The sequence below is a fragment of the Pipistrellus hanaki genome (genome assembly GCF_964339955.1).
Source record: "Pipistrellus hanaki genome assembly, chromosome: 14".
In the NCBI taxonomy this organism is placed as follows: domain Eukaryota; kingdom Metazoa; phylum Chordata; class Mammalia; order Chiroptera; family Vespertilionidae; genus Pipistrellus; species Pipistrellus hanaki.
In genome coordinates this window covers 49,953,682-50,009,866 of record NC_140516.1, presented here as the reverse complement: position 1 = coordinate 50,009,866, position 56,185 = coordinate 49,953,682, and the positions used below count along the sequence as shown (strand labels likewise).

The window sequence follows — 56,185 nt, the reverse complement described above, 5'->3', positions numbered from 1 at the left end:
TGACATGTATGATATGTCACTTCTAATCAATAAAGCTGTTTACAGCCGAAACCGGTTTGGCTCATGGACAGAGCGTGGGTCTGCAGACTGGGGAGGGGGTGGGGGGGTCCCAGGTTCGATTCCGGTCAACCAATGCATGTGCATTGGTTGTGGGCACATCCCCAGTGGCAGGTGTGCAAGAGGCAGCTGGTCAATGTTTCTCTCTCATCAATATTTCTAGCTCTCTATCCCTCTCCCTTCCTGTCTGTAAAAATCAATAAGATATATATATTTTTAAAAAGCCGTTTACAAAAAAATAAAAATTAAAAAGGCCAGCCTGATCTGGCTCAGCCAGATGGGCAGGGTGGCCGGGGAGGAGCCGCAGGAGGAGGCCCCGCCTCCCGGCCGCCCGCTTATCGGCCCCTCCAGCGGCGGAGCGCTCAGGGCCGCCCGGAACCCGCCATGGAGCCCGGCGGCGGCCAGGGCGCTGCGGGCCGCGGGCCGCGGGTGGTGGTGGTGGGCGGCGGCATCGCGGGGCTGGGGGCCGCGCAGAGGCTCTGCCGCCACCCGGCCGTCCGCCACCTGCGGGTCCTGGAGGCCACGGCCCGCGCCGGGGGCCGCATCCGCTCGGAGCGCAGCTTCGGTAACGGCCTCCCCCGAACCCCCGCCCCAGCCCATCCCCGGGTCCCAGCCGGGCCGCCCGGCCCGCCGCCTCCGGGCCGGCCTGCGCCCAGGCTTTCCCGACCCGGAAGCCTTACCTGCCCCCGGGGATCCCCGCCGCGCCCCGTTAACCAGCCCAAGTTCACGGTCCCTGAGACCCAGCTGCCCCGGAGCTGGCAGGGCCGTCCCTGCGGGCAGGTCCCCCTGACCGTGCCCCCCGCAGCCTGGGCGAGGTCCCAGGTCATCCCTCCAGGTGCTCCCCAGGCAGGTGCAGGCCAGCACCCCCTCCTTGGGCGTACCCCTTAATCTGGGTGAGGGACTATGGTCCTCAGGGACCCGTGGCCCTGGGGGGGCTGGTTTTCAGAGCATTTGGGGAAGGGGCGGAGCTGGCTGCGGTCCAGGAGAAGGGCTCAGGGTTCGCCTTGGTGGGGACAGACCCTCAAGGTGGCATCGGCGTCCCGTCCCAGGTGGTGTGGTGGAGCTAGGCGCTCACTGGATCCACGGGCCCTCTCAGGGCAACCCCGTCTTCCAGCTGGCTGCCCAGTACGGGCTGCTGGGGGACAAGGAGCTGTCGGAGGAGAACCAGAGGATCGACACCGGAGGCCACGTGGCGCTGCCCTCCGTGTCCTATGCCAGCTCCGGGGCGAGCGTGAGCCTCGGGCTGGTGGTGGAGATGGGCCACCTGTACTACAGCCTCATAGACCGGTCCCGGGAGTTCCTGCGCGCGGCCGAGGCCCCGGTGCCCAGCGTGGGGGAGTTCCTCAGGAAGGAGATCCGGCGGCACGTGGCCGGCTGGACCGAGGACGAGGAGACCAAGAGGCTCAAGCTGGCCATTCTGAAGAACTTCTTAAACATCGAGTGCTGCGTGAGCGGCACCCACAGCATGGACCTGGTGGCCCTCGCTCCCTTTGGGGAGTACACCGTGCTGCCCGGGCTGGACTGCACTTTTCCCGGGTATGTGTGCGCCACAGCCACCCAGGCAGCCTTCCTCTCCCCCAGCCCCCTCCATGCACCCCACCCCCCAGGCCCCCTCCATGCTCCCCAACCCTCCCCTCCCCCCCATCTATCTCAGGTGGAGCTTTGGGAGGCAGGGGAGTTGTGGGAGGGTCAAGGGGGACTTTTGACTTCTCTCCCTTTTTAAAAAAAATATATATTTTTATTGATTTTTTCACAGAGAGGAAGGGAGAGGGATAGATAGCTAGAAACATCGATGAGAGAGAAACATCGACCAGCTGCCTCCTGCACACCCAAAACCAAAGTACTTGCCCTTGACCAGAATCGAACCTGGGACCCTTCAGTCCGCAGGCCGATGCTCTATCCACTGAGTCAAACCGGTTTCAGCTGTCTTCTCTTTTTTATGTTTATTTTTAAAAATATATCTTTATTGATTTCAGAGATAAAGAGAGAGACAGAAACATTAATAAGAGAGACTCATTGATGGGCTGCCTCCTGCATGCCTCCTACAGGGATTGAGCCCGTCACCCCAGGCATGTGCCCTTGACCAGAATTGAACCTGGGACCCTTCAGTCTGCATGCCAACGCTCTATCCACTGAGCCAAACCAGCCAGGGCTTTCTCTTTTTAGAAAGTTGGTCATTTTGTTTCCCTAATTTTTCTCATTTAAGAAAAGGGAGATAATTAATTTATCAGAACAAGTGATTAAAAGAAGGAAATGCACCTTGTAAAGCTCCCTTCCTTCCATGTTTACGAGGCCCCTCAGGCGCTTAGCACGGTCTGAGGGGCCCTTCCCTGTGGCAGGGGAGTGGTGGGAGGGTCAAGGGGACTCAGTCTGCCCCCAGGCACTAGTGAGACCTTCCCAGGGGGCGCTCCCAGGCCCTCCAGGGCCCATGCTCGGGGAAGGGCCTTCGGGCGGAGCCCTAGGGCTGGGCCGGTGGCAGGGACCTTGTTCACTCCTGGGGAACTTTGCCCACTTCGTCCTCCCCTAGCCAGGAGCCAGGTGTTAACGTTCCTGTGGCGGCTCAGAAACCACTGGGTGAGGGCCCCACGCCCTCCCTGCCCCTTCCCAGCCTCCTCCCGCCGAGCTTCTCGGAGGGCTGCCCTCTCCTCCGTGCCAACACCCTGTCTCTCCCAGGGGCTACCAAGGACTCACAGACCGCATCATGGCCTCCTTGCCCCCGGACGTGATGGTGTTTGACAAGCCCGTGAAGACCATCCACTGGAACGCGAACTTCCAAGTAGCTGAGTCTCATGGGGAGAGGTTTACCGTGCTGGTGGAGTGTGAGGACGGACACTACTTCCCAGCACATCATGTGATCCTTACCGTGCCCTTAGGTAAGGTCACCATCCTGTCAGGGCTTCCTCTCTTCTCTGCCCCGGCTGCCGGCTCTCTCCCGCCCCAGTGGGCGCTGGGGCTGTGCCTGGCTACTAAGCTCACATTAAAAAATATATATATATTATATATTTTATTGATTTTTTACAGAGAGGAAGAGAGAGGGATAGAGAGTTAGAAACATCGATGAGAGAGAATCATCGATCAGCTGCCTCTTGCACCCCCCCCTCCCCCCCCGGGGTTGTGCCCACAACCAAGGGACATGCCCTTGACCGGAATTTCAGTCAGCATGCCAACGCTCTATCCACTGAGCCAAACCGGTTTCGGCTAAGCTCACATTTGCATTCTAAGCCTTGGAGAGAATGACTCTGTAGTGTTTTGTAGCAATCCCATGCATAGGAAATAGAGAGAAGGGAAGCCAGCTGTTGTCATCCTTTGGAAAGGCTGGGAGGCCTGATGGAGGTTCCCCTGGGGGACAGCATGAAAGCCACACCTCAAGGTTAAGTGCTGCCGTCATCAAGGAAGGAGCCAGTGCATAATCTATTTAATTCTAGAGCTGATGCTTTTGACGGAGATTGTGAGTAGGAGTGGGCAATTTGAAAATGGAGATGATTGGGATCAGAGTTTTGCCAGGTTGTCTCCTTTACCCCCAAGGCAGCCTGAGGACTTCCCGGACCCCAGAGAAGTCCTCAAAGGTCAACAGATTAGTCAGTTGCCCAAGTTCACAAAGCTAGCAGGAGCCAGAGGTGACTTAACTAAAGAGGCCCGGCGCATGAAAATCAGAAATGCCTGCCTCAGGCCTCCCAGCCCCGGCTTCATCCAGAAGGTCATCTGGAGGTCATTCCACTGTTTGGCCATCTGGTCTAATTAGCATATTATGCTTTTATTATCATAGATACGGTTGGAAATTTAGGTTGCTTTTACTTTTTCTGTTTCACACAATGTGATACATGTGTGTTTAAGAACACATGGTCTAAGCTTGATAGTGATGATTGTTACACAACTCTATAAATATACTTGTGTGGCCCAGGCAGCATGGCTCAGTGGTTGAGCATCGACCTATGAACTAGGAGGTCACGTTCAATTTCCTGTCGTGGCATATACCTGGGTTGTGGCTCAGTCCCCAGTGTGAGGTGTGCAGGAGGCAGCCCATCAATGATTCTCTCTCATCACTGATGTTTCTCTCTTTTTCTCTCCCTCTCCCTTCCTCTCTGAAATCAATAAAAAAATTTTAAAAATATGTATATATATATATATATATATATATATATATATATTAAAATATATATATAGTGAAATATTATATATCGGGTTTCTGTGGTTGCTGATCCCAGCTAAGGATATTTCTGTGGTGTAAGTCGAGTCCAACGGTAAATTCCAGGTTTTCTTAAGGAACACCTGGACACCTTCTTCCAGCCGCCCCTGCCTGCCGAGAAGGCAGAGGCCATCAGGAAGATGGGCTTTGGCACCAACAATAAGATCTTCCTGGAGTTCGAAGAGCCCTTCTGGGAGCCGGACTGCGAGCACATCCAGGTGGTGTGGGAGGACACGTCGCCCCTGGAGGACTCCGCTGCCCCGATGCAGGACGCCTGGGTCAAGAAGCTGATTGGCTTCTTGGTCCTGCCTTCCTTCGAGTACGTCCGCGCCCCCTTTCCCTGAGGAAGCGTGAGCTGGCTCCTCGGCATGGTTTGGGTTGGGGATCCAACAGTGTGTTGATTCCCTGTGAGGTGTCTGGAGGGCTTAATGGTGGGGATCCTGAGAGTGCCCAGAGGGCTGAGGACAGAGAGACCGCCTGGGCCTAACCCCCGTGGGGCAGATGGGCACACGCTGGGTGTGGCTTGTCAGCGTTGCCAAAGCCCAGAGCGTTCCGGTGGACGGAAGGCATGTTTAGTTGGTAAGAAAGTATTTGCTGAAATCCAGGCTTGTAGGTCACAGAAGAAGTCTGAGACGTGGGCATGTCTATAACGGGAGGCAGTGCTTAAACCCGATGCGGTAATTGAACAAAGCATCCTTGTAAGCCCCGGGATCGCAGACCCACACTTGAAGGGCTAAGTCGTGTGTCCCAGACGTGCGGCCTACACACAGCAACGTGTGTGGGCTTGGTGCTCACTCAGAAATAAGAACACGAATCCTTAGGGAGGGAGAGACTGATGTTTCCGGCAAAGCCCGACATGGCTTGTCTCGGCGGTGTGTTCTCCACTTAGGTCTTCCCACGTCCTCTGCGGGTTCATCGCCGGGCTTGAGTCCGAGTTCATGGAGACGCTGTCGGACGAGGAGGTGCTTCAGGCTCTGACCCGCGTGCTTCGCCGGGTGACAGGTACGGCCGCACGTGGCCCCGGCTCTGCCTCGCGCTCCTTGTTGTGTGGCCGCTAAAGGGGAACCAAGCTTCCTGACAGGGAAGCGCTGAGTTTGCCTCCATGAACCTCCAGGGACGATCCTTCCTTATACTGCTGGGGTCACTCAGCTGAGTTCTTGTTGAAATGGTTTTGCGGACACTTTCTTTCCACTTCCCTTTTCTAAAACACAGCTGCCCTTCATCAGGGCTTTCTAGATGAGACATGGAGGCTCAGACAGAGCACAGTGACCACATGGTCCCAGGGGAGTGGAGGGGGCGGTGAGGATGCAGTGATGGCGTCCCCAGTTGGACAGCGGATAAGACTGGGAGAGCCTCTTATTCATACACTTCATGGCTTGGTTTTCTTCCTGGGCAGTTTCTTTCATTTTGAGCTGCTCAGTCTTGAAAACGAAGGCCCCATTGCAGACTTGTGGGAGGAGCCCCGGTTCACGTGTGGCCTCTCTGTGCTTCAGGGAATCCACAGCTCCCTGCGCCCAAGAGCGTGCTGAGGTCTCGCTGGCACAGCGCCCCCTACTCCCGAGGATCCTACAGCTACGTGGCCGTGGGCACCAGCGGGGATGACATTGACCTGCTGGCTCAACCGCTCCCTGCGGACCCAGAGAAGGCCCCGGTATGAGGGGGCCCCTGGTGGGAAGGCACCGGGGTCCCGCTGGAGCAGGGGAGTGTGGGTGGGGCTGGGACCCCTGAGACTCAGAATCACTTTTTAAAAAAAAAATATTTTTATTGGTTCAGAGAAGAAGGGAAAGGGAGAGGGAGACAGAAACATCAACGATGAGAGAGAATCATTGCCTCCTGCACACCCCACCCTGGTGATCAAGGCCACAACCCGGGCATGTGCTTTGACTGGGAATCAAACTGTGACTTCCTGGTTCATAGGTCGATGCTCAACTACGGAGCCATGCCGGCCAGGAGAATCCCCTCCTCTCCCCCCCCCCTTTTTTTTTAAAAAAAAAAAATTAAGAATGCTTTGAAAATGTATTATTTTCATCAGAACTCTACATCCACGTAGCCCCAGGGCACATGCTCGCGTGGCTCCCCAGGGCTTCATTCAGGAGGCCTCCCAGTGGACTGTCCTGCCCCCTGTGGCCACGCTGAGAAATCAGAAGGCACCATTTCCGGGCAGACCTGGACCCCACCTTTCTGTAGGAGTCTCCTAGTTTGGGTATAAAATCATGGTTTGAGAGTCATGCCCCTCAGGGTTTGGAACATTTTCCAGTGTTGCTTTTGGGAAGTCCAAAGCCATTTGCAGTCCTTTCTTAGTCCTTTCTTCCTAGTGTCCCAAACTCTCAGGAAGCTTAGAAGAGCATTAGGCTCCAATGCCCATGGGCATGCCACCCTCACTGGGCGCCCACTCACTTCACATGGCTTGCCTTGAGCCCCTCAGTCAGCTAGGAAGTTCTTGTGATTCATCTCATCTTCTCTTCTTTCTCTTCTTTTCTCCCCCCCCTGCCCCCCCCCCCCCCCCCCCAAGATTTCTGTTGTTTGAATGGTAGACTTCTGGACTGGTCCTCAAATATTCTTACCTTTTTCTCTCCTCATTTCTATCTCTGTTGGGGGATGTTCTCCGCCTTGTCTCCCAGGCCCGCTGTTGCATTTTCCATTTTGTGATCACGTTTAGTCCCGAATGTGTGCTGTGTGAGCCCTGTTTCTGCGAGAAGCACCTGCTTTTTGTTTTGTTTTTAAATATATTTTATTGATTTTACACAGAGAGGAATTAAGAGAGATAGAGAGTTAGAAACATCGATGAGAGAGAGTCATCGACCAGCTGCCTCTTGCACACACCCCCACTGGGGATGTGCCCACAACCAAGGTACGTGCTCTTGATCGGAATCGAACCCGAGACCTTTTAGTCCGCAGGCCAATGCTCTATCCACTGAGCCAAACCAGTTTCGGTGTGCCTGCTCTTGTTTTGTGGCCACATCAGGGTGTGGGGTTAGGTGAGGAACAAAGCCACCTCCCCACCCTCAGCTCTGCAGCCACACGTGGAAGGCAGGTGGCTTGTTGCTCGACCCCAGCACCCCGATCTAACCCCACCCTTCTCCGCAGCTCCAGATCCTGTTCGCAGGAGAAGCCACCCATCGGACGTTTTACTCGACCACGCACGGGGCTCTGCTCTCCGGCTGGAGGGAGGCTGACCGGCTCATCGAGCTGCTGGACTCCGAGGCGCAGCTGCAAGGCCCCAGGCTCTGAGCCAGCCCGCTCCTCCCTTGCCAGGGGAGGCTGCCACATCCTGTCCTCTGTCCAGCCCGGCTGAGACTTGGGATGTGTTGACACGGGTCACTGCTCTCATTTTTCACGACTGTCGCTGGATCGGCCATGGCTGAGCTGGAGCTGGGGGAGAGGGGGAGGAGTCTTCCTGGAGAAGTGAGACAGGTGTGACCAGCTGCTGATGCTGGGGCTCACATAAAGTGTGTCAAAACCTCCGTGTCCAGAGTCGTCCTTACGCCTCAGGGCTGCAGCATCTGTGGCTTCTGTCTTCGACCCTCCCTGGCCCAGTCATTGCAGGGCCCTGGACTCTGGGTGCTGTGGTTGCCCTTGTCCTGGGCATCTTCAGGTGTTTCTGAGGGCCAGCAAGTGGGAGATGGGAGGGCACAGGAGGCACCCCATCCTGAGGGTTTCTGGAGGAAGTGAACAAACAATGAGGCCTCAAGAGTGCAGAGGGACAGGGTAGCGGGTGAGTGAGGGTGAGGGAGGAGAGTGTGTTAGGAGTGCTCTGGGCGATGTTGGGGTGTGTTGGCATAGCCCCTATCCTTCCTGTCTTGGGCCAAATCGCCCCTCAAGGGGTCTTCCTGCCCCTGCCCCGGAGCTGTATGTGTGCCCCCGGCTTTGTGCCGCTGGAGTGGTTTTGCTTGGACAGCTTCCAGGCAGAAAGCTGTGAGGAGCCCAGACTTCAGCAGGGGTTTGTTTCCGGTTCATGGTCCGAGGCTAAGAAACGACGCAGCTCCCATCAGATGCACAGTTATGGATGGTTAACGCCCACCGTTCATCAAGGCATGAGGCCTGGGGAGACATTTCTGTATCCCAGGAGGCAGAGGCAGGGTGCAGGCTGCTTCCTGGGCAGGAGGCGGCTCAGTGAGAAGAGCCTGGGGGCTGGACTCATCAGGAGGCCACCTGGCAGGACCTGTCTCTGCGCCAGGGGCGGTTAGCGCCGAGTGTTAGGGAATTTAAGACCACCAAGACCCCCGTGAAGATGTTTGTGTGTTGAGAATCTGAGCATGTTGAATTTTAGGAGCTCGTTCCAAAAATCCCGTCAGAGGAATAGTTTTGTAACTCGGTGTGCGACTGAGTAGTAGCTGGGACCCGGACCAGGTCACAGGGACAGTGAGGACTGGCTGTATAGCTCATTGTGTCACTACACTCAGTGTCTGCCACATTAGAGCCTGGAGCACTTGGGGGCGGGGGGTTAACACATCCACACGGTAAACTTGAAAATTTTAACCAGGTTTGTAGAAAGGAGACGAGACCGCGAAACTCCCGCCCCGGCGCGGGGCCCGCCCCTTAGGCCCCCGCCCCTTAGGCCCCGCCCGCCGCTGAAGGCCGCGTTGTGCGCACGCGCGGGGCGTTGAGTGTCACTCAAGCGCCGGAACCTCGGAGCGCCGGAACCTTCGGCCGCGGCTGCGGGCCCCGCGGGGAGGTCCGTGGCCGGAGCGGCCCCCCGCGCTGCGCGGTGTGCGGGACGCGGCGCGATGAGGCTGGCCCCGCGCGCCCTGTGCAGCGCCGCCGGGGCCGCCTGGCGGGACAGCTTCCCTCTGGGGGGCCACGATGTGGCGCGCTGGTTCCCGGGCCACATGGCCAAAGGTGAGGCCCGGGCGGGGGGCGGGAGTGACCCGATCCTGATTCCCTGCAAGGCTAAGGGGACCGACCAGACGTCCCGCTTTCGGCGGGACAGTCCCGATTTCCAACAATTTGTCCCGCCTCCCGCGGCGTTTTAAGAAAGTCCAAAAGATTTAAAAGAATCTTTCCAAAAATCGGGACTTTTTAAAAACGCTGCGGGACGCGGGACAAATTGTTAAAAATCGGGACGTCTGATCACCTTATTCCCCGAGGTCTCAGTGTCTACATCTGCTTTTAAAGGAAGTAATATTCCTGGGCATTATTTTGAGGACCAAAGGGACCAGGGGCAGGAAAGTACTTTCCAAAAGTGCTTTCCCTGCAGCACCTTAAAACGTAGTCATTTCTTGTCTCCTGCCTAAACCTCTCCGGGAGGTTCTTCGTGTTTGTCAACATGTGGCCCTCAGAGACTTTTGGGACCCGCCCAGCTCCTCTTCGTGTCCTGGTTGCCACTGGACTCCCTGCTCCAGGCCTCGGAGTCGCTCAGATTCACCTTAAATAGTGGCCCAGTGCCCGCCATGCCAGGCTCCTGCCAAATGCTGGAAGAAGGGGTGAGGTGAGAGGTTTGAGTCAGGGCACTGCTGTTGAACTTGAAGGAAAGGCCCGGCAAATGGTTATCAGACATCCTTACCTGAGCACATCCCTCAGAGACGTTCTTTTTAGGCGATTGTGGTGTCATTCTTGACCGATCAGCTTAAAGGTTGTAGCACTCTCGAAAGGCCTCGGACCCCTTGCCTCTTAGGTGTTCTGTTTTCCAGGGCTGAAGAAGATGCAGAGCAGCCTGAAGCTGGTGGACTGCATCATCGAGGTCCATGATGCCCGGATATCCTTTGCTGGTTGTGATATTGGAACTTACATTAAGAAATACATATTTAGCCTTTGTCCCATTTTTGGCTGGAGCTCCAAAAACTCTTGGGAATGTCCTAAGACAGTGGTCGGCAAACTCAATAGAGCCAAATATCAACAGGACAACGATTGATATTTCTTTTGAGAGACAAATTTTTTAAACTTAAACTTCTTCTAACGCCACTTCTTCAAAATAGACTTGCCCAGGCTGAGGTATTTTGTGGAAGAGCCACACTCAAGGGGCCAAAGAGCCGCATGTGGCTCAAGAGCCAGTTTGCTGACCGTGGTCCTAAGGGATGAGAGAGACTAAGGTATCCTTTGTTATGTTAATGAGATGGCTTTTGGAAAGCCCCTCAGGACGGGGTTGGTTCCTGGGAACCCATATGATTTGGGTTCCCAGTTCTAACCCCTGACCTCTAGGAGGGAGAGGGGCTGGAGGTGGAATTGGCCTCCAGTGGCCAGTGATTTCATCTTGCCTGAGTAATGAAGCTGCCATAAAATCCAAATGAGGTTCAGAGAGCTTCCGGGTTGGTGAACCCGTGGAGATTTGGGGAGAGTGGTGCCACAGAGAAGACTTGGGGGTCTCAGTGGTCACTGGAGGAGGCAGTGACAATGTGAGACACACTAGTTAGGACGTCACTTTTCTGGGTGATCAGATACTCATTTTGAACTTTCGTACCTTGATAACCAAACAATGGTGTAGTTTTAAAACCTCCCAGTGAGCCTTGTTTTTGTCACCATCATTCCCATTTGAGAAGCCATGTGAGAGCCACTGCCCTGCCTGTTGCCTCTTTGCTACAGACAGCAGTGTCCGTGGCTCCGTGGCTGTGGGGGAGGGAAGCACAGGGGCTGGGTCACAGCTCCGGGAAAGTGAGCTGGGTGTGTGCTCGCCCTGAGACGGCTCCTTCTAAATATTTCCTTCTGAGCTGGTGCAACCTGGGCAGCGAGACAGAATAAATTAACCAGCTGGTAAAAGCTCTGAAGGAATTTTTGCCTTAATTTTGCCACATCCCACTTTCGGGCCGCAACCCTCTGTTTCAGGAAACCCTCGGGATTAAGCCTCACTTGCTCGTCCTCAACAAAATGGACTTGGCGGATCTGTCAGAGAAGCAGGTAAGGCCCCTCCGCTGCCTCGGCCCTGGCTCGCTTGGCCCTGATGACAGTCTCTGCTGAGACACTTGAGTTTGCCGGCCAGGCAGGCAGGCAGGCAGGCTTTGGCACTCACCCTTCGCCTTCCTCTAACGTGTAGTTTATGGTCCCAGTCATTCATGTGTGTCTCCCAGGGGAAGTGGCCAGGAGATGCTGCTGGAGCCCAGGGCCCACATGTGACTGAGCACTTGAAATGTGGCTCTTGTGGCTGCAGAATTGACCTTCACATGATTTCATTTTAATTAGTTTAAGTTTCAGTGGCCATATGAGTCTGTTGGCCGCAGGTCTGGACAGTGCTGGCCTGGAGGTCTCCTGTGCTTGCTGCTTTCCCCCGGGTGTCCACATTCACCAATTCCAGGGCCTTCCAGACCCCCGGGCTGGCTGCAGATCGCCTCCTGCCTGCTGTGTGACCGGAAGGTGCCCTTGATCGGAATCGAACCTGGGACCTTTCAGTCCGCAGGCCGACGCTCTATCCATTGAGCCAAACCGGTTTCGGCTACTTTCAGTCTTTTAAAGTATTCCATATACTTAATAATCAGATTGGGTTCAAACCTTAAAGTGGAGTTCACTTTGTGAAAGCTTGTTAGAATGCACAGGAGTGATGAAAATACTAACGGGAAATGAAACTATCAATAGTATTTCAGTGCCCAATGCGGCTTCAGAAGAACCTAGGTTAGCCTCATCTTATAAGAAGGCCCTGGGGTCCCAAGAAGGTGGGATGCTCACCTCCGGTGGAGTCTAGAGCCCTCGGACTGAGACCGGCTCTTCCCTCCTGTCCTTACACGGAGCCAGCTGCTCCGGGCCACTGGTGGGGCCAGGCTGCCCTCTCAAGTCCCCTCACACAGTCTGCACTGCCCTCCCTCGGTGCCCCGTCACCTGAGTCCCCACGTCTGGCCTAATCCTCCCTGCGTCCCCAGCCCCAGGGGCTCTGAGCCCGAACGCATGCCTGGGCAATCTCAGATCCTCAGACCGTAGGGTGTTATGCCACCCCTATTTTTACTTAGTATTAAAATAGAAATATCTCTTTCAGAAAATTTTACGACACTTGGAAAGAGAAGGCCTAAAAAACGTCATTTTTACCAACTGTGTCAAGGATGAAAACATCAAGCAGGTGGGCTTTTCTGTTTTACACTCAAACCTTCCGCTGAGGGACTTGGAGAAAACACTGCAGAATGTCCTGTGCTTTCATAGAGGAGAGTTTTGGAGGCAACCCACGGATTTGCTGGGATTCTGGGGCGCACTTGTCTCCCGGTGCCCAGAGCAGATGAGCCTGGACAGTCCGATGGTCTGAAAGGGCAGAATCAGCTGTAAAATACACTTCCGGTCACAAGTAGGAAGGGCCTTTGGAAAGTGTAGGACCTTATGTGTGCCAGTTGTGTCGGAGAATTTCACTGGCTGGTGTGCATCTTTGTGACCAGGAGTTGTCACCCTCCTGGGATGGGACAGGACAGGGCACGGGTAGTCCCCCCTCCATAGGGCATCTAAATCCTTGATGTGGATAGAACCCGAGTGTGCCACCTCCAGAAACCAGGGGAGAAGCCCGTTTCCTCAGGAAAGTGCCTGTGTGGTTGTTACAGGTCGTCCCCGTGGTCACGGAGTTGATTGGAAATAGCTACCGCTACAACCGCGGAGAGGTTGGTTGATGGCTCTGGCCCTGGGGCAATCCGTTCTGCTGAGGAGCCCGAGGCTCACCTGCTAACCACAGCGGCCAGACTGAGCCCTTGGCATAAACATGAGCCTCTCTCCTCACTGCTCCCCCGCAGGAGGGGTGGGGGCTGTCGGGATGGGCAGGCCTCAGCAGTGACCTTCCTTCCCCCTCGGCTGGCCGAGGCTCCTGGGTCCCGTGGGGTGGGCTGCTGGGGCTCCCGATGGGGGTCTGGTTGTATCCCTGACGGTCACTGTTCTGCCTCTCAGAATATGGAATTCTGCATCATGGTGATTGGCGTCCCCAACGTCGGCAAGTCCTCGCTCATCAACTCGCTCAGGAGACAGCACCTCAAGAAAGGTACTGCCCGCCACGTCGGCTGAGGTTGCGACGTCCTCATCCTTCCTTCCGAGCAGCTGCTCTTGTCCTGAGACGAAACTCCGCCCCTAAGTCCTCGGGCACAGCCCTCAGCTGGTCCCTTTCCTCCAGAAGGACCCAGTTAGCGCCTGCTGTGGGGTCACACGGTGAGAGAGTCCTCCCGTGACATTTCACACTTAATTTGTTCTCTCTCTGCTTGATACCTGGATGACGATTCTAATGTTGGTGATTTTGTCTTTTCATTTAAGTTTTTTTTTTTAAATATATCTTTATTGATTTCAGAGAGGAAGGGAGAGGGAAAGAGAAACATCAATGACGAGAGAGAATCACTGATTGGCTGCCTCCTGCACGTTCCCTATTGGGGATCAATACCCAGGCATGTGCCCTTGATCGGAATCGAACCTGGGACCCTATGTGGTGAGCCACCCTCAGGGCCCCACCTGTGGTCCAGTGCAGCCCCAGCCCTGAGCCAAACCGGCTAGGGCTTCATTTAAGTTTTTGATCCATTGTCCCCAACGTCTTACACAGCCCATGGGGTCTGATGTCAGGCAGGGGTGTCGGGAGCCTGCATGGGGATCACATCTGGGAGCCCCGGGCTGTCTCCCTGCTTCATGCATGTTCTCTGATTTCGAGGCACACAGTACTCTAACTGTGCCTGTCCCCTTTTCCTAAGTATTTGAAGTGTAAAACTGTCTGCATTGACACACACACACACACACACACACACACACACCCGGTCAGTGTTAGCGCATGGTCTTTGTCAGCACTGTTTCCAGCGCACAACCCGAAGGCTGTAAACCGCACGCAGCTGTGATTGACAGGCGCTGCTTCTGGTACTCTTTCGAGGTAGTCATAGTCATTTATTTATTTATTATTTTTGTTGTTGTTGTTGTTGTTGTTAAATATATTTTATTTATTATTTACAGAGAGGAAGGGAGAGAGATAGCTAGAAACGTCGATGAGAGAATCATCGACCAGCTGCCTCCTGCACACCCCCCACTGGGGATGTGCCCGCAACCAATGTACATGCCCTTGACCGGAATCGAACCTGGGACCTTTCAGTCCGCACGCCAACGCTCTACCACTGAGCCAAACTGGCTTTGGCATATTTTTTAAAGTTCATTTTTCTTTAATTGTGGCTTAAAAAACCGGTGGCATTAAGTTAAATAGCTCAACTCTCCACTGTCTCCCAGCACTGGGAACCTGAGTCTCCTTCCTGTCTCTGAGGGTCTGTGAATGTAGCACCCGTGTCTGGCGTCACTGAGCGTAATGGCCTCCAGGTCCGTCCAGGTTGTGGCAGGTGCCAGACCTCATGATTTTTAAGGTGGAATAATACTGCGTTGTGTGGATGGACCACATTTATCCGCCAGTGGACACACATGTCCCTTTACCCTCCAGTTGACTTGGCAGAGGGTGTAGTCTGCTTGGGACACACCCTGAACTGGGCTGGGCCTTGGTCAGGTCAGACGGCCTACGGTGGGGGGGCGGAGGGGGGGGCGGGTGCTGTGGGCAGTGCCATGGGGCAGATAGGAGGGTGCAGGGTCAAGTGTAGGAGGGAGGGGGTGACTGCTGAAAGGAGCAGCTGTCTGACCGTCAGTCAGGCCCTCGCCCCTTTCCCTCCACAGGGCTTGGGCACCTTTGCAGGCGATGGCAGGCATTGGGAACCTGCTTGAAAAGGTCATTGCCATGAGCTGGTCTGGGGCAGAACCCTGAACTCAAGTTTGCAGGTTTCCATGTGCTTCGTTGCTTGTTCTGTACCTGATTCGCCAGGTGTGTTTAATGTACGTTGACAGCCCTGTTTCTCCCGCAGGAAAAGCCACCAGGGTGGGCGGCGAGCCTGGGATCACTAGAGCTGTGATGTCCAGAATTCAGGTAGGGCCTCGGCTCTGGGCCCAGAGCTGCACACACACACATGCCCGCCACCTCCTGGGGGCTCGCAAGGTGCTGTGCTTGTCTCTGTCCTTTCCCTCAATCTCCATTCCCACGAGTACTCGCCCCGGGCCGGGCACCGCACCGGCCTCACACCGGACCTACGGGGAGGGCACGCTGGTCCCTGGTTACAGATGGGCAAACTGAGGCACAGAGGAGTTGCATTACCTCTCTGACATTCCTTCCTCCTGGAAAGATGGGGCTGAGGGGGCTCTTGCTGTTATCTCCAAATCAACGGGAGCGGATCCCTGTGGGGAAGCCAAGAGCTCGTGAAAACGACCCCATCAGGGCAGGGTCATTCGGGTGTCTCCTGCTTGAGGGTTGTCCAACAGAAGGCCTGGTCGGAGGGCTGCTTGAGGCTTCCTGAGTGGCGGGCCAACTGCCCTCTGTGCCCACAGGTGAGTGAGCGGCCGCTGATGTTCCTGCTGGACACGCCCGGAGTGCTGGCCCCGCGGATCGAGAGCGTGGAGACGGGCCTGAAGCTGGCCCTCTGTGGTGAGCCACCCTTGGGGCCCCACCTGCGGCCCAGTGCGGCCCCAGCCCGTGGCGGAGCCACACTAACCCGCAGGCCACGCTAACGCTCAGCGCTGTCCCTGTGCAGCCGGGCAGGACAGTCAGGTCTGGGGTGGCCTCCTTGCAGCCTCTGGCTGAGACCGAGGGCGTGCACTCACCTCACTCCTGTTTCCAGGAACCGTGTTGGACCACCTGGTCGGGGAGGAGACTCTGGCCGACTACCTTCTCTACACCCTCAACAGGCACCAGCTCTTTGGGTGAGAGCCCGATGAGGGCAGGCCAGCCCGTCCTCTCCTGTGCTAGCGTGGTTTCCCAGGTGGCACTGGTAGGGTATTGCAGACAACCAAGTCTGCGTCATTTGAAGTAGCAGTCGCCAACAGGTGGTCCGAAAGGTTAGCGACCGCTAACTTGAAATGTATTTAGTTGGATGCGTTTGATACACAGATACAGCTGTAACCCCTCCTCCCCACCCCTCACGCCCTGGCTCCTGCTGCTCAGGTACGTGCAGCACTACGGCCTGGGCCAGGCCTGCGATGACGTGGCAAGTGTGCTGAAGCGCGTGGCCATCAAGCTGAGGAAGACGCAGAAGGTGAAGGTGCTCACGGGCACAGGTGAGACCCCGGGCAGGGGCCTGTCCTCAGAGCAGCCTGGCCACCCAGGGAGGGCTCTGGGGCCATGAAGCTGTTGTGGGAGCCAAGGTTCTTGTCCAGCCTCTCTGCGGTGGGCCCAGGCGGTGCTGGGTGCATTCCGTGTTCACCCTTCCTCAGGAGGCTGAATCTGTTTTATTTATTTTTTAATTTAATATGTTTTTATTCATTTCAGAGAGGAAGGGAGAGGGAGAGAGAAACATCAATGATGAGAGAGAACCATTGATCGGCTGCCTCCTGCACACCCCACACTAGGGATTGAGCCCGCAACCTGGGCATGTGTCCTCACCAGGAATCAAACCATGACCTCCTGGGTCAGAGGTTGATTCAGTCTAACCACTGAGCCACACCAGCCGGGCTGGCTCTGTTTTCTTTTTGAGTAGGTCCTGGTGCCTGAGCTCCACAGGTACCCACCTCAGGGTCCCTGTTCCTGAGGGCAGGCTGGGGGGGGGGGGGGGGATCCTGCGTGGGAGCCCCTTCCTCACCAGACCCTCCTGCCTCCCTCAGGCAACGTGAACGTCATCCAGCCCAACTACTCGGCGGCAGCCCGGGACTTCCTCCAGACCTTCCGCAGGGGGCTGCTGGGCCCCGTGATGCTGGACCGGGACATCCTGCAGGGCCTCCCCGCTGCAGACCCCAGCCAGGCTCTAGGCCCCGGAGACGTGTAGCACCCCAGACCTTCACGTCTGGGTTCTGACACTCAGGGCTCCCTCTTCCGGAAGCTCCGTGCCAGTCACTGCGGAAGCTCCGCAGCCAGGCCAGCTCCTGGTCCTGGGGGCCAGTGCGTGGGGTGCGGACATCAGCCCCGACCTTCCGGCGCAGTCCTGCGTGCCTGGCCGGGCGAGGACATTCTCTCACGCTCACTTCTCGCACGGAGAAGCTCACATCGGCCCGGAGAGAGTGAAGCTGTAATCTAATTTAAATGTTTTAAACTAAGCCGCGTGTCTGTTGTTGGCCCAGTCACCCTCAGCACCTTGGGCGCTTGTGTCAGGGCCCCTGTCACCAGGGAGAAGCGGGAGGCGAGCTGGTGAGCAGCTGGCGATGCAGTGTCATCTGACGCAGCGCCCGGGGGCCTGCAATGAGGAGGCGTTGCTGCCAGCACAGTGTTTATTTCACAGCGCTGCTGGAATGTGCACACAAATGGGGACAGAAGGTTCCAGTACTCGTGGCAGCACCCAAGGCCTGGCCTGTCCCCTCGGGAATGTGTACTGGCCGGGAGGGTCTCTGTATGGGCAGCGGGGACCTAGGGCTCGCACTGCTCTGAGCACCTTCTAGCTGATGGACCATAAGCTTCCCAAGTGCCTCCCAGCACCGGTCATTGCACCTTATAAGGGTCCACGGGCAGGAAAAGGACAGGAGGGATGGTGGGCTGGGGGAGCAGGTGCCCTGGCCAGTAGCCCTGGCTGTTCTACTGGAGGCCTGACCTCCCTGGAGCTGCCAGGGGCCTCTTCCTGTAGGTGTCACTGCCCATGTGGGCTCCCTTCTAGTTCCCACTATTTATGTGGGATCCCCCTACCCTCCGCCCAGGTCCCACTACCCACGTGGGTTTCCCACACCACAAACCCTGGCTAACCCCCTGCGATGATCCACCCTGAGCACCCTCTGCCTCCTGCGGGAACCCTGAGCGTGTGTGTGGGGGGATATGGTAGGGGGGGCAGGACTAAAAGATTCAGGGCCGCACCCAACGCCAGACACACTCCCAGGGTCCCAGGGTCCCAGGGTCCAGGGTCGGGGATGAAATGAGCTCTTGACCGGAATCTGGCATCTGGATTCCAGAGCGAGCTGATGGCTCCCTTGCGCCACGCAGCCTGTCCGGGTGGCATTGAGTGGCTGAGCGCAGCCACGCTGGGCCCCCCTGTGGGCCCTTGGGGAGAACAGCTCGGCCTGTGCAGGATGACTCCTGCTGCCTGCGGATAAACGGCAGGAGGGCCACACTGCCGGGCCGGGCTCGGCCACGGCTCACGGCTTTGGCGGCATCCAGCTTGGTCCGGAATGGATAGAGGAGCGTCTGGGCTCGCTGCACCCCAAGAATGCTGGCAGTGTGCACACAGGAGGCTGCCGAGGCTTCATCCTGCAGCTTCGTGTTTTGGAGAAAAACTTGATCCGGAAAAACTTGAGTCCTGCCGGAAGCCTAGAGACCCTTCTCCCCGGCCCCTGACCAGAGCCAGCTGTGGGAGGACAGAGGGGCAGGCTCGCCAGGGCCTGGTCTCGGCACTGGTGTCCATCACAGAGACCAAGGGCCCTGAGGTCTGGGGGCGAGGGCGCATTCTGGGAGGCTCTTGCTGAGCACCAGGAGGGTGCGGCCCCAGGAGCCGGCCTGGAGCTGGCCTGCCTTGGGGTGCGGTGGTGGTAGAGCTGGATACGGGGGGAAGAGCTGCCCCCCTGCTCCCCAGGGCTGAGCTCCAGGTGCCCCAGAGGCTAAGGTTGGCCTTAAACATGGGGGTGGTGGGTGCCGTAGGCAAACCCTGTGTTTCCTTAGAAGTGCCTCGACATCGGCCTGGGGGCCTGTCCTCAGTGTCTGGAGTGTTCAGACACCCAGATGGTGCTGGAGGAGTCTGCCTCTGGGAGCTTCTACTGAGGGAGGCCCTCACGCCCAGGGTGCTTGCTGGGTCCTGGGGCCCAGCCACCTTCGCCTTCCCCCAGGTACTGCCATAGTTATGTGCCTGGAGCTCCCAGCCTCACCTTCCAGGGGGTGCTGCCCGCTGAGGGTGGCCACTGCCCTGGAACACAGCCAGCCAGGCCGGGCGGGCTCTTCGGTGGGAGTGGCAGCTGCAGTCCCTGAGCGCAGGCCAGGGCTCCGGGTCCGGGATTTGAACCTTTAGTTCAAAGGGAATGGAACAATCCTGGTATTTAAACAGAATGTTGCTTTTTTCAAAGTAGGTCCCAAGAAGAATCAAGTGACTTGTTCCAAGTCAGAGCACAGTGGCTCCGAGGGAGTCCCTGGCAGAGGGCCTCACAGAGCATCTGCACAGAGCATCTGGGGCAGGGGTGTCCGGGGACGTGCACAGAACCACGAGGGGGCAGGCCTGGGCTCAGATCCACAGGGCCAGCACCTGGCAGTCTCCATGCTTCGGTCCCTGAGCAGAAACCTCTCCAAATCAGTTCCTGTGGTCCATCCTGGCGGCTTCTGGGAGGGAGGCCACCACAGCCCTCCGTGCACCTCTCTGCCTGGTGGTCAGCATGTCCACACCCCTCCAGTGTCCAGGGAGGCCTCCAAGGAGACGGAGTGGCCGGAACAGCCTGGTCTCGCACCTGTCTCAGGCAGCTCTGGGAGGTGGTAGGCAGCTGGCCGGGAGGCACAGGAGCCATGGACACTGGCCTTTTGGGGGAGCACGCTAACCAGTAAATTAGCGGGTGAGGCCTCCTGGAGCTGATGGGAGCCTCTGGAGGGGCCTGGGCAGGGTGGTGAGCAGGAGGGGGCACCCGGGCCACCGGGAAGAGGATGCAGCTCCTGCTGGGACTGGCCGGCATCCCCCAGGCAGCCTTTCTGGTCACTAGGATCGTGGGCTGTGGGCTGTAGGCTGCGCCTGCGGGGCAGGTGCGGGCCGGGGGTGGGGGGGGCGATTTGGCTCCGCGCCCTGCCCTGCCTAGGGCTGCAGCAGCCCCAGGGCGCTGAGGGCCCCGCCAAGCAGCAGGCAGAGGCGCAGGCTGCACGCAGTAGGCCCTGCAGCCGACGTCCATGCCCAGTAGCTGTAGACGGCCGTCCTGTTGCCTCCGGAGGCGGCGTCCTCGCCCTCGGGGTCACTCTCCCAGGGCCCCAGGGCCCTCCTCCAGCCCGAGCCCGACGAGGCCGCGGCCGCCGCCCCCGCCGCCGCCGCCGCCGCCACGGCGCCCACGCGCAGGGCGGACCCCGAGTAGCGGGGCGCCGGCCGCACGCGCACCCGGGGCACCCCGCGCGCGCCCCCGCGGCCCCCGCGCGCGCCGCCGCGCGCCCCTCCGCGGCCGCCCTTGGCCTCGCCGCCGTCGCCGAGGAGGGTGGCGGCCAGCAGCAGGGCCCAGCACGTCGCTGCCATCCAGTTCATCCTCGTGGGGCGAGACCTGCGGGCGACGGAGGAAGGACCTCAGCTTCCGAGGCCGGGGGCGGGGTGCCGGGACGGGGCTCGCTGCCCTCTCGGGCCCGTGGACTGCGAGGAGGGGCTTGAACGCCTGGGACTGGGGACCCAGGCCTGGGGGGGAGGGTTTTGTTCGGTTACCGGGAAGGGGAGGTGGGGAGGGTTTGTGGCCGGAGTGCAGGGGGGCAGAGCTGGGTGGCAGGGAGCACCCTGCGGCGGGGCCAGAGGCCGGCGGGCGCCACCTGCTGGGCTGCTCCGGAAGGACACCGGCCGCGCTGCGGTGCGGCGTGTGTCTGGGGGCGCAGTCTCAGGGGCCGGGGGCCCCCAGAACCCGGATCGGGGTCTGGAGCGAGGACCGTGCGCCTCCGCCCGGCTCCCCCGGCGGCGAGGCCAGGGGCCGGGGACGCGCGGCTGGTGACGCGGGGCTGGCTCCACCCCCCCGGCCGGGACCCAGGGGCCCGTCCCTTCCCCCCAACCCGGCCCCGCATCCCCCCCTCCCCGGCCTGCCTGGCCCCACAGCCGGGACGGGGACGGGGACCCGGACCGGGACAGGCCGCCGGCCGGTTCCTGGCGCAGCGATCGGGGCGGCGCCTCGACCCTCCTCCCGGGCCCGCGGGTCCCTCCATCCCCCGCCCCGCGGGCACCGCTCAGCCTTACCCTCCGCCGGGCTCGGCCGGACCGCGGCGAGGTGGCCGCTGCGGGGCTGCAGCTGGAAAGCGCGGGCTGCGGGGGAGCCTTCGCCCGATCCGCGCGGGGCCGCCGCCCTAGGACTGGGGGCGGGCAGACGCCAGGCTCGGCTGGTCCCCCGGGAGACGGGGAGGAGGAGACAGAGGCGGCTCTGGGAGCGCAGAGCCCCCTCCCTCTCAGCACCACCGCCTCGCTGCACCCCGTCCTCCTCCCCACCCACCCTGCCTCCCTCAGCGGTCCCCATTCCTCCACTCCCCACACATCTCCATCTCCATCCCCGGTGCCCTGTGCCCACACCTGTCCCCACTCCACCCCCCTCCTGCCCGCCCTCCCTCCCTCCACCCTGTTCCTACCCACTTCACATCCTCATCCTCTTCCCTGTGCCAGGGGGACAGAATGCCATGGCAACCTGAGCTCAGGTCCTGGCGCCCAGGCAGCATCGCAGGCCCAGGTCCCCCCTCCTCCGCCTGCGGTGTGCACCGGGCAGATCCATGCGGGCGGCCACTCCATGTCAGGGTCACAGTAACCCGCTGCCCACGCCACAGGCTTCCAGGTGGGATCGGGGCCACTTCCTGAGATGGTGCTGTCTGGCCCTGGCGCGCCCCCCCCCCCCCCAGCCACCTGCCAGGAGCTTGGGGGTGGGCACAGGGACCTTCTCAGCTGCCCGCGGCTGTCTGTGTGTTTAGCATCTCTCTTAGTCCATCAGATCCTCAGGTTTCCAAAGGCTTAGAGCCTCCGCTCCACAGAGCTGCTGGGCACTCTCACTTCTTTTCAATTCTTCCCTCCCTCCTCCCTCCTCCCTCCCTCCCTTCCCTCCTTCTTGCTTTTTCTTTTTGTTAATCCTCACCGGAGGATATTTTTGCATTGATTTTTAGAGAGACTGGAAGGGGAGAGAGAGAGAAACATCAATGTGAGAGAGACACATCGATTGGATTGGGTGCCTTCCGCACACACCCCTGTTAGGTGGAGGCAGGGGGGAGTCCAGAGCTGCAAGGTGTGTAGATGGTGACAGAGATAACTGGCGCCTTCCTGGACCCCTGGCCCGAGGCAGGAATTCCGCACCTCTCATGCCCTCTGCCCTCACCCCACTTTATAAACCGAGTCCCTATGCCCCCTTTTGGCAGGAACTTCCCTGGCCCACCCTTGGACCAGAGAATTTCGCCCAGCAGCGCAAGATTAAAACCTCCCCCTTTTAATCGCCTGGACTCTCTGTGTTTTGTCTCCTGTGTCCCAAACCTCTCAAGTCCGACCCAGGGCCGGGTTGGAGCCTACAACCAACATACATGCTCTTACAGGAACTGAATGTGGGACCCTTCAGTCCACAGGCCAGTGCTCTACCCACCGAGCCAAACTGGCTAAAGCAAATCCCACAAGCTTTGATATGCCATGTTTTCATATTCATTTTAAAACATTTCCTTATTTATCTTTTGGTTTCTTATTTAACCAATAGATTATTTAGAAATATTTGGAGATTTCCCAGAGATCTTAATCTTTTAGTGATTTCTGTTTTAATCCTATTATGGTCAGCATATGTACTTTGCCTTGCTTTGAGTTCTTTTAAGTTAGACTTGGTCTATGGCTTGGAATACGGGTCTGCCTTGTTCCCTGTGCTCTTCGGTGCTGGTGGAGTGCCAGTCAGTCCAGGGAGTCTGTATCCTCCCGACTCTGCACTGGTTTTACCTCCCTGGGCCTCGTACACACACTTGTTTTTGGGTTTGTCTCTGGAAAGTCCACACCTGCTGCCACTCCTGACTTTTTATTCCTTCATGTGCCAGCTCATCTTTGTGATGGAGTGATGGCTAATTTGCATATTGCCCTTTTATTAGGTAGGATGTGCCAGCTCATCTTTGATTGGGCGCTGAGTCCTGTAATGGGAGAATTCGCTGCCTGGAGCCACTCTCAGGTGCTCCCTTCCTCCCCCCTGAAGGGATTTGTTGTTTGTTTTTACTTCTTCCAGACGCAGGGTGGTGCCAGCTGTCTAGACTCAGTGTGACTCTAGACCAGTGGTTCTCAACCTTCCTAATGCCGCGGCCCTTTAATACAGTTCATCATGTGGTGGAGACTCCCAACCATAAGATTATTTTTGTTGCTACTTCATAACTGTAATTTTTCTACTGTTAATGAATCATAATGTAAATATCTGTGTTTTCCGATGGTCTTAAGCGACCCACAGAGGGTTTTAATCCTATTATGGTCAGCATATGTACTTTGCCCACAGAGGGTCTCTTAAGACCATCGGAAAACACAGATATTTACATTATGATTCATTAACAGTAGAAAAATTACAGTTATGAAGTAGCAACAAAAATAATCTTATGGTTGGGGGTTGAGAGGGCAGGGCGGAGCTAACTCCTGATCCTCCATTTTGTAACTAGACCCTAGCCCTCACCCAGGCAATCGGGGTCAGCCAAAGCAGTGACATCACCACCCCTATAAAACCCTTTGATCTGTTGAAGCTCGCTCTCTCCCGCCATGCCACTGTCTGTGTAAGTGGGGCAGAGCTCAGACTAGTCCAAATACAGGCTTTCTGCTGTTGCATCAGACTCAGCTCCCTGCTGGTCTTTGGGGATCACAAAATCTGGGCATAACAGGGCTCAGCACAACATGAACTGTACCACAGGGTCGCGGCCTCAGGAAGGCTGAGAACCGCTGCTCCAGAGTGCTTTGGAAGTGCTTTTTCTGATAATAGGGCATTTCTGGTGGGACATTTGCCCGTCACAGTGGCCGGGACTCTCGGAGCCGGGTTAGCCTCAGGTCTGTCCAACAGGAGGCTCCTCGGATTAGTGGTTGATGTTTCCCAGGACCCTAGCATCTGCGGACAGTGCTGACAGGTGCTGGTCCTGACCTCCTGCTTCCCAGGCCCTGTTCCCCCACCATCTCAGACGCCTTCCCGCAGACCCGGCTTCCCATCGCCCAGAGCTTCCCCTCTGCCCAGAGCTACCCTCCTGGTCCCGCGTTAAGACTAGGTCACTCCTACCGCACCCTTGTCACCGCAGTGAGCGCCCAGGACCTGGCACCTGGGAGTCCCTGCCTCCCAGGCCAGGGTGCCCAGCCCCTGCAGAGCCTCCTCCCTGCTGCAGCGGAACCGCCACAGCTGGCTGCTTCCCCGCAGGCTTCCTGAACTGCACCCCCTTCTCGGAAAACCAGGGCAGGGGCACCGCTTCCTGCCTTTTCTGCAGAGATCTTATATCTTTGTGCACACACCTCCTGGGGCCTCCTGCCCAAGCCGCAGGCTGGCCCCTCCCGCGAGGACCCTCGCCCTTCTTCCTCTCCAGCCTCCTGTCTTATAAACGAAAGGGAAGAAAACCCCACCTCACAGCCACGTTCTCTGCCTCCCTCCCCGCCAGCTCCCCTGCGCATGTCTACTGGCAGGATGCCCCCAAGCCCCTGAGACTGGCCCCGGAGGGGCTCAGACTGTCCCTGCCACCCTTCCATCCCACCCTCCAGCCAACAAGCTTCAACCACCATCATCCTAACCCGCGTGGGGCCTCCCAGTTCTGCTGTATTGACTGGGTGGTCAATTTGCATTTCCATGTAAACTGTAGTAGAATCATTTATTTATTTTATTTATTTATTTATTTATTTTAAAAAATATATATTTTATTAATTTTGTACAGAGAGAAAGAGAGAGAGTCATCAATCAGCTGCCTCTTGCACACCCCCTACTGGGGATGTGCCCGCAACCAAGGTACATGCCCTTGACCGGAATCGAACCCGGGACCTTTCAGTCCCCAAGCCGATGCTCTATCCACTGAGCCAAACCGGTCCCGGCTAGAATCATTTTTTAAAATGTATTTTTATTGATTTCAGAGAGGAAGGGAGAGGGAGAGAGAGAAACATCAATGATGAGAGAGAATCATCGATCAGATGTTTCCTGCACACACACACCCCCTCCCCACTGGGGATCGAGCCCGCAACCCGGGCAAGTGTCCTGACCAGGAATCGAACCTGTGACCTCCTAGTTCATGAGTGGATACTAAACCACTGAACCATACTGGCTGGGCAATACATAACATTTTTCTTGTCTTTTTAACAGACAGCTATTTAAAATAATTTATTTTCTGTTTGCCTCTCTGCAGAAAAACAAGTGACTTTCATTTATTGACTGTGTCCAGATGCTTGCTACACTTTCTTGTGAATTCTACTAACTTACGTGTAGATTCTTCTGGATTTTTTAAATCCCCAGGGCATTGTCTGTGAGTGATGACCCCCCTTTCTAACCTTACGACGTCTCTGCTCCTAACTCACCGCCCGGGTTAAGACGTCCCAGGCGAAGTCCAGGTGAGAGGGGGCCTGTGCGGTCTCTGATCTCAGAAAGTAGGGCACTTGCTGTGGTTTGTGTTTTGATGATATTCGTTATCAGATTGAGGAAGTTCTCTGCTATTTCTGTTGTAGGCAGGCCCAGACGTCCCGCTTTTGGCAGGATAGCCCCGATTTTAAACAATTTGTCTTGCATCCCACGGCATTTTTAAAAAGTCCCAATTTTTGAAATTTAGGATCTTTCTAAAAATCGGGACTTTTTAAAAATGCCGTGGGACACGGGACAAATTGTTAAAAATCGGGGCTGTCCCGCCAAAAGCAGGACGTCTGGTCACCTTGAGCTAGACCGACATGAGTGGGGCCAGGACGACGGGCCAGGTCCAGAAGGCCAGGGGGCGGGAGGCCCCAGGTGCCTACAATGGCCAATCAGTTGTAGGGTAGGATCCTGCCCGATGGTGACTTCCCCTCCCCCAGCACATCACTGGTCACGAGGTTTGGACCCCCTGACCTTCCCCCCAGAGGTGAACATCTAGGCCAGCGGTCGGGCAAACTCATTAGTCCACAGAGCCAAACACCAACAGTTACAACGACTGAAATTTCTTTGGAGAGCCACATTTGTTAAACTCTTCTAACGCCACTTCAACATAGACTCGCCCAGGCCGTGGTACCCGGGTGAGCCCAGGTGAAATTTCAAAGTCCACCGGACCGCCTTCCTCCGCACAGGAGAGGGGGCAGGGTGTGTGGAATCCCCTAGGAGAGAGAGGTGAGAGAGAGAGAGAGAGAGAGAGAGAGAGAGAGAGAGAGAGAGAGAGAGAGAGACTCAAACAGAACATGTGATGGAGAACCCACGAGGGGAAGGGCAGTCATTAGGCTCCCTCTGCTTTTACCCTCTGCATCGCTCCTTCCTTTCTTGGAAGCCCTTCTCAGTATTAGCGTTTTCTTTGTTTGGAGGCCTTTGTGTACCCCTGTCTTCCAGGTGTGCCCACCAGCAGCTCATTCTCTTCGTCTCCCTCCCTCTGAGGATGTCCTAGTTCCCTCCATAGCTGAGGTCTGTAGGGCGGTTTCTCAGACACAGGGCGCGGGCTTGACACACTTTCAGCTCTTCGACCTGCCGTTCCTCCGCCTGCTGCCTCCGCGCAGATGCGGAATGTGCAGTCATGCACATGGGTTTCCCTCTGTAGATAATGTGTCCTTTCTCTCCGGCTGTCTTAGGACTCTTCTTTGTCTTTAGATTTCAAAAGATTGGTTCTGATGTGTTTTGATGGGAATTTCTTTGGGCTTATCCACTTTGGAGTTTGCCCAGCTTCTTGAATCTGTAAGTTTATGTCTTCCACCACATTTGGGAAGTTTTCAGCCATATTTAAAAATTTTATTTTTATTTTTTTATTATTATTATTATTTTTTAGTCTCTCTCTTCTTTTCAGATTTCTAGTCATAGAAATAGAAGAACTTTTGCTACTGTGCCAGAGGTCTCTGCTGCTCTATTATTTTTTCCTATTTTCTCTCTGTTGTTTACATTGAGTAAATTCTACTGGTTTGTCTTCAAGTTCACTGATGCTGTTCTTCGTCATTTCCATTTTACTAGTGAGTCTATTCAGTGAATTAAAAACACACTGAAACAAGCAAGCAGCGGCGCTGGTAAATGCACCTGGTACAGGAAGGTTTCCGCGATTGCTCACCCGATTCTTCAAACACTTCACCTGAAGGCTGAGAGCAGTTTCAGTAAGAAGAGGAGGGAAAACTTGAAGCTGCATTTTTTTCCAGACAAGATCATCACCTGGTTCCTGACACAATATCATTCCTGTTAGAACAGCATGTCACCCTGGGAAGCCAGCAGCTTCACAGCAGCAGGTGGAAAACACTCCTCATAGACAAGACAAAGCAGAAGCATTTGCCAGTGCTTGGTCTTCCACAGGCTGAGAAACAGTCAAAAAATTCAGCCAGGGGAGTACAAGCTAGTGCCCCAGCAGAACCAAAGCCTCCTCCTGCTGGCACAGCAGGAGCATGCAGAGGGTCTGGAGGAGGTTCTGTGGCATCAGCCACAAGGAGCCGTGGGGTTTCTGTAACAAGCAGGAGGCCATGGAGCACAGCTGGCCTCCCTTCCATGATGTTCTCGAAGGCTGCTTTCCCCACCACGCTCCTGCCGCCTCATGGTCTTGCTTTGAAGCAAGATGGCCAGGCTGGGTTTCCTGAAGGAGTCAGCAGTGTTCTTCTTGAGAATTAATGGCTTATCGCTTCTTAGACAAACAATAGCCAAGGGGAATAGTTTTCTTAGGACCGGTTTCTAACAGAGACAGTGCCACAAAGAAATGGATGCACATGTCGACGGCCATTTTATTTTATTTTTTTTAATTTATTTTTTTAATGTATTTTATTGATTTTTTACAGAGAGGAAGGGAAAGAGATAGAGAGTTAGAAACATCGATGAGAGAGAGTCATCGATCAGCTGCCTCTTGCACTCCCCTACTGGGGATATGCCTGCAACCAAGGTACATGCCCTTGACCGGAATCGAACCCTGGACCCTTGAGTCAGCAGGCCGACACTCTATCCACTGAGCCCAACCGGTTTCGGCATGTCGACGGCCATTTTAATTCCAGTGGGCTAAATCTGGAAAAAAAAAAAAAAAAAAAAAAGAAAGAAAGAAAGAAAGAAAGAAAGAAAGAAAGAAAGAAAGAAAAGAAACATCAGCTAACTATCATCCATTAAAGTGTGTATACATTTTCGGGGGAAATCCTGTATATTCTCTAGTTCTATGAGCCAATAGCTAGCAATTGTTAAGAACACTTTTGCTTAAAAAAGAAAAGAAAAAGTGTGTGTTTTTTTCTGTCCTGTTTTTGCTTTATTATCTAACTAGTTGATTCTTTAATATATTAGATGACACTGCAAGTATCAAGGAGGGTCCATGGATACAAGGTATAAAGTGTACCTTAGAATATAGGACTTCAGTAATGACATTAATGAAAATAAGAAAGCAGCCACCTGCAACAAAACACATTACAGTATGTTTCCTTGAATATAACGAGTATATTTTGTTTCAGAAATAATACAGGGAAGAAATGAAAAATAGAGCTAGTAGTAATATGTCAGATAATTCCAGTGTGAGTTTCTCTGTGCACTTTTGTTTTTGTTTTTAAATATTTTTTTATTGATTTTAGAGAGGAAGAGAGAGATCATCAATGAGAGAGGATCACCAATCAGCTGCCTCCTGCACACCCCCTACTGGAGGTGTGCCCGCAACCAAGGTACATGCCCTTGACCAGAATCGAACTTGGAACCTTCCAGTCCGCAGACCCACGCTCTACCACTGAGCCAAACCGGTTTCGGTGAGAGAGAATTATTGGCTGCCTCCTGCACACCTCCTACTGGAGACCAAGCTCACAACCCAGGCATGTGCCCTTACCTGAATTGAACCTGGGACCCTTCAGTCCTCAGGCCAATGCTCTATCCACTGAGCCACACCAGATAGGGTTGCACTTTTGTTCTTTCTCTGAGTTTAGTGATTTAATAACATTCCAAAGTTTTTATGCTTTTCTTTGTACTGTAGATTAATAATGACTCACTTCATAGTGTGGGAGACAGATTTCATATCATGGATTAAAATAATTATAATGAGTACTAAGTGTGTATCCTTTTTTTTTTTTTTTTAAATATATTTTATTGATTTTTTTACAGAGAGGAAGGGAGAGGGATAGAGAGTTAGAAACATCGATGAGAGAGAATCATCGACCAGCTGCCTCTTGCACACCTCCTATTGGGGATGTGCCCCCAACTAAGGTACATGCCCTTAACCGGAATCAACCCCGGACCCTTGAGTCCACAGGCCGACGCTCTATCCACTGAGCCAAACCGGTTTCGGCTAAGTGTGTATCCTTAAAGTTTCAAAACAGATAACTTTTATATTCTCTTTCTGTAAATAAGTTAATTTCAATCAATAAAATTTTTGTCTTAGAATTACTTTAAAAATAACAGTTTTATTGAGATATGATTCATATTTTATTTCATTTTTAAAAAAATGTATTTTTATTGATTTCAGAGAGGAATGGAGAGAGAGAAACATCAACGATGAGAGAGATTCACTGATTGGCTGCCTTCTGCCTGCCCCACACTGGGATTGAGCTTACAACCTGACCAGGAATCAAACTGTGACCTCCTAGTTCAGAGGCATGTTGATGCTCAACCACTGAGCCACACAGGTCAGGCTATGTGGGATGCTGTTCTGAAGTCCTTGTCAGGTAATTCCGACATCTAGGTCACCCTGGCATTGCCACAGCTGATTGTCCTTTATCATCGAATTGTGTGCTTCGTGTGGAGAGGGATTTTCACGTGTACTCTGGGCATTCTGGTTATTATAATGTTGGAGAGGCTCTTGATCCTTTTTAAATATCCTATTTCAGCAGGTGGTCACCTGTTCCAGCTTAAGGCCGTGGTCAGCAAACTGCGGCTCGCGAGCCACATGCGGCTCTTTGGCCCCTTGAGTGTGGCTCTTCCACAAAATACCACAGCCTGGGCGAGTCTATTTTGAAGAAGTGGCGTTAGAAGAAGTTTAAGTTTAAAAAATTGGGCTCTCCAAAGAAATGTCAGTCGTTGTACTGTTGATATTTGGCTCTGTTGGCTGATGAGTTTGCCGACCACTGGCTTAGGGCATAGGTTTTGGCCTTCTTTTGTGGACTTTGGTTCCAAGGACAGTTCCGTTTACAAAACTCTCGGGGCCCGTCTCACTGTCCTGGTGCTGGGGCCCTCGCTCAGTCCCTGCGGGTCCCAGGGCCGGCGGTGTCCCGGTCACTGTCTATGGGGTGGGTTTTCCTGCTGCCCTTGCTGCCGGCAGACTGGACCGCTCGCCTGATCGTGGGTCTGGGGAAGCAGCCCCGTCAGCAGTTCCCAGCAGGAGAGGAAACCCACAGCCGGGCCCTCCGCGCATGCCTGCGACGCTCAGAGCTGCCGAGGCCATTGGCTGCTCTGCTCACAGACCGAGCGCCGGGGCCACTGATAAGCCCTGGATAGGCCCTCGCTGCCTCCACTGGTGCTGGGGCCACCGGCAGCCCCACGTCTGCGCGTGTGACTCTGGGCTCAGTCCCTGCCGACGCCCAGCCCAGTGGCCAGAGCTGGCCGACGCCCGGGGGCGGAGGGGCCATGAGGGCTGCTCTCTGGGCCTTGGGAGTCGGGCCCTTTCTCCTCACGCTCTGGGCAGTCCCCACTGGTGAGTTTCTTCTCCCTTCATCCACGGAACCTTCCGGAGGCAGCGGCTTGCCGATGCCGAGATGCTGAGTGTGAGGATCCCCCGCTGCCTGGGTGTCGCTCAGCTCAGAGGGGGTGGGATATCCTGAGGTCGGAGGGTGTGTGGGCTCCCAAGTTAGACCCCTGGAGACTCTTGTCCCAACACGGAGCGGTCCCATCCCAGGGTGAACCAGAGCCCCCCGCCCCACTGCTCAGAGCCCAAGGAGTGGGCTGGTCAGGGCCTGCACGGAATGAGGGTCTGGTCTCAATGACCCAGACCGACAGGAGGTGCGAAGGGTCACAGCACAGCCCTGGGGGTGGCCTGGGATGACCAGGCTGGGACGAGTGGCCCCCCCCTCAGATGTCCTGGGGCCGCTGCTCTATTTCCCTGCACCAGCCCCTGCGGAACCTGCCTACAGTAGCCTGGGTGTGTGTGCATGCATGTGTGTGAGAGGAGAATGTGAGCGAGTGCACATACGCCTGTGAGTGTGCATGCGTGTGGGTGTATGAGTGTGAGAGTGTGTCAGGGCTGGGAGGCCGGAGGGGGCAGCAGCATCCGGTACCCTGGAAGCTGGCGGAGGAAAACGTCGCTGCCCAGAGGGGGGACCGCACGGCTGGACAGAGGGCACCCAGGGGTGGTAGTGGGGAATCTGGGGGCAGTGAGGCGTGGGCAGGGGGAGGTGGCAGGGCCTGCTGTGTGTTAGGGACGCAGACCTGGTGCCGTTCCCGGGCTGGAAGGCCCCGGCGGAGGCTGGGGGAGCAGGGCAGTGAGGGGTGAGGCCCCAGTGCGGGTGGGAGGACCTGCTCCCTCTGGGCCCCGGCAGGTCTGCCCTTTCGCTTCTTTCCCCGTGTGAGCCCAGCAGCCCTGGTGGTGCCTGGGATGACCAGGCTGGGACGAGGTGCCCGCGCGCACACACACATACACACACACACACACACACCACCCCGGTCTCGGACATCCTGGGGCCGCTGTTCCATTTCCCTGCACCAGCCCCGGACGGGGGCTGCGGGTGGAGGGTCCTGTGATAAGGTGGGGGGTGCCAGGGGCTGAGGAGAAGCCAGGGGGCAGAGGCCTGGAAAGGGTGTGGTTGGGGGCAAGCTTCCAGGGTCACGTTTCTAATCTGGCTCTATCGGCAGCGAGGCCGTGGGGGCGGCTCCGGGCACACGCAGAGGCCGTCACTATGCGGCCCACCCTCAGCCTCCCCCCCTCCCCTGGCCCCTGGTGGCCTGGCCCCGCTGAGGCTGGCCTGCCCCCCTGCAGGTGGGCCGGGCAACCTGAGGCTGGCGAACAGATACAGCGAGTGTGACGGACTGGTGCTGGTCCGACACGAGGGGGAGTGGGGACACGTGTGCAACCAGGAGTGGACGCTGGCGGAGGCCTCGGTGGTCTGCAGGCAGCTGGGCTGCGGCCCTGCCGTGGGGGCCCCCAAGTACGTCCCGCTGCCCGAAGAGAGGGTGCAGCCCTCGCTCCACAACGTGTCCTGCCGGGGCGACGAGCCCTCCCTGTGGGAGTGCAGCCTCGGGGTGTGGACCCGGGCCCCGTGCCCCCACGAGTGGATGGTGGTCGCGCTGTGCGCCAGTAAGTGGGTGCTGGGACCGTGGGAGAGGGGAGGGGGAGCCAGGGGAGGATTTGGGGGAGGGGGTGTGGGAGGGGAGGCAGGCAGGGCTGTGGCTCTCTGGGGGGTCCCCTTTGGGCACAGGAGCCGGCCTGGCCCCTCCAGCAAGGCCCAGTCTCATCCCCATCCCGAGTCCTTGCAAGGCCCTGTTCCGGGTGCTGGGGAAGCGGCTGGGGAAAAGCCGGCACCTCCTGCGGCAGAGACAGAGGATGAGCCAGTGCCCAGTGCAGCAGCCGCTGGGATGAGGAGCAGGAGTCAGACGGGGAGGGAGGGGGGGTGTTGGGGGGGGAGGAACCGCCCGTCTTCTAGACACCTGAGGAGGCCTAAGGGGCCCTGTGGGTTTCTGACTGGGATTTCTTACCCAAACGGCAGGCATGTCTGCCGTTAGGGTTTCAGCTGTCTGGGGGAGAACTGAAGGAGAACTCCCGAGGCCCCTCCTAGTGTCCTGCCCCGGACGCAGACCCACGACTCAGGTTTGGGGGGCAGGCGCCCCTTTCAAACACGAGCAAGGCTGTCAGCGCGTCACACCAGGCGGCCCCTCTGAGGGGCGTCCTTCTGAGCGAGGGGCCCTTTGTGACTGCCTGGTCGGAAGGGGTCCCCTCAGCCCAGCACTGACCCTGAGGAAGGAGCAGGGCCCGAGGGGACATGTCCGTGGAGGCGGCCGCAGCCCCCGGGGAGGCGGGGACGGCAGAGGCCGCCCCTCCTGAGTGCGCCCGTGCTCCGCAGACGGCACTTTTCGGGAGATCCGGCTGGTGAAGGGCCACAGCCCCTGCTCCGGGCTCCCCGAGATCAAGAACCTGAACGGCGTGGACCGCCTCTGCGGCCTGCACCGGACGGAGGCCACGGTGTTCTGCCAGGAGCTGGGGTGCGGGCCTGCGCTGCAGGCCTCCCGCCAGGACGGGGACGCCGGCGGGAAGTTCATGACCTGCCAGGGCACGGAGCCCACCATCCGCAACTGCAGGCTCGACAACAAGCTGCGCAGCGGCTGCGACGTCCAGCAGGACGCCGAGGTGGTCTGCGCAGGTGAGGCCCGCCATGCCGCCCCTTCCCCTCGGGACACCTGGGCCGCTGCAGAGGAAGTGGAAGTGGAGCAGGTGGGGAGTGGGGGGGGAACGCTGAGTCAGAGGTGAGAGGGCAGGGCCTGCACCCACCCAGAGTGAGGGCAGGTGAACGGGCCTCCCTGGTGCCCCCAGAGCCAGTGCCTGCGGCCTGAGGGCCTTGGCATGGCCTCCAAGATTACACAGGGCCTTGGGGCCACCAGCCTGGGGCGTGCATGGGCACCTGCAGCAGGTGACTCTGACCTGTTTTCTTCCTTTTTTTTATTTTTTAAATTATTTTTTAATATATTTTATTGATTTTTCACAGAGAGGAAGGGAGAGGGATAGAGAGCTAGAAACATCGATGTGAGAGAAACATCGATCAGCCGCCTCCTGCACACCCCCTACTGGGAATGTGCCCGCAACCCAGGTACATGCCCTTGACGGGAATCGAACCTGGGTCGCTTCTGTCCGCAAGCCGACGCTCTATCCACTGAGCCACACCGGTTAGGGCCCAGGGGCCCTGCTTTCTGCGTGCAGGGCGGACAGGCCTCTGGCTGTCAGACTGCCCAGTGCTGGGCGGACCCGCTGCCTGGAGACAGAGGACCCCTCGGGCCGGAGCGCCCTGTGGTCCAGGGAGCCGGCTCCAGGTGAGCTGCTCTGACTGATGGAGACTCCGTCTCCTCCCCCAGGACACACGGAGGCCCGGCTGGCGGGCGGCGAGCACCCCTGTGCTGGGCGCCTGGAGGTGAGGCGCGGCCTGACCTGGGGCACCGTCTGCGACCAGGACCTGGACCAGGCCACGGCCCACGTGGTGTGCCGGGAGCTGCAGTGCGGCCTGGCCGTGGCCACGCCCCCGGGCGCGCACTTTGGCCCGGGCTCAGGGCCCGTGTGGACCGAGGCCTTCCGCTGTGCGGGCAACGAGTCGCTGCTGTTCCACTGCCCGCGGGCGCCCGGGCACCGGTGTGGGCACGGCCAGGACGCCGGGCTCCGGTGCTCAGGTGAGGCCCGGAGGGTGGGCTCTGAGGCCCCCAGGCCACCCTTCCCCTGGATTCCTCCTGGGCGCCCCAACCCCAGCGCACCAAGGAGCTGCCCGCCAGGAGGGTGCCCTGTTCCGTCAGAGGAAGTGGCTGCTGGGGGCTGAGGGAAAGGGAGGGTGGGCAGGAGCCTGGGCCTAGTGCAGTGTTTCCCAAACTTCTGACACATGTGTACCCCTTCTATAATTTCCATAACGCTGAGCGCCCCTCGTACTCATGAGAACGTAGAATTAGGCGCAGCTAAGCACGGTGCAGTGCATATCCCCACCAAACTCCGGTGCAACGCGTACCCCCACCAAACTCTTCCCGGACCTCTGGGGGTGCACGGACCACACTTTGGGAAACACTGTCCTAGAGGGACATTCTACCCCGGCCCCCAGGGCAGGCCACCAAGTGTGGGCTTCTCTGCGTGGATGTGTGAGCCAGTGCTCCGCCTGGGGAACAGGGGGAGCCAGTCAGAGCAGGTGACAGCTCAGGGGCCACCACCTGGGGTTCCAAGAAGGAAATGGCCCTGTGCTGGGTCTCCGGCCAAAGGAGAGCCTGACAGAAGCTCCCCGCAGAGTTCCGGCTGGCCAACGGCAGCGGCAGCTGTGAGGGCCGCGTGGAGCTCCAGGTCCAGGGGGCCTGGGCGCCCCTCTGTGCCGTCCACTGGGACCTCGAAGACGCCACCGTCCTCTGCCACCAGCTGCACTGCGGCAGCGCCGTGGCCGTGCCCCCGGGCGGTCACTTTGGGCCCGGGGGCGCCCCCCTCTGGCCCGACAGGTTCCACTGTGCGGGGACAGAGCCCTACCTGTGGCACTGCCCGGTGAGCACGCTGGGCGCCCCGGCCTGCGCCCCCGGACACTCGGCCTCCGCGGTCTGCTCAGGTGGGTCCGCAAGAGCCGCGGGCACAGAGGCTGGGGTGGACGGGCTGGGGGCAGGGGCTGGGGGTGGACGGGCTGGGGGGCAGGGGGTGGGGGTGGGGGCGGACGGGCTGGGGGGCAGGGGGTGGGGGCGGACGGGCTGGGGGGCAGGGGGCAGGGGCTGGGAGTGGACAGGCTGGGGGACAGGGGGCGGGGGCGGACGGGCTGGGGGGGCAGGGGGTGGGGGTGGGGGCGGACGGGCTGGGGAGGCAGGGGGGTCCTCTCCCTCCTCCAGGCCGGGGCGCCTCCCTGAGCCCCTGCCCGCCCCGCCAGCCCCCTCTCCCTCCGCCAGGCCTGGCCCAGGCGCTGCGGCTGCGGGACGGCCAGAGCCGCTGTGACGGCCGCGTGGAGGTGGCGCTGGACGGCGCGTGGGGCCGCGTCCTGGACGACGCGTGGGACGCGCGCGGCGCGGGCGTGGTGTGCCGGCAGCTGGGCTGCGGGGCGGCGGAGCGGGCCTACGATGCCCGGGCCCCGGGGCGCGGGGTCCGCGTGGGGCTGAGCCGCGTGCGCTGCGCGGGCACCGAGGCCCGCCTGGCCCAGTGCGACGTGTCCGCCGCCCCGCTGGCGCCGCCGGGGGCCGCGCGGGACGCGGGCGTGGTTTGTGCGGGTGAGTGAGGACCGGGCCGCCCCCCAACACCCAACACCCCCTCTCCCCGCCCCCCGTCCCCCAGGGGCCAATGACTTGGGGGGGGGGTCTCCGCAGGGAGCCGCCGGGTGCGCCTGGCCGCGGGCCCGGGCCGCTGCGCGGGGCGCGTGGAGCTGCTCCGCGGGGGCGCGTGGGGCACCGTGTGCGACGACGGCTGGGACCTGCGGGACGCGCACGTGGTGTGCCGCCAGCTGGGCTGCGGCCGCGCCCTGGGCGCCCCGGGGGCGGCGGCCTTCGGGCCCGGGTCCGGGCGCATCTGGCTGGACGAGCTGGGCTGCGAGGGCACCGAGTCCGCGCTGTGGCGCTGCCCGTCGGGGGGCTGGGGCCGGCACGACTGCGGCCACAAGGAGGACGCCGGCGCCGTCTGCGCAGGTCAGTCCGGGAGCTGAGCGCGGTCCGGGCCGCGGGGTCCGAGGGGCGCGGCGTCTCCGCGGGTGAAGCCCTGGCTCAGGGAGGCTCCGGCGGAAACACCCATCAGCTGCCTCTTGCACACCCCCTACTGGGGATGTGCCCGCAACCAAGGTACATGCAGACCCTTGTGTCCACGGAGCCAAACCAGTGTTAGGGCTCCTTTTTTAATTTTTAAATTTTTTAAAATTTGTATAGTCACTGCTAAATTGGTCATCTTATACAAAAAGTGTTATTCTGTATTTCAAGTAATTTCCAAGGTTAGGTTTCAGACAGTTGGCACCCCTGCTAGGACCTCACTTCTGGGGCTTCACTCTGGTTGCCGGGCTTACCCGCCGGCCGCTGCCTTAGGGCGGGAGACCGCTGTGGGCGTGCGGGGTCGGTGCGGGGCTCCCTGGGTCCGATGGCCTTGCGCGGCCTGGGCCTCGGCGCTGGGCCTCCTTCGGGGGCCGCGCGGGACGCGGGCGTGGTTTGTGCGGGTGAGTGAGGACCAGGCCGCGCTGTCTTGCAGAGTCGGTGGCCCTGCGGCTGCGGGGGGGCGCCCGCTGCGCCGGCTGGCTGGAGGTGCTCTACAACGGCACGTGGGGCGCCGTGTGCGGGAACTCCCTGAGGCTGCACTCCGTGTCCGTCATCTGCAAGCAGCTGGGCTGCGGGGAGCAGGGCTGGGTGGACAGAAAGCCCGCCCGCGCCGACCGGGGCATCTCCTGGGTGGACAACATTGAGTGCCGCCCGCTGCACAACTCCACGCTGTGGCAGTGCCCCTCGAGCCCCTGGCGCCCGCGCTCCTGCGCCCACGAAGAGGAGGCCTGGATCACCTGCACAGGTGGGCCCTGGCACCTCTGGCAGGCCTGGTGCCCTCGGGGGCCGCCGTAGACCGTGGCTGGGACCCTGGGTCACTTGGGCATCACAGACTCCATCCTGAAGCTGTTCAGGGCCTTCACCCGGGAACTGCCCCTGCTTCATCCAACAGGATTGCCAGCGAACACGACGCAGGATTCCGGGGAGCCCCTCAACTGCTCCACCACCCGCAGCTGCCCAGGTGTTCACTCCTCTGCCCCTCTGCCTGCCCCTGCTCACCCCGCCCCGCCCCGCAGTGACCCCCCCCCGCAGTGACCTGCAGTGACCCCGCCCCGCAGTGACCCCCGCCCCGCAGTGACCCCCGCCCCGCAGTGACCCCCCCGCAGTGACCCCACAGTGACCCCGCAGTGACCTCCCCCACAGTGACTCCTGCAGTGACCCCCGCCCCGCAGTGACCCCGCCCCGCAGTGACCCCGCCCCGTAGTGACCCCGCCCCGCAGTGACCCCCGCCCCGCAGTGACCCCCCCGCAGTGACCCCACAGTGACCCCGCAGTGACCTCCCCCACAGTGACTCCTGCAGTGACCCCCGCCCCGCAGTGACCCCGCCCCGCAGTGACCCCGCCCCGTAGTGACCCCGCCCCGCAGTGACCCCGCAGTGACCCCGCAGCGCCCCCTTTTGCAGAGGAGGGCTCGGTGCGGGTGCGCGGCGGCCAGGACGGCTGTGCGGGCCGCGTGGAGCTGTGGCACGCGGGCGCCTGGGGCACCGTGTGCGACGACGCCTGGGACCTGGCGGACGCGGAGGTGGTGTGCCGCCAGCTGGGCTGCGGCGGGGCCCTCAGCGCCCCGGCGGGCGCCGCCTTCGGCCCGGGCTCGGGGCCCGTGTGGCTGGACGAGGTGGGGTGCCGGGGCAGCGAGGCGGTGCTGGGGGGCTGCCCCGCGGAGCCGTGGGGGCACACGGACTGCGGGCACAAGGAGGACGCGGGCGTGCGCTGCTCCCGTGAGTGGCCGGGGGGACGGGGTGCTGTTGGGGGCTGGGGAGGGGGTCTCGGGGAGCTCCTCGGGGTGTCCCCTCACGGTGGGTGCTCGCAGGGCCCCGAGGCTGCCCCTGTGCTGGGTCCCCCCGAGGGGTGGGAACAGGCTGCCTCCGGGGGGGGTCCAGTGCCAGGCTGAGCGGGGCTGGGGCTCAGAGGGTCTGGGCTGCTCGGGGCTATGGCCGCCCCCTCTGACCCCCCCACGGTGTGGCCCTTCCTCCTGCAGGGGACAGAGGGCCCACAGTCCCACCACCAGCAGCAGGTGGGTGTCCTTCCTCAGCCTCCACTCCCACCTCCTGTCTGACCCGGACCCAGAGGAGCCTGCACTGGGGTCGCCCGTGGTCACCTGTGCCCCAGTCTGGGGGTGCTGAGCAGTCAGGGGCAGGGAGGGCCACCGTGCCGGAGACACCCTGTGGCTGGGGGCCAGCTGGGCTGAAAGCTGCAAGGAGGGTCAGTGGCCTGGGTCCTGCCCCAGCGACTCCTGGGTCCTTCCCTTCCCTGCGGGGGTTTTGCCCCCGGGTGCTATGGCCTCTTAGAAGCTGTGGCTACGTCCAAAGCAAAGGCGAGGGCAGTGGCTGTCAGGATGGTAGGAGCCGTCCTTCTGCGTCCTCCCACTCGGCCCTGAGCTGTGGGACCCCCTCAGGGCCATCAGGGGGAGGAGCAGGACAAGCCCATCTCTCCTCCGGGTGCCCCTCCCCCTGGCTCAGGTGGTCCAGGCTGGAGGTCACAATTCCCCAGGCAGTGCGAGCACTCAGGGAGGACCCGCCTCTCACTGTCCCTACAGGCCCCGCCTTGGCCCCGCTGCCTTCCCTCAAGGCTGGGACCCTGCCCATGATCCTCTGCTTCGTCCTGGGCACCCTCCTGGGCGTCGTCTCCCTGATCCTGGGGGTGCAGTGGTACCGCAGAGGAGTCTGCGGGGGTAGGTGGCAGGCATGGCCGGCGAGGGGCACCCGGGGCCTGGGGATGGGAAGGCTGGGGGGCACACGCTGAGGTCCCAGCCCATCGCCGGCCCTCTCTGTCCTGGTCACTGTCCTGCGTGCTGGGTGTCACCCCCTCTCCCCTGTGGGGACACGTCAGTGACCCACGAGTGGTCACCTTGTTGGGGACGGGGTTCTGGGCTCTGCTCCGCTTCTGAGAGGAGCTGGGGGAGAAGATGGGTGAGGGGCAGGCTCGAGGGCTCCCCATTCCTGAGTCACCCGAACAGCTGGGAGCGCTCTGTCTTGGGTGCCCACGGAAGTGTGTGTTCCTTGTGCCCCTGACGGGACCCGAGGCAGGAGGAGCGGAGGGGTGGAGGGTCCCGCCCGCCCGCAGGGGGCCGGCAGCCGTGGGCTGGGACAGCGGGAGTGTCAGGGCGACAGGTGTGGGCGTGGCTCTGCAGGTTTTGGAATGCTGGGGACTCGGCCCCCGGAAGCTGTTTACGAGGACATTGGCGCTGTCCCCATGGGGGAGAAGCTCGAAGGGTCCAGTGTGTCCCCGGACCTGCTGCCGGAGGAGGACTATGATGATGCCTGGGAGCCGGGCTCCGAGGAGCAGGAGGAGGCGCAGGAGGAGGAGCAGGAGGAGGAGCAGGAGGCGGCGCAGGAGGAGGGGACGGCCCTGAGCTCCGTGGGTGTGCACCTGTGCGCCGCGGCGGCCGCTGGGCTCGTCCTGCTGTACTGCTGCTGCATCCATGGCTCTGCGCCCGCCAGGGCCTACATTTAAACACCCCGAGCCCCTCTCCGTGTGTGTGCGTGTGTGTGTGTGTGTGTGTGCCCTCACTGCCGAGCCCCTCTCCGTGTGTGTGTGTGTGTGTGTGCACGTGTGTGTGTGTGTGTGTGTGTGTGCCCTCACTGCCGAGCCCCTCTCCGTGTGTGTGTGTGCGTGCGCGTGTGCGTGTGTGCCCTCACTGCCGAGCCCCTCTGTGTGTGTGCCCTCACTGCCAAGCCCCTCTGTGTGTGTGTGTGTGTGTGTGTGTGTGTGTGCCCTCACTGCTGTCTCCGGCTTGGGCTGTGCTACTCGGCTGTCCCTTCAGCGTTGCTTGTTACCCTGGCATCTTATGAGCAGGCGTGGATTTTAGGGAGGGCCCTAGATTTTTATTGGGGCTTCTTTTCATGGCTGTGCACAGAGTCCTTCTAGAACCCTGTTCCCAGTGCAGCGGGGGCTGGGAGCGGGGGGTGGGGAGGAGGGAGCAGATGGTGGGAGGAGATGCTTTACTCTCATCCCAACACATGCCCATCCTGGGCTGGCCCTCTGGCGTTGAGGTGCGATGACGAGCCAGGGCCCGGATGTCCTGGAGGCTCGAAGGAATGGCTGAGACGCCATGCCTGTCTCTCTCCTTAAGCACAGGCGGGCTCCGCCCCCTCCGGGCCCCGGAGCGCCGGCCGGGACGGAACACCGCCGTGGCCCCGGCTGCAGGACCTGACGCCCCGGAGCTGGCCATCAGGGACCCCAGCAAGACGCCCGGGGGCTTCCATGTTCCTCATCTCTAAAAAGGATGCTATTAAACTCCCCCTGAATGCAGCCATCCACCCATTCATTCACCTCAGAGCCTTCCCCAGACATCCACCGTGGCCACACACACACACACACACACTCACCGCCCACCCCCGTTCTCTGCCTCACCTGGTCTGGTAAGGGCTCTGAGTGTTTTCAACTTCCTCACCCACAGCCTTTTGCCCGAAGGTTCCACAGGGTGTGGGGTGGGCTCCCTATGAGCCAGCTCCTGGCCATTCTACTTCCGCCTGCAGACAGCCCTCCCCCAGGGTCCCCGCCACCCACCCTGTCCTGCTCTGATGACCCACCAGGCCTTTTATGACCACACTCACCCTGACCACACCGTGACCAGACCTCCCGGCCACACCTCCCACACCGGCTCTGGGCCGTGCTGCTCTGTGTCCTCTTCCCTGTGTGGGTCTGGGGTAGGTTTGCCAACAACCACATATCTGATCGCTGTTAACTCACTCTCCCACGTCAGTGTCTTGGGAAAGACCAGGTTTGATCATCCTGTGAGATCCTCATCTTTAGGGTCTCCCAGGGGTGGCAGCCATCACCACCCACCTGTCTGGCTCCCCCTGAGGGCCTGGCCAGCCAGCGGGGGGTTCTCTCTGAGCACTGCCGCCCACCCCCAGTGCTCCCCCGCCCCTGTGCCCACCCCCTGGGCTGTGAGAGAGGCACAGCTTGTGGCCTCAAGGACCACTGTGCTGCAGACGATGGAAGTCAGTCTCTTCCGGACAGGAAGCCGGGTGAGGGAGATGGGGTGATGTCCCCGGAGGTGGGACGGGGCCTCTGGGGTGAAGTGGGTGAGGAAGGCTCATAGCCAGGTCCTGGGACTGTGGCAGGGACAGCTCCTGGCAGAGCCTCAGGGGACCAGAAGGTGTGTTCTGGATGTTTGAGCTCACCTGGCACACCTGTGCACACACAGGAGCCTCCCTCTGGCCTCAGGAGGTGGCCAGCCTGGCTCACAGTGCATGCTGGGTGTTCCTGAGGTCCCAGCTGGGAGCTGGGCTCAGTGCATGGCCAGGCTGCTTGGGGGAGGGGCCTCAGCACAGAGGGTCCTGCTGACAAGGGGTCCTCCTCCCGCTGGGGAAGGGGAAGAGCTACCCTCTCTTAAACTGCTTCTCTGGCAAATCTTTTAGAAAGTAACGTTCACTGATGATATTCTGATTAGAAAATAATACACATTATTATACATTTTAAACCTCATGGAACCAAGAAAGAAAATGAAAACCACACACACACACATACACACAATAAAATAAACAATGGCCTTGGGATAATCTTCTCGACCCCGCTATGTTGGTCTGGGACCCGGATGGAAGCCTTAGCCCCTGATGGAGGTCTGGGTCCTGGGAGGTCAGTTTTGGCCAGGGAGGGAGGTCTGGGCTCTGGTGGGCGGTCTGGTACATAACTGGATATTGGGTTATGGAATATTGGTCTGGGTTCCGTATGAAGATCCAGTCCCCTGATACACCACTATGTTCCCTGCTTGTGGCCTGGGCCCTGGGTTGGCATTCTCAGCCCCGCCATGATGGTCTGGGCCCCGGATGTAGGGCTGGGTGCTTGGAGGGAGGTGTGGTCACTAGGGGGCGCTATGGGCCCAGGTGGGAGGTTTGGGTCAAGGGCAGGGCCTGGGGACGATGAAATGGTGGTCTGGACTAGCCTGGGTATTTAGACTCCAATAAAGGTCTGAGTTGCAGATGAAGAACTACACCCCTGATACAAGACTGGATTCTGTGTTAAAAAGAAAATGAAAGCCATGATTCTCTCCGAAATGAATACACCAACTCTCCTTGGTTTATATCCATTGAGAACGTTTCTTTGATCAGAGGCACAGATACACGCATGAGCTACCGCAACGCATTCTGTGCTTCCTGTGTGTTTCCCGCTGAAAACATGCGCCGTAACATACGCCCTTGTCCACACCGTCATGCTAAACGGCTTCCTACGAGTGTTTTCCATCGAGTGCTTGTCCCTCTCGGACGGGGCACGAGGCTCCTGTTCCAGGACTTTCTCCGCACAGAGATGTGTCTCCCTCCTTCCCTATGGCCGCTCACGGGTCATGCCCGTTGGTAATGGTTTTGGTCCAAGGGCTGGGTCCCTCATGACACATCGGAAGGATCCGCGCTCACCCACACACGCCTTCGGGTGCGACGGCGGACGGTGCGTCTCCCAGGGAGCCCGCTCCCGGCTCCGAGGGGGCTGCTCCCCCCTGGCCCTGCAGGAGGCCCAGCCCCGGCCTCGCCAGTGCTGCGGGGCTGCCCGGGCCCAGGCCTGGGGCGAGCCTGTGCTCCGTGTGACAGATGAGGCCACTGATAGGCGGGGAGGCGGGGAGGCGGGCGGGGCGCCCCCCTTCCTTCTCAGGAGGGCTCCGCGCTGAGCAGGAGTCCGCCGCCTGCACCTGGGCTGGCGCAGCACCGGCGGTGACCAGGGATGGCCTTGTCCCCTCGGAGGCTGTGGCCCCTCCTCCTGGCCTGCTGGACCCTCCCCGCGGGTGAGTGCTGCTGTCCTGAGGGCTGGGGCTGGGAAGACGCCCGGCCTGCGAGGGCAGGCATCCTTCCTGGGAGGGGCCGCTGTCGAATGGTGTGTGTGCATCCCGGGAGCTCAGCCAGGGCCTGGGGGGGGGGGCGGCCTCAGCCCTTTGCAGGCGAGCGACCATGACCCTCCCGTGTGGGAACGGCCACCGGAAGGGGGCCTCGGACATTATTCCTTTTTGTTACCATGTTCTGTCATACATGTCATCTACATGGAGTGTGAGGAAACGAGGACATGGAAGTGAAGGGCACAGGTTAGGATGGACGGTGAAAATTCCGGACAAAACCTTCTGGAGCCGTGCCACGCGTGACCGCGCCCTCCCTGTGCTCTGTCCCAGGCCTGGCGGCGGCGGCGGGGGAGTCGGTGGCCCTGCTGAGAGGCGGGAACCGCTGCGAGGGGCTGGTGCGGGTCCGGCTGGGCGGCCGGGAGGGCCCGGTGTGCGGGGACCACTGGGGCCTGCAGGAGGCGGCGGTCGTCTGCAGGCAGCTGGACTGCAACGACGTCCACGTGGCGCCCACGTACGTGGTGTGGCCCCAGGAGCGGCAGCCCTCCTTGCTGCGGGGCGTGCGGTGCCGGGGCTCGGAGGCCTCGCTCTGGGACTGCGCCCCGGGGTCCTGGGAGCCGCTGGGGGGCTGCGCGTGCGAGTGCATCGGCGCCGTCCACTGCAAAGGTAGGGGCCCCGGGGAGGGGGGCCCAGGGAGGGGGTCAGGGGAGGGGCCCCGGGGAGGGGGCCCAGGGAGAGGGCCCCGGGGAGGGGGTCCGGGGAGGGGGTCCGGGGAGGGGGTCCGGGGAGGGGGTCCGGGGAGGGGGCCCCGGGGAGGGGCCCTGTCGGAGGCAGCCCCTGCGGGAAGCCCGGGACCCCAGGACCGTGACCCTCAGGCCCTCGTGGCCTTGTCCTGGCCCCGCAGGAGCAGGGCGGATGGGATGGCCCAGGTGAGGAACACCTGAGCTTCCCAGCTGCAGGCTGTACCCCCAGGGCGGCCCTTTTGGGGTTCATTTGCCTCCTCCCGCCAATGGTGACCGCCAGAGAGGAAGGGGGGGGGTCTGTCTCCCTCTCCCACCTGCTCTGGCGGGGCTCCCGGGGCGCCAACGTCCCAGGAGCTGGGGTGCTGGGAGCTCAGTCCTGCCGCCCACTGTTGGGGGCCTTCGGGCAGCAGGAGGGGAGGCAGCGGCTCCCCCCTCCCCTCCTGAGGGATTCTGGCGGGAAAGGAGGGTCTCTGCAGACAAACCCGGGGCTCCGCCTCTGTCCGGGAGCCACGGTGTGCAGAGTGGGGTGCACACCCCAGACCGGTGGGGCTCCGGTGAGCAGCGGGCAGGCCCCTGTGCTGTCCGCAGGTGGGAAGCTGGCGAAGGTGGAGCTCAGCGGAGGAGGCAGCCCCTGTGCAGGAACCTTGGAGATCAGATTGACCGAGAACTTTCCTGTGACGTGTGGTTTGCACTTGGAGGAGGCGGGTGTCCTCTGCAGGAGCCTGGGGTGCGGCCCAGTGCTCCAGGCATCCAGGCCCCACCTCTCCGGGGGCCCTGGGAGCAGAGGACCCAAGATCGTGACCTGCCAGGGGACAGAGTCCAACATCTTCAACTGCAGGTTCAACCTGAACGCCCAGGACCAGTGCAACCTGCCGACAGACGCGCAGGTCGTGTGTGCCGGTGAGGGCGCCCGGCTGTGCGAGGCAGGCATCCTTCCACAGCTGTGCTCGGGGGACTGACGGGGACATCCGCTGACGAGAGAGGCGGGTGAGGGGTGGGGGATGGCCACCCCTGCCACCAGCCTGCATCCCTGCCCTGGGAGGTGCTGGGTGCAGCCAGCGCTGGGGTTTAAACTGACCGGTGACTAAAGTGCCGGCCAGACACAGCCCAAGACTGGGGACTGGGGTGGGGGTGGGGGTGGGGGGAGTGGGGAGGACAGATGTGGGCCCTTTGGGTGCAGGGGGTGGGGGCTGTGCTCCTTACCCCTGCTTTGGGGGAGCCCAGAGGTGGGAAATGAATGTTTGCTGTCGGAATAGGAGTGAGATGCTGAGGAATGGGAGTGTCCTCCCTGCCTGCAGGCCCCAGGTACCCCGGTGCCCTCAGGGCTGGGCCAAGACAGGTGGCTCTGGTCCTCCTGACCTTCCTCCCTGTGGGACTGGAGGCGGAAGCTCCTGCTCTGCCCTGAGGGGCTGTTTCCGTCCAACGTCTGCCCCCAGGACACACGGAGGCCCGGCTGGCGGGCGGCGAGCACCCCTGTGCTGGGCGCCTGGAGGTGAGGCGCGGCCTGACCTGGGGCACCGTCTGCGACCAGGACCTGGACCAGGCCACGGCCCACGTGGTGTGCCGGGAGCTGCAGTGCGGCCTGGCCGTGGCCACGCCCCCGGGCGCGCACTTTGGCCCGGGCTCGGGGCCCGTGTGGACCGAGGCCTTCCGCTGTGCGGGCAACGAGTCGCTGCTGTTCCACTGTCCGCGGGCGCCCGGGCACCGGTGTGGGCACGGCCAGGACGCCGGGCTCCGGTGCTCAGGGGACAGTGAGTTTTTATGTGACTGTAAAGAGCTGTGGGTTTTTCACAAGTGCCCTTTATCGTGTTGAGGAATGTTCCCTTTTTTTCCTGGTTCATGGAGTGGTGTTTTGTTTTTTGTTTTGTTTTTTAAATATAGTTTATTGATTTTTACAGACAGGAAAGGAGAGGGATAGAGTTAGAAACATCGATGAGAGAGAAACATTGATCGGCTGCCTCTTGCACACCTCCAACTGGGGATGTGCCCACAACCAAGGTACATGCCCTTGACCGGAATCGAACCTGGGACCTTTCAGTCCGCAGGCCGACGCTCTATCCACTGAGCCAAACCAGTTAGGACCATGGAGTGTCTTTATCATGAGCATCTGTTGGATTTTGTCAAATGCTTTTTCTGCATCAACTGAGATGCTCATGCTTTGTTTCGTTTTTTAAAAATATGTTTTTATTGATTTTTAGAGAGGAGGGAGAGGGATAGAGAGGTAGGAACATTGATGAGAGAGAAACATCGATCGGCTGCCCCCTTCACGCCCCACACTGGGGATCAGGCCTACAACCTGGGGATGTGCCCTGACCCAGAATCAATGGTAACCTCCTGGTTCATGGGTAGATGCTCAACCACTGAGCCACACCTGCCAGGCTCCATTAATTTTTTTTTTAAACGCAATAAATTCTCTTTGGTTCTTTTTTTCAGTCCGCACACCGATGATCTACCACTGAGCCGAACCGGTTTCGGCCTGGTTCCTTTTTAAATAATTGATATCCCTTAACTGAAATTCCCTATGTGATGAAATATCATTAAACTGGTTTTCTTTAGTCCTTTGAGCATATTTAAGACACTTATTTAAGGTCTTCCTCTAGTAAGTGTAATGATTTGGTTTCCTCGGGGACAGTTTCTGTGTGTTTTTTCCATGTGCATGTGTCATAGTTTCTTGATACTTTGCATGGACGAGACATTGCTAATTTACGATAGTACCGTTACTTCAAAAATCAGACTCTCTCCCACGCAGTGTTTGTTGTTGCTAACTGCTGTGGGTCATCGTGGTGCTCTCTGCCAGTGACAGCCATGTCACTCCCCGACAGGGGGTGGGGGCGGACGGGCTGGGGGCAGGGGGTGGGGGCAGACGGGCTGGGGGCAGGGGGTGGGGCGGACGGGCTGGGGGCAGGGGGTGGGGCGGACGGGCTGGGGGCAGGGGGTGGGGGTGGACGGGGTGGGGGCAGGGGGTGGGGCGGACGGGCTGGGGGCAGGGGGTGGGGCGGACGGGCTGGGGGCAGGAGGTGGGGCGGACGGGGTGGGGGCAGGGGGTGGGGCGGACGGGCTGGGGGCAGGGGGTGGGGCGGACGGGCTGGGGGCAGGGGGTGGGGGTGGTGCTCTCTGCCAGTGACAGCGATGTCACTCGGCTCTCAGCTGTCCTCCCCTGGTGTGGGGGCGGCTGGGCTTCACAAAGCCTGCAGTGAGGAAGGGTCTGCAGGGCCCGGAGCAATGCTGACCCCCCCCCCCCCCCAGGGTTCCGGCTGGCCAACGGCAGCGGCAGCTGTGAGGGCCGCGTGGAGCTCCAGGTCCAGGGGGCCTGGGCGCCCCTCTGTGCCGCCCACTGGGACCTCGAAGACGCCACCGTCCTCTGCCACCAGCTGCACTGCGGCAGCGCTGTGGCCGTGCCCCCGGGCGGTCACTTTGGGCCCGGGGGCGCCCCCCTCTGGCCCGACAGGTTCCACTGTGCGGGGACAGAGCCCTACCTGTGGCACTGCCCGGTGAGCACGCTGGGCGCCCCGGCCTGCGCCCCCGGACACTCGGCCTCCGCGGTCTGCTCAGGTGGGTCCGCAAGAGCCGCGGGCACAGGGGCTGGGGCGGACGGGTTGGGGGCAGGGGCTGGGAGTGGACGGGCTGGGGGGCAGGGGGTGGGGGTGGGGGTGGACAGGCTGGGGGGGCAGGGGGTGGGGGTGGGGGCGGACGGGCTGGGGGGCAGGGGGCAGGGGCTGGGAGTGGACAGGCTGGGGGACAGGGGGCGGGGGCGGACGGGCTGGGGGGGCAGGGGGTGGGGGTGGGGGTGGACGGGCTGGGGAGGCAGGGGGGTCCTCTCCCTCCTCCAGGCCCTGGCGCCTCCCTGAGCCCCTGCCCGCCCCGCCAGCCCCCTCTCCCTCCGCCAGGCCTGGCCCAGGCGCTGCGGCTGCGGGACGGCCAGAGCCGCTGTGACGGCCGCGTGGAGGTGGCGCTGGACGGCGCGTGGGGCCGCGTCCTGGACGACGCGTGGGACGCGCGCGGCGCGGGCGTGGTGTGCCGGCAGCTGGGCTGCGGGGCGGCGGAGCGGGCCTACGATGCCCCGGCCCCGGGGCGCGGGGTCCGCGTGGGGCTGAGCCGCGTGCGCTGCGCGGGCACCGAGGCCCGCCTGGCCCAGTGCGACGTGTCCGCCGCCCCGCTGGCGCCGCCGGGGGCCGCGCGGGACGCGGGCGTGGTTTGTGCGGGTGAGTGAGGACCGGGCCGCCCCCCAACACCCCCTCGCCCCCTCCCACGGCCCCCTCCGCCCCCCGCTACCCTGTCCCTCCCCCCAACAACCTCCCCCCCTTCCCCCCAACACCCCCTCTACCCCCGCCCCCGCCCCCAACACCCAACACCCCCCCCGCCCCTCCCACCGCCCCCCACCCCCCTATCCCTCCCCCCAACACCCCCTCTCCCCGCCCCCCGTCCCCCAGGGGCCAATGACTTGGGGGGGGGGGTCTCCGCAGGGAGCCGCCGGGTGCGCCTGGCCGCGGGCCCGGGCCGCTGCGCGGGGCGCGTGGAGCTGCTCCGCGGGGGCGCGTGGGGCACCGTGTGCGACGACGGCTGGGACCTGCGGGACGCGCACGTGGTGTGCCGCCAGCTGGGCTGCGGCCGCGCCCTGGGCGCCCCGGGGGCGGCGGCCTTCGGGCCGGGGTCCGGGCGCATCTGGCTGGACGAGCTGGGCTGCGAGGGCACCGAGTCCGCGCTGTGGCGCTGCCCGTCGGGGGGCTGGGGCCGGCACGACTGCGGCCACAAGGAGGACGCCGGCGCCGTCTGCGCAGGTCGGTGTGCCCTCCACCGGCCCGGGGGAGGGGGGAGGGCGGTCTGCCCGCTGGGGGGTCCTCCCGGGGGAGGGGGAGGGCGGTCTGCCCCGCTGGGGGGTCCTCCCGGGGGAGGGGGAGGGCGGTCTGCCCCGCTGGGGGGTCCTCCCGGGGGAGGGGGAGGGCGGTCTGCCCCGCTGGGGGGTCCTCCCGGGGGAGGGAGCAGGGGGGGGAGGGCGGTCTGCCCGCTGGGGGGTCCTCCCGGGGGGGAGGGGGCAGGGGGAGGGGGGAGGGCGGTCTGCCCGCTGGGGGGTCCTCCAGGGGGAGGGGGGAGGGGGCAGGGGCAGGGTGGTCTGCCCGCTGGGGGGTCCTCCCGGGGGAGGGGGGAGGGCGGTCTGCCCGCTGGGGGGTCCTCCCGGGGGATGGGGGCAGGGGCAGGGGGAGGGCGGTCTGCCCACTGGGGGGTCCTCCCGGGGGAGGGGGGAGGGCGGTCTGCCCGCTGGGGGGTCCTCCCGGGGGAGGGGGCAGGGGCAGGGGGAGGGCGGTCTGCCCGCTGGGGGGTCCTCCCGGGGGAGGGGGCAGGGGCAGGGGGCCCGGCCGGCCTCACGGGCCTCTCCCCGCAGGGCTCACCGGGCTGCGGCTGCGGGGCGGCGGGCCGTGCGCCGGGCGCCTGGAGGTGCTGCACAACGGCACGTGGGGCGGCGTGTGCGGGCCGCTGGGCGCCGCCGCGCTGGCCGTGCTGTGCGGGCAGCTGGGCTGCGGGGCCCCGGGCCGCCTGCGGGCGGCGGGGCGGGCGCCGGGCGCCGCGGGGCCGCTCTGGGTGGCCTCCGTCCAGTGCCGCCACCGGCACGACCTGGCGCCCTGGCAGTGCCCGTCCGCGCCCTGGGACCCGCACTCCTGCCCGCGCCAGGAGGAGGCCTGGGTGGAGTGCGCAGGTGAGGGGCCGGGTGTGTGTGTGTGTGTGTGTGTGTGTGTGTGTGTGTGTGTGGATGGGGCCCAGATCTGGCCTGACAGGGAGTCCCCGCCGTCATGGCTCAGGCCCTCTGGGCTAAGGCCCTGGTCGGCAAACTGCGGCTCTTTGGTCCCTGGAGTTTTTAGCAAAGGCCAGCTTAGGAGTACCCTGATGAAGTTAATGACAACGTACCTACCTATATAGTTTAAGTTTAAAAAGTTGGCTCTCAAAGGAAATTTCAATCGTCCTGTTGATAGTTGGCTCTGTGGACTGAAGTTTGCCGACCACTGGCCTAAGGGATGACACGGCCACTGTCACTCTGCCGTGGAGACCTGGGCCTGCTAGTCCAGGGGAGGGCCTTGCCCTGAGGGTCTGACCTCCTGACTCCCCCGGGTGGGAGCAGCACCCTGGCTGCGCAGGCGCCCCATGGAGGAGCCCCTCCCCCTGTGTGCGGGCCCTGGGCTAAGGGTGCAGCCCTCCTCATTGGAAGCAGACATCCCTGGGGCCGGAGAGAAAAGGGAAAGGGCTTTCCCAGGATTTGAAGCCGCCAGCCTTGCAAATACTTCCCCTACAGAGAAGGCGGGAGGAACCCCTCCGGACCCCGGGGAGCCCCTCAACTGCTCCGCCTCCCGCAGCTGCCCAGGTATCACTCCCCTGCCCCCCTGCCCACCCCGCCCTGCCCCGCAGTGACCCCGGCCCGCAGTGACCCCGCAGTGACCCCCCCGCAGTGACCCCCCCGCAGTGACCTCCCCCTGCAGTGACCCCCGCCCCGCAGTGACCTCCCCCCGCAATGACCCCGCCCCGCAGTGACCTCCCCCTGCAGTGATCCCGCCCTGCAGTGACCCCGCCCTGCAGTGACCCCGCCCCTCAGTGACCCCGCCCCTCAGTGACCCCGCCCCGCAGTGACCCCCGCAGTGACCCCCACCCCGCAGTGACCCCGCCCCGCAGTGACCCCGCAGTGACCCCGCAGTGACCCCGCAGCGCCCCCTTTTGCAGAGGAGGGCTCGGTGCGGGTGCGCGGCGGCCAGGACGGCTGTGCGGGCCGCGTGGAGCTGTGGCACGCGGGCGCCTGGGGCACCGTGTGCGACGACGCCTGGGACCTGGCGGACGCGGAGGTGGGTGTGCCGCCAGCTGGGCTGCGGCGGGGCCCTCAGCGCCCCGGCGGGCGCCGCCTTCGGCCCGGGCTCGGGGCCCGTGTGGCTGGACAAGGTGGGGTGCCGGGGCAGCGAGGCGGCGCTGGGGGGCTGCCCCGCGGAGCCGTGGGGGCACACGGACTGCGGGCACAAGGAGGACGCGGGCGTGCGCTGCTCCCGTGAGTGGCCGGGGGCCGGACGTTTTATAAGCTGAATGGTGGTGGTTTCCGCTGACATTGGGGGGGGGGGCATCTCTTGTTTCCTACCCCCAATTCATGTCTCCTCCTGGGGCGTGGGGTCCCCTGGTGTCCAGTGCAGGGCGGTGGCCTCATCCTGTTTGCAGAGAACAAGGTGACCACCGCGGCCCGCAGTGTGGTGTCTCACTGGCAGGAGGAGCCAGCGCCCTGGGCCTTGTCACCGGGGGTGGCCGCTCTGGAGCCTGTTTGACCAGACGGGGAGGGGGCTGCCCCAGGAAAGCGGAAACCTCCAGCCCTCACCACACAGCCAGGCAGTCAGGGTGCTCTGCCCAGCAGATGCCCCTCAGCAATTCAGAGGCCGATGGAGGCCCCCGAGGGGAGGGTGTAGCCCTGGGGGGCTGCCTTCTCCCCCTCAGCCCCCAGGAGCCCCTTGTGCTCTCTCTTCCGCAGAGCCGGACCCTGCTCCCCGGCCGAACCCGGAGCCCTGCCCGGCGCTCCGGGCGGTCAGCGCCGTCCTGGGCGCCCTCCTCGGCCTCCTCTTCCTGAGCCTCCTGGGCCTCCTGGGCCTGCTGCGAAGCACACAGGCCAAGCAGAGAGGTGTGTGCGCCCGCCGGGCCCATGGCAGCACGGCAGAACCGGGCCCCATGGCCAGCGCGGCAGGAACCGGTGGAAACTTAAAACCGGTGTTGGGGTCCCTCACGTGGGTTTCACTTCAAGTGAGTGGCCTTTCTTGGCCAAACAGAGACTTAGAAATAAGTCCGCCTCAGGCCCCTGGGATTTGGTGCTGACCTTAGGCCAGTGGTTGGCAAACTCATCAGTCAACAGAGCCAAATACCAACAGCACAACGATTGACATTTCTTTGGAGAGCCACATTTTTAAAAATATATATTTTACTGATTTTTTTACAGAGAGGAAGAGAGAGGGACAGAGAGTTAGAAACATCGATGAGAGAGAATCATTGATCAGCTGCCTCCTGCACACCCCTTACTGGGAATGTGCCCACAACCAAGGTACATGCCCCTGACCGGAATCGAACCTGGAACCCTTCAGTCCGTAGGCTGACGCTCTGTCCACTGAGCTAAACCGGTCTCGGCGAGAGCCACATTTTTAAACTTCTTCTAACTCCACTTCTTCAAAATAGACTCGCCCAGGCCGTGGTGTTTTGTGGAAGGGGCCAAAGAGCCGCAGTTTGCTGACCACGGTCCTAGAAACCACCTGGCGGCTCCCTGGGCAGCAGCATCAGGCTCAGCTGAGAGCGGGCTGGGGGCCGGGGGCGGGCGGGCACTGCGGGCCTGGTCCCATCACTCTACCTCCCAGGCCCTGCCCAAAGCATCCTGCCTGTCTGCTGCCCGAGGGGTCCCCCCCGTGAGAGGCCTGCGCACCCCGCTCCCCCAGCCCAGGGATGGTCCACACCGGGGTCTGCGCCTCACCCTGCCCCCCTCTTCCTCAGGCCTGGGAAGTTCGGAGGCGTCTCCCGGAGAGCCCACCTATGATGTCATCGGGGAGCCGCCTCTCGCGGGGGTGTACGAGGAGGTCGGGGAGCAGCCCCAGGGTGAGGAGGACCGGGTGCGGGCAGGGTGGCCACGGCAGGTGCGTCTGCGCTCCCAGCTCCGGAAGCCGGGTGGGGGGTCCAGCGGGTGGGGACCTTGGGGAGGGCGTGTACTTGTGCTTCCTGGAGGAAGGTAGTGACAGAACCAGACACGTGCTGTGACCGGATGATTGAGGCGCCCCAGGATCCAGGTGCCTGGAGATCTCTGTCAAGTGGTGTAGTGTTTTTTGTTTGTTTGTTTTATTATATTTTTATTGATTTCAGAGAGGAAGGGAGAGGGAGAGAGAGATAGAAGCATCCATGATGAGAGACAATCATTGATCGGCTGCCTCCTGCAGGCCCCACGTTGGGGATTGAGCCTGCAACCCAGGCATGTGCCCTGGCCGGGAATCGAACCGTGACCTCCTGGTTCAGAGGTCGATGCTCAGCCACGGAGCCACGCCGGCTGGGCTGACAGGGGTTTTTGGCGACATCGCCAAGCTTTCCTGCCAAGACAAGAGGGAAGTCACCCGGCCAGGCCCCTGGCGGTGAGTCAGACGTGGCTTCTGGGCGGTCGGTGACCTGGGGCCTCGCGTGCCTGTTTCAGACGGGACAGCGAGCCTCCGGGACGAGCAGCCTACGCCGGAGGAGGAGTACGACGAGGCTGCGTTTCCCCTGGAGGAGGTGACGCTGTGAAGACCTGGGGTGGATGTGCCGCTGACGGTGTGGAGAGCACAGCTCGCCGGTCCCCTGGACGGTCGGGTTGAATCCAGAGCAGACAGGAGCCTTTGGGCCTGTCCTCAAGCCTCTAGTCTGGGGGAAACCCCGTCTTCCTCCCCCTGCCCCCTCGCCCCCACCCCATCTTCCTCCCCCTGCCCCCTCGCCCCCATCCCTTCAGGGAGACACACACCTGCAGGTTCCCGTGCATCCACAGCACAAGCACAAGTGCCTGTGGAAAGCCATGGTTATGGTTCCGTTTCTCTGACAACATATGTGGTGAGCCTGGTTGGTTGCTCAGCGGTGAGAGCATTGACCCTCGCACCTGGGTCGCAGGCTCGATCCCTGGGCCTGGTAGAGGCGTATGAGGGAGGCAACCAATTAATGTGTCACACATGGATATTTCTCTCTCTCTCTCTCTCTCTCTCTCTCTCTCTCTCTCTCTCTTAAATATATTTTATTGATTTTTTTTACAGAGAGGAAGGGAAAGAGATAGAGAGCTAGAAACGTCGATGAGAGAGAAACATCGACCAGTTGCCTCTTGCACACCCCCAGTGGTATGCCTGCAACCAAGGTACATGCCCTTGACCGGAATCGAACCTGGGACCCTTGAGTCCGCAGGCGGACGCTCTATCCACTGAGCCAAACCGGTTTCGGCTGTTTATTGATTTTTGAGAGAAAGGAAGAGAGAGAGAGAGAGAGAGAGAGAAAGAGAGAGAGAGAGAGAGAGAGAGAGAGAGAGAGAGCGAGCATTTTGAAACATTGATCCGTCATCTTCGGTACTTGCCCAATCAGGTATTGAACCCGCAAAGTAGTTATGTTCCCTAATCTGGAATCGAACCCACAACCTTTTTGGTATATGGGACAACACTGCAACCAGCTGAGCCGCCTGGCTGGGGCTGCTTTTTCTTTTTTCTTGTAAACTCTCCTTAATTGGATCCAAAGTGTCCTGTGAAGTCATGTCGTCTGTGAATAAAGTCAGACCCTTTCCTTTCCTTGGTACCTTTAACCTCTCTCTCTCTCTCTCTCTCTCTCTCTCTCTCTCTCTCTCTTTTTTTTTTTTTTTTTTTTTTTTTTTGAGCCTTATTTCAAGGGCCAGCCCCCTCCAACCCGTATCGAATATGGGAGCACTTTTGGGTGTTCCCTTCGACCATGTGCCTCTCCGGGCTTCAGGACAGTCCTGGTTTCCTTTCACCATTAAATACAGTATTGGATGTGTTTTTGGCAAATGCCATTTATCAGCCGAAGGGATGTCTGTGTATTGCCAGTTTTCTAAGGGTTTTGGTTTTAATCATGAACTGCTGACTTTAATCAAATGCTTGTGCATCTGTTAAGATTACACCTGATTTCCTCCCCTTTGTGGGAAAGCTGCATTGATTGATTTGCAAATGTTAAACCAACCTTGGGTTAAGCAAACTAACCTCTGTCATAATATATTTATTATTCGTTATATATATATTTCAGGGATCAGTTTGGCAATACGTTGGTTCGATATTTGGAAGAGGGCCTGATGTGTAATTTTCCATTTTTGTAAATGCTTCTGTTTCATTTCTTTTGGTATGAAGATAATTTAGATTTTCCTCTTTTAAGAAATAATTGCAAAATTTTGTGTAGCACTGGTTTTATGTCTTCCTTAAATGTTTGGAAGAGTTTGACAGACAAGCCATCTGGGCCTAGAATTTTCTTTTTTGGGAATTTTCCTTTTCAGACTTAATTTTTAAAACTGTAGAAAATTGAATTATTCGTGCTTTCTATTTCTTCTTAGATCTCGTTTGTGATATTCTTTTTATCAACGAATTGACAATATTATCTGCACTTTAAATTTGTTGACATAAATTTCGTTGATAATATCTTGGTACTATCTTTTTAATATAGATGTCTATAACACCCATGCCTATGTGCCTTTTTCAGCGCCGACATTGGTACCTTGTGACTGCTCTGTTATTTTTGATCCGCGGTGCTCGGGGCTAACCACTTCACTAGCATCTTCAAGGGCCTAGGGAACATGTGCCTTTACTTTCTTTAAACTGATCATCTGATTTCAGTTTCACTTGTTTCTGCTCTGATCTGTACAATCTTTTTCTTTCTACTTATGGTAGCTTTCTGGTAGTGATATTTATTTCCCGCATTTCTTCTTTTTAACGTATACATGCAAATGCATAACCTTTCCTTGTAATGTCGCTTCGGTTCCATTCCAAGAGTTTTAGGCTGCATTTTTGTTTTAGTTTTAACAGCTTTGAGGTTAAATTAGCATACAATAAACTTCATATATTTACAGTATGTAAGTGGCGAAGAGTCCTGACACACGTACATTCAGGCAGTGGTCACAGCAATCACTCCCCGAAGACTTTTCCTGTCCGTTTGTGTGCCTCTCTCCACCCCCACCGTAATCACTGCTCAACTTCCTGTCGCTGTAGAGTACTTTGTATCTGGGGAGCTTATAGAAGTGGAATTATACAGCATCTACTCTTCTGGGTGTTGGGGCAGCGGCTGGCTTTTGCTCACTTGGCATAATTATTGTGTTTAGAGAGTTCCCTTCGAACATTTTGTTAATAAAGTTTGCAACTAAATGTATAAGAGATGTTGGCATTAAGTTTTCTCGTATGTCTTTCTCTGCTTTTAAAACAAGGTTAACACTGACCTCACAGAATGAGTCGGGCAGTATTCTTTCTTGTTTAATTTTACCAAAAAAAAAGTTTGTGTGGAATCGGTTTTATCTATTTCTTTAAGTTTTGGTAGATTTTACCAGTGAAGGCACCTAGGCCTGGAGCTTTGTTTGCAGGAATGTTTTTAACTACAATTTCAATTTTTAGTGGATATAAGTTTATTGATTGGGGGTGGGGGGTTGGGAGGTGGTGGGAATAAATGGTGATGAGGGGGGGGGAGAAAGACTATTCATGTAACTTATTCCTTTTTGGATAAGCTTCATTAGGTTGTACCTTTCAAGGAATTTGTCCATTTCGTGTATGTTTCTGAGTCTATAGGTATAAAGTATTTCATAATACTCCCTATTGTCATTTAATACTTGTACAATGTGATTGATAATAATACCTCAATATTCATTCATTAATGATAACAGATACATCATACTGATATAAGGTGCTAATGATAAGGGAAACTGGGTGTGAGCCCCAGATGTACTTTCTGTGTGGTCTGCTCAATTTTCATGTAAATCTAGAAGTGAGCTAAGCAATAGTCTATTTAAGATAAAATCCCATCTTTCCTGCAGGGA

General features: G+C 59.7%; 5 protein-coding genes across 5 annotated transcripts; 4 read left to right on the top strand and 1 right to left on the bottom strand.

The window, feature by feature from the left end:
• The first annotated feature begins 372 nt into the window (after nucleotides 1-372).
• On the top strand, nucleotides 373-7,707 carry PAOX (polyamine oxidase). The gene is made up of 7 exons (XM_084904519.1): nucleotides 373-622; nucleotides 1,107-1,593; nucleotides 2,731-2,930; nucleotides 4,310-4,562; nucleotides 5,133-5,245; nucleotides 5,737-5,894; nucleotides 7,331-7,707. Exons 1-7 carry the CDS (start codon nucleotides 442-444, stop codon nucleotides 7,472-7,474), a joined length of 1,536 nt encoding a protein of 511 aa, XP_084760645.1. The 5' UTR covers nucleotides 373-441; the 3' UTR covers nucleotides 7,475-7,707.
• Nucleotides 7,708-8,852: 1,145 nt separating this feature from the next.
• Nucleotides 8,853-17,179, top strand: MTG1 (mitochondrial ribosome associated GTPase 1). Its single transcript, XM_084904598.1, has 11 exons — nucleotides 8,853-9,082; nucleotides 9,874-9,938; nucleotides 10,970-11,074; nucleotides 12,141-12,221; nucleotides 12,688-12,744; nucleotides 13,025-13,115; nucleotides 14,944-15,005; nucleotides 15,461-15,557; nucleotides 15,751-15,832; nucleotides 16,074-16,186; nucleotides 16,730-17,179. Exons 1-11 carry the CDS (start codon nucleotides 8,971-8,973, stop codon nucleotides 16,888-16,890), a joined length of 1,026 nt encoding a protein of 341 aa, XP_084760724.1. The 5' UTR covers nucleotides 8,853-8,970; the 3' UTR covers nucleotides 16,891-17,179.
• Nucleotides 17,180-18,743: 1,564 nt separating this feature from the next.
• Nucleotides 18,744-21,112, bottom strand: SPRN (shadow of prion protein). Its single transcript, XM_084904635.1, has 2 exons — nucleotides 20,932-21,112; nucleotides 18,744-20,260 (listed from the first exon to the last, which is right to left on the bottom strand). Exon 2 carries the CDS (start codon nucleotides 20,242-20,244, stop codon nucleotides 19,810-19,812), a length of 435 nt encoding a protein of 144 aa, XP_084760761.1. The 5' UTR covers nucleotides 20,245-20,260; nucleotides 20,932-21,112; the 3' UTR covers nucleotides 18,744-19,809.
• A 9,148-nt stretch (nucleotides 21,113-30,260) lies between these two features.
• On the top strand, nucleotides 30,261-40,534 carry SCART1 (scavenger receptor family member expressed on T cells 1). The gene is made up of 14 exons (XM_084904643.1): nucleotides 30,261-30,419; nucleotides 31,698-32,015; nucleotides 32,779-33,075; nucleotides 33,782-34,090; nucleotides 34,687-34,992; nucleotides 35,321-35,635; nucleotides 35,732-36,046; nucleotides 36,594-36,905; nucleotides 37,053-37,121; nucleotides 37,563-37,877; nucleotides 38,138-38,173; nucleotides 38,696-38,830; nucleotides 39,290-39,520; nucleotides 40,232-40,534. The coding sequence occupies exons 1-14, from the start codon at nucleotides 30,353-30,355 to the stop codon at nucleotides 40,522-40,524; spliced, it is 3,318 nt and encodes a 1,105-aa protein (XP_084760769.1). The 5' UTR covers nucleotides 30,261-30,352; the 3' UTR covers nucleotides 40,525-40,534.
• Nucleotides 40,535-43,155: 2,621 nt separating this feature from the next.
• Nucleotides 43,156-54,844, top strand: LOC311632689 (scavenger receptor cysteine-rich domain-containing protein SCART1-like; the record flags this gene model as incomplete). Its single annotated transcript, XM_084904393.1, is given in 14 exon segments — nucleotides 43,156-43,174; nucleotides 43,259-43,591; nucleotides 44,257-44,568; nucleotides 45,105-45,419; nucleotides 46,915-47,220; nucleotides 47,556-47,870; nucleotides 48,132-48,446; nucleotides 49,049-49,360; nucleotides 49,952-50,020; nucleotides 50,374-50,495; nucleotides 50,497-50,689; nucleotides 51,158-51,304; nucleotides 52,159-52,260; nucleotides 52,844-54,844. Coding segments are annotated over 14 exon segments (2,949 nt in total). The 3' UTR covers nucleotides 52,933-54,844.
• Nucleotides 54,845-56,185: the final 1,341 nt, after the last annotated feature.

What these genes read in the sequence shown, in the direction of transcription:
- PAOX (XM_084904519.1), top strand. Translation starts at nt 442, where the DNA reads ATGGAGCCCGGCGGCGGCCAGGGCGCTGCGGGCCGCGGGCCGCGGGTG. An exon ending in CCGCTCGGAGCGCAGCTTCG is followed by an intron (nt 623 to 1,106) that starts GTAACGGCCTCC and finishes GTCCCGTCCCAG; the next exon opens with GTGGTGTGGTGGAGCTAGGC. An exon ending in CGGACCCAGAGAAGGCCCCG is followed by an intron (nt 5,895 to 7,330) that starts GTATGAGGGGGC and finishes CCTTCTCCGCAG; the next exon opens with CTCCAGATCCTGTTCGCAGG.
- MTG1 (XM_084904598.1), top strand. Translation starts at nt 8,971, where the DNA reads ATGAGGCTGGCCCCGCGCGCCCTGTGCAGCGCCGCCGGGGCCGCCTGG. An exon ending in ACCGCTACAACCGCGGAGAG is followed by an intron (nt 12,745 to 13,024) that starts GTTGGTTGATGG and finishes TCTGCCTCTCAG; the next exon opens with AATATGGAATTCTGCATCAT. An exon ending in CCTGAAGCTGGCCCTCTGTG is followed by an intron (nt 15,558 to 15,750) that starts GTGAGCCACCCT and finishes TCCTGTTTCCAG; the next exon opens with GAACCGTGTTGGACCACCTG.
- SPRN (XM_084904635.1), bottom strand. Translation starts at nt 20,244, where the DNA reads ATGAACTGGATGGCAGCGACGTGCTGGGCCCTGCTGCTGGCCGCCACC.
- SCART1 (XM_084904643.1), top strand. Translation starts at nt 30,353, where the DNA reads ATGAGGGCTGCTCTCTGGGCCTTGGGAGTCGGGCCCTTTCTCCTCACG. An exon ending in GCTCTGGGCAGTCCCCACTG is followed by an intron (nt 30,420 to 31,697) that starts GTGAGTTTCTTC and finishes GCCCCCCTGCAG; the next exon opens with GTGGGCCGGGCAACCTGAGG. An exon ending in CGCCGAGGTGGTCTGCGCAG is followed by an intron (nt 33,076 to 33,781) that starts GTGAGGCCCGCC and finishes CTCCTCCCCCAG; the next exon opens with GACACACGGAGGCCCGGCTG.